The following is a 55,126-nucleotide window of genomic DNA, read 5'->3' on the forward strand; positions in this document are numbered from 1 at the left end:
TTTAACCAAATACACAAAATAACGTTCTTTCAGCAAAGTAATAGAGGCTCTTTAAATATTTATATGTGGTTATATAACAGTTCAATATATAGATTACAAAGCATTTTAACTGAAAAATATCTAGTATTTTCTGATTTCTTGTGGACAGTAGAACTAGTACTGTTTCATTTCAAATGTTTATTTTTATTTCTGTGTTTATATCTCCCTTCTTGCTATATATAAACTTCCCAGAAATGTTTATAACTTAAGGGTTTTTCTCACCACAGTGCCCATTTTCCCAATCACAGGGGTCTATAAGGCATTTTGAGTTGTTATGAAACAAGATTTATTGTGAAAGATGAACTGTTAAAAATTATAATGGATAATATTTTTCTTTAGATTTATACATCCAAAATTACTTTAGCCAGTTATTTAAGTTCAAAATAGCGATATGTTGTATTTATAAAATCACACTTTCCACACTTAGACACTATCTAACACAGTTAAATTGTTTCTTTATACGTAACATAAATAAATGGATGAATGTTTTTTAAATGATTCAAACACAAACATATTTAAAATTTAAATGTGGATTTAATTGTATTAACAAATATATAAAATGATATTAAGAACTTTACACAAAACTTTATAGACCGTTTCAGCAGTAACAACATAAACAAGCGGCTGTCGCGGTCCGCATGAACTTCCGGTAAACTCCGCTAAGAATAAATAACAACAAAGTACTTTAAACGTAGTTTATTTATATAACAAGCAAAAAACCAATACATAGATTACCCAGGAAACCAAAACATTTGTTATTTTCGACGAGGCATTTGTTCAAGAGATTAGTTTAGCAACTAGTCAGACCATTAAAAAAACGAAACCGGAAGTAAGGTTCGGATCCAGACGTGTATCACGTGTGTCTGATGAAACCGTCTATAGGTTTATGTTGTTTTTAGTAAGCATGCAATTTGACTCATAAGGAACTCCTGTTGAGCTAAAGCAAAGCAATCTATTTCAGTATACTATATTTCATAAAAATCCAGGACAATCTAGGCGGATTTATTTGGCAACATTTTCACAATTGGACAGGCAGATGTTAAAGTACCTGATCATTACATTTATTAATCACATTTATCAATTTGTTTTGGTCTACTGCTTCTATTCTACATATACATTATTTTTTTAATTTATAAAATATTCATCAGAAAAACATAGAGATGCTCCTCTTTGAATGATCACAAAGCAAAAATAAGTCATTATTGTACTTAGATACATGGGTAAAATTTCTTACACAGCGTAACAAACAGCGCTCTTACATCTAAGCGTGACAGACAGACAGTGTGTCAAATTTCTTACACAGCGTAACAAACAGCGCTCTTACATCTAAGCGTGACAGACAGACAGTGTGTCAGAATAAAAATCTATGTAAATATGTTTACTCAGCATGTTAACACTATATCTTAATATCCAGAATGGGCCTTAAGTTTCCCTTTACCACATAAAGAAAACAACAAAGATGAAAAGCAAAATAAACTTAAATGTGGCAGCCATTGAGAGCTTTACTGACGTGTTTGTGGCAAATTTCTTTTTTATAGAAGTGAAACATGTCCCCACATGTCCCACCCCATCAACAGCCACTACCTGCACCTCTGGAGAACAGCAGGAAGCATTGTAGAAAGCTACGGTCACATTAGTGCCATCCTCACTCATTAGTTGACTTGTACTGAGAGAGCCGTTGCCGATGTTTATGAACACTTTGGCTATGCCTGTACCATTACCATCATTCAGGTTTGCAGAAAGTTCCCATGATGCATTGCTGCACACCACAGGGCAGTCAGCTTTAATGCTCACTTTTTCACACACAGGTTTAGAGACATCAGTTATCTGTCGCAAAACAAGAATAATTGAAGTGAATAAGTGTGTAGCAGTCAGGCCCGGTACTAGGCTTGCTGGACTGGGGGGGCAGTCAGGATTTTTGGGTGGGCAGCCATTTCTCGACTAAAACTATTCATACACTAAAATTATGGATTTTTCAATCAAATATTATTTTGCATATGTCTTATAATAAAAGGCCATTTATATGTCATTTTGCACGTTCAAATTTTAAAAGTAGATGCAATTAGATTAATGATTTATAATGTTATAATGATTACACTTAATGTAGTTTTACACATTAAGTCACAGTTAATGAAATCAGGCAAGCAGGTGATATGAATACAAAGCTGTACATATAGCTATATTTTATTAATGTTTACACTGCATTTAATCTATTATTTCACTTATAGATAAATTAAAGCCATTCTTATACCTACCCTACCCAACATATACCTTTATTCTAAATAAACACTTCTTAGGAACTTTATTTCCACCTCTCAAACATTTTCTTCATTTAAAATAATGCATTTTCAATGTGATATGTGATAAGCTTTATTTTCATTAAATCCTGACCCTATCATACATGCTGCTGCAGCAACCTCAAATATCACAACAAAGCACAATGCTTTAAATAATCTATTTTGAAACATCATGTAAGCAATTTGACATGCATGACAAATTCGTCAAAGGTTATCCTGTTTGCCTATAACAGCACCAGACAAAAGCACAAGCCCTAAAATACTGTAAGTGTGATTTGCGACGAGACCAAAGATAAATCACACTGCTTTGTTCACAACACAGCAAATCAGATATTATACGCAACATTATAAAATACAACGTTTTACCTTATGATGACCTTGCGGAGTGAAAGCTCCTCCTGAACTTAAAAGTCTGTAGATTTTTGCGTGTGAAGTTTTTCTCAAACGCGAGCTGATGAGCTGACGAATGACGATGACAAAACCGCTAAAATGTGATTTTAAAACTGCACGCGATGCTCAGCTGTTACAATACTGTATATTTACTGTATAACGATCTTATATCATTTATATCTACTAGATAGTATGCCACAACCAAACTGCATATTCTAATTTTAATAAACAGAACTACGTCTAAAACAAACACATTAAATGCTGCTGGAGACTTGCCATTGGCTGTTGTATTTGAATGAATAAATAATGAGGTGAGTCTAAGAAAGGATAAGGGGCTATTTTGGGCATGTTTTACTATAAAAAAAGTTGTAATTTAATATGTGTTGGGTTATTACGTTTATGTAATACTAAATTGCATTGTTTCTGATATATATTCTAAATATGTGTTTTATTTTTGAGTTACCGTCATAGAGAACAGTAGTACTTTTCCTGTGACTTAAATACTGCTGAAAAGACCTCCAAGGCTTGAATAAGCTAAACAGACGATAGTGGGCAGGAGCTGTAAACGCTAGCGCTTGCCTAAAGGAGATATTTTTTGTTTAAAGAGACTCCGTTATTTTAAGGTTGGCTGGACATTTTTTGGGGGGGCAGAAGGAAAATCTGTGGGGGCAATGCCCCCCCAGCCCCCCCATAGACCCGGCCCTGGTAGCAGTTGTGTTTGTTATGGTTTTAAAAAAATGACATGGTTAATATTGTTCACAAACAAACAAGGAAAAATAGTGTCAAAAGATACAGTAGAAAATTACTGTAGACATGCAGAAGCAGTGGTAAATGTTAATGAAAACGGTTAATTGTTCATTCTTGGTTTTACCTCAGCCATGACGGTGAGTCGCAGTGTCACATAATTCAGGTCAGCGGACTCTTGATCTTCTGCCTCAATGATGAGAGTGACATCACTCCCAGACTCTGTGTTGGAGGGCGTGATCAGTGTTGCGGTTCCCTGAGTGCTTCCTCCTGCTTTCCCACTCAGGGAACTGGGGAAAGAGACTTTGAAACCACGGTCATTCCTGGCTCGGATGATATAGCTGCCTTTTGTTTCCTTACTGGTCAATGTAAAGTTGACATTCAGAGGGATTCCAGGCTTTAAAGTGCTCTGTGAATCGGCCGTGATAAAGGTAAGAATGTATTCTGTAAGCGTCATACTGGGCAAAACTCAGCAAGTACATTCAGGGTACTGTATGTTTACACAATTATTTTCAAAAACTTGCACTTAAAAGCCCGTTGCTGTTAAGTCACATGCACAGTCGACAAACATTGTCTTTAAGCTCACCGTGATTTTAATGCTAGAGGCTCTTTGTTGAGTGGATGACTGTCTCTGGAATTGGCCGAGTGAGGATCCATTAAGGTCATTCAACAGACCTTTCAGTTGGACTACAAATGGCCATTCTGGGATTCTTTGTAAGTGTATCAGGTAGTCTGACCCACCCAATGATTGAATGGTTCCATTAACAGTATTCGACCCTGAAGCTTCAACTAGAAGTACGTCAGTCACTGTGATCAATTCACCTCCAGTCACAGAAAGAAACAAGGTGCCATTTCCACCTGTGATGACAGAAACAAAACATTTTCAAATACATTTTTACATCAGTCATTGTTTATTTATATGACTGATGATGTTACATTTTTTTAAATGCTTTTAAGTTTACATGAATTGATTAACGTATAGGGCTGTCACTTTTGAGAAAAATCTAATTCGAACGGATATCGAATATTATGCAATGTATCCGAATATATTCGAATATCTAGATGCCCCCCCCGCTCATAAAAAAGCATCGTAACGGAGATTCAATCACAAGTTTATTAACAGTGACAGTCATAAACAGTACTGTTATCAACTTATGAATAACAACTTATATGAAAAAGAAACTATTCAGAACAGGTACAAACAATAACGTGACAACTTAAACAGCAGCAGGAGTAAAATAGCCGCGCTCGTAGATTTCGACGGAAAACTCAGCGGAATTCCGTGGATTTAATGCCCGTAATTGACAAGCACACATATCCCGCGCTTAACCGTGTTTGTGAGAAATAATCTCATTGACAACAAGCACATATACACAGCCTAATGCGAACGTATTAACACAAGCTTTTTATTCTGCTATTTAACATTATAAACAATAACATACCATTTTATATACAAACTATAATTCTATCTTGACATGCACGTGACATTTGGTTCATGTTGGTCCAATGTTCCCTCTCTTGCGCACAGTTGCCGTCGTCGGTCTCACTCTCATCCTCCTTCTTATGGAAAGAGCCTATTTGTGGATATATGTGCATATATGAAACCTATATGCAGCTTATATGCACATATATGCTGCATATATACAGCATATATGCACATATATAAAAATATATATGCGCATATATGCAGCTAATATGCATATATATGCAGCACATATACAGCATATATGCACATATATAATAATATATATGCACATATATGAAACCTATATGCAGCTAATATGCACATATATGCTGCCCATATACAGCATATATGCCCATATATGATAATATATATGCTGCATATATGCAAAATTGTATATGCACATATATGCACCTCAGGCCATATAGGTCACCTGTATTGCTTCTTCATATCCACATATGAGCCCTATAAGTTATGTCTCCTATAAAGCAGGATCTGGTAATTTTGTAGCTCATATCTCACTTTGGCAAATGTCATACATGCCCAGCTTATATTTTCTATTATCAAGGCAATAACTAAGAACTAACAAAAAAATGCAAGAACTTATGTATGTGCAAACACATGAAATTTGTGTCACATGTAATTGGCATTTTATGGAATTTAACTACACTCTATGAAAGGATGTGTTAATCCTATTTAACACACTATGTGTCATTTCATTTTGATTTTGAGTTTAAATATAGAAAAGGGACAAGATGTGTTAAAACAACACAAAGTGTGTGTTAAAAATAACACAGAGTTGTGTTAAGTTAAGGACAACACATTAGATGTATTATTTTTACACATTTGTTTTAAGAGTGTTACAATTTCTGCACAATTTAACAGCTACTGTTCCAGGTCCTTAACAGCGACAGTAGCGCAGATGGTATAGCGACTTGTCTTATGAATCAGAAGGTTGGGTGTTCGAATCCCAGCAGTGGCACATGGGATTGCATTTTTTTTTGTGATCGGAAGGTTGGAGGTTTGAATCCTGGCTCCTGTAGGTGCAGACTGTCATTGGTTGGACCTTTATTTATGTTTAATTTATTAGAAGCTACAGATTTTAATAATTTTACCAATATATAGGTTAACATATATGTGCATATATGTACATATATGTACATATATGTACATATAATATAGGAAAACGGACAATTGTTTGAATCCTGGCTCCTGTAGGTGCAGACTGTCATTGGTTGGACCTTTATTTATGTTTAATTTATTAGAAGCTACAGATTTTAATAATTTTACCAATATATAGGTTAACATATATGTGCATATATGTACATATATATACATATATGTACATATATGTACATATAATATAGGAAAACGGACAATTTTATATATGTCACATATATGTAAAACCTATATCAAAACCTATATTGAAACATATATGTTTATATATGTTTTTTCCCTATTACGAGGTGTTAGACTGTAAAAAATGCGCTACATATTGCATTTTAAAAACCAGATGGGTTATTTATAGTTCGAATACGGATATTTCGCGTCATGTTTGAATGCATATTCGAATATCGAATAAAAAGTGACAGCCCTATTAAAATGTACAGTATACTATGCACAACATGAAACTATAATAGTCACAGATGAACTCTGTCCATTTTAAATTAAATTTGACTTTTAGTAATAAGCATTTTTATATTTGGCAAAGATGTTAGCGAGATCATTACCACTGATAGGGCGATTGTCTTTTGGCACTAAGTCCCCATGAAGTCCTTCAGACCCCACGAAGGTGAAGAAAAAATTAAAATAACTCTGACCTGTGTTAAAGTGTATAATGCAGATAAATAATTTGCCACATACTGATAAACAGGCTGTAATTCATTTCATTTGGGAAAACAGACATTTTACGGCACTTAAAAAGCAGTATTATAGCTAAAACTAATTGTCCTGAACTAAATTTAGGCACAGAAAAAAAAATGTAAGATTATTATTTTTCCAAATGACATCTACAAACAAAACATGAATCTCTCTTACCCCTGATTTTAATGGTGTAGGGGCTTGCAGAGTTAATACTGATGCCCCATACCCCTTTCTGATTCTTTGAGTTGAGTTTAATTCTCCATAGATTCCCCACAGTCTGAATGCTACCTAGAGGGCCATCTTTCACTGATCCTGACTGAGATGCACCTGAAAGAGCAGGCACACATCAGCTCTTTGATACATGCCATATGGTTTACACTTGTGCCATATTTACTAAATTAGCATAAGAGCGCAATTCAAAAATGTACTGAGAAGGTGCACATTGAAAAACACAGGCACAACATCTAATTTCCGTAACAACCACAGTAATTTAAGACATGTTTTCTTGAAAATTAAATAGTGGCACAAATACCAGTAATTTGAAAAGCGCAAACCTTAGCCACAATGCAATAATCAAATACTCTCTTCCCATAAAGTTTGCAGCTCCAATATATGCAAGAAGGTCATGCGCAAAAATAACTATGTCCACATTTTTAGCGCCAATTCTTTAGTGCTTAATTTTCAATTAAAGATCTTCTTTAGAATTGCCTATTACTTTACACTTAATAATGTGCAGTTAGTGTCATATTGTCAAAATATACAGTATGTCTAGCTCACCTGTTGGGTTGTAGAGGGTAAAGACTGGAGAGACCCCTGTGATATACAGAGTCACATTGGACAGAGATGAATCCAACACAAAAGAAAAATGTTCTGCCGTGGCTGGATTTCTCACTACCTGAAGGACAGTCACCTTTAAAAAATATATGTATACATCAAATTAATGGGTACTACATGTTTATATAATGTAAATTGCAATGTTTAAAGTTCATCATTTACATTTACATTTAGTAATTTAGCAGACGCTTTTGTCCAAAGCAACTTACAAATGAGGTAAACAATAGAAGCAATTATAGCAACACAAGAACATCAATACATAAGTGCACTGGAAATAGTCTCATCAAGTCTAACACAGTATACATAGCCAAGGGTAAGGGTTAGTTTTTTAAAAAAATTTATAGATAGAGATAAAGAACAAAGGAAAATAGAGAAAGATAGTAAGTCCTATTTTAGGAAGTGAAGTGATGGCGGAAGATATGGGTTTTTTAGCCGATTCTTAAAGACAGCTACTAGGGGTGTAACGATACACCAATGGCATGGTTAGGATCAATTTACGGTTTTGGAGCCACGGTTCGGTCCGATTCGGTTCGGTTTGCTGTGGGGGTAGGGTTCATGTCATTTTACCAGCAATGCTAAGGAACAATAGATTAACTTAACTTAATAATTACAACAAAAATAACTTGACTTTGTCTTTATTAACTTTGCCAAACAAACTTAAAATCAAACTTTATTTGTAGTAACGCAGGACTGTAAATAGCTGTTTATCAGGTGATGAATATCATTACTTAGCTAAAATGCTGAAAATGTTACTGTTGAAGTCAACTAATGCATGAAATAAATGTACTATTAATCTGTAAATTGGGTCAAGGGAATCATCACACACACACACACACACACACACACACACACACACACACACACACACACACACACACACACACACACACACACACACACACACACACACACACACACACACACACACGGTCCAATCAGCGCAGACCGGTTCATTTGGTTCACCTTTCCCCCTCGTGCGCGTTGCAATATCACGTGAAATGACATGCACTTGTCACGTGACATGACATGCACTTGGAAAACAGTAACTTAGATAATATTTAATATTATAATATTAAATAATATAATATTTAGAACAGCATTTAAAAAGCTATTATTAGTCGTTACTAATACAATTTAATCAAATGTATGCAAATAATTTTTTGTTTAAATCAATAGATTAGTTAGTCAGAGATAAGTGACATTAATCTCAACAATGGGCAGCAAGAAAGCACCGCGGCACACCACGAGAGTTCCGCAATTCGTATCCTGGGTGGTGTATCCCGATCGGTATGTTCAGTTTGTAATATCGTTACAAACCTAATAATAAACTACTAATAATAATAAACTCTCCAACAAGCTGCTTCTACAACTCCTGACACCTATTCAACAATAAAACGCCACAACACCCACAAGGTGGCATGAGTTTCAAAACTCAGACCGAACCAATGATGTGTTCCACACAAGCTGAGGCCTCTTTTGTCATTGGTCACGTGATTTCTACTATAGGTGTGTTCGACTTCATGCGGCGCTGCGCAGACCGATCGGCGGCTGCCTTGAAGCAGTGCATTCCGGTTAGTATTTTTGTCCGACTTAAGCTGGCGCTGCAGGCACGTGACTGTGTCATGTGGTTTTTAAGTACCGCGAGAGCGATTCGAGATCAGCCGCCTGAGTTAGCCAGCGCAGTTCCCGAAGAGGAGCTGCACGGGCTGTAATGACGACACAGCTGTTTCAAGATTGGTCGGATTCACCACATGACAACAATCACGTGTGTTTCGTGTGTATTTTCACGCCCTCAATTCCACAAATGCTCACAAATCTGTATTTTTATAGCAGTTAAAACTATTTTAATGTAGTCGCGATGTTATATTGTGTCATCTTCATCAAAATAAAATGGATAAAAAACGTAGACCCCACTACATTGGTATTTAAATAATATATGCTTAAACGTAAATGCAGCAAACTACGGGAACCTCAGCGCGTCCGACTTCACGTCTCCGTTTTCAGCTCCTCCCCACCTGCACGCGGCTAATCTCGCCGATCGGTTCCATCCAGCCACAGCCGATGTCGAACACACCTAATGCTGAATAAAGTCGTAATTCTTGCTATTTTTGGACCAAACTGTATTTTCGCTGTATCAACACAATTTTACTGACCCACTGATGTCACATGGACTACTTTGATAATGTTTTTATTACCTTTCTGGACATGGAAACCATACATAGATTTTCAATGGAAGAGACAGAAAGCTCTCGGAATAAATCTAATGTTAAAATATCTTAAACTGTGTTCCGAAGATGAACGGAGGTCTTCCGAGTTTAGAACGACATAATGGTAAGTCATTAATGACATTATTTTCAGTTTTGGGCGAACTATCCTTAATTCAGTAGTCACGCTGTTCCCTTTGGGGGCGGAGGCGAAAACACAAGCTTATACAGTATGTAAATATACACACAGACAATGACGCCCCCCGCTGCACGCTAGAATCTCCGGAAAACAAGCCTATTTTAACCGCAAAATGTACGCTTTTAAATATACATAAACTGCTATCTCAAACATGGAGAGGCTTCTTTGTGATCTCAACTAACAGATTCTGCAATAAAACGAAAATTACAAATTTTGAAAAAAAAAACTTTGTTTCTCATTTTCTCGAAACTTGTGCTGCCGACTTGTGTCCCTGGTTTCCGTGACGGGTCACATTTTTGCACCTTTTAAATAAAACACCATTTGGATCCTGCATTAACTTTTTAGTACAGCACATCATTTCCTTTTTCTACTCCAACTGGTTGGCTCCCTTACAGGACCACAAGCCATCGCTCGGTGACAGTTTTGTTGTGAGTTGTTATAGGAAGCCAGTGTAACTTGACAAAGAGAGAAGTGACATGCACCCTCTTTGGCTCATTGAAGACCATTCTTGCCGCTGCATTCTGAATCATCTGTAGGGGTTTGGTTGTGCAGGCTGGAAGTCCAGCCAGTAGAGCGTTGCAGTAGTTCAGCCTGGACAGGACAGGAGCTTGAACTAAGACATAATATTGTAGAGGATGAACCTATGAGTGTGGGTGGTGCTGGCAACATGCTCTGTGAAGCTAAGCTGATCATCAATGACGACTCCCTGGTTTCTGGCTGTCCTGGAAGGCGTGATGGTCGAGGAACCTAGCTGAATGGAAAGGTTGTGATGAATCTTTGCTTCAGATGATATAACAAGCAGTTCTGTCTTCGTAAGGTTAAGCTGGAGATTGTTGTCCTTCATCCAGAGTGAGATGTCCCTCAGGCATGCTGAGATTTGCGCAGAAACTGTGGGATCATCAGGGTGGAACGACAAGTGAAATTGAGTGTCATCCGCATAGCAGTGGTAAGAAAAAAACATGTTTTCGAATGACAGAACCCAGGGATTTCATGTGTATCAAAAAGAGCAGTGGTCCAAGCACAGAGCCTTGAGGCACCCCGGTATCAAGACGTTGGGGTTTGTAGACGTCTCCACAATTTAAATCCATATGTACATCTATATATTTATACATACTGTAATTATACCCACCTGTTTTACTGCACCACTGTTTGGTCCCAGAATAGCCAAACTACCCTAAAACCTATTGAGAGGCTTTATAACCATGCTCTCAATTTTTTAGACAAAAAGCCAATTCAATTTCATTATTGTTACATTTTAAATAAACATACAATTTTAAATTTTGTTAATTTGGTAATCTTAGATAAATAACTTTGTTTTTTAAATGTTTGATTGGACTGGCACCTGAGGTACTTCGTAATATTGTAAACAGGCTGGAACCCTCCAACAAGAGCTGGTATACGTGGAAACTGTAAAGTTTCATTCTGTAAAACATCTTTTGCTCAAAATGTTTTTTTCTGTGAAAGGAGCCAGTCTGTGGAACTGGCTTACTACATATATAAAGACTCTAACTAAACTGTCCACCTTCAAAAAACTAACAAAAGCCTGGCTCATACAGCAGCAACAGTGTGATCATGTTATATTGGATTTATACCTGTGTGTGAGGTGTGCATCTCTGTGAGTTAGAGTAAATGTGTTAATTTACCACACTTATTTTTACTGGTTCTAATCCTGCGTTTACACCAGACGCGGTAGAGGCGGCAAGCACGAGTGATTTCAATGTTAAGTTGAATGGCGCGAATTGAGCGTATGGCGCAAATGGTGCTTTTTGTGCATTTTGCATTTGACGCCCTGAAAAATTTGAACTTTGGCGGATTTTCACGCCGCGTTAACCAATCAGGAGCCTGCTTGCTGCTGTGGAGGCAGCCCCGCCCGGAGTCACTCATTCAGCATGATGGCTTGATATTGTCCGTGAGCAGTCACCCGGAGCTATACTATACAACACAATATTTCTATAGAGACAGGAATAAAAAGGACCTCGCTTGGAAGAATGTCAGTGAGGGCATTGGGCAACCTGGTAAGTTGTAAATACACATTTCACTTTTGAGTCAGGTGACGTTTATCGACCTGCAAAGCTTTTTTGAAGCTACACTGTAAAAAAATTCTGTAGATATTACAGTATTACTGGCAGTTGGTTGACTTTACATTTATGTTATTTACTGGCAACAGTTTGTTCAAAGTTAAATGAACATGAAACATTTTCATTCTTTATCTTCTACTGGCAACCAGCTGCATAATTACAGCAATTTTTACAGTGTAGCTTCAGCACCTGACGCACAGCACAAGGAAGGTTGGAGTGTTAGCAATCTTCTCATAGCCTATAGGCTATATGTATATACAGTCGATATATATATCTCCCAAGGTTTTTTTTTCCCTCCTAGGACTTTTTGTTCCTCCCAGGCTAAAAAAAGTCGGGAGGTTTTTCTCCCAGGGGGTTTTTCACGTGACGTTTATCCAGAGGCGGACAGAGTACACGGGTTCATTACTTGAGTAAGAGTACATGTCTACTCAAGTAAAAGTAAAAAGTACTTGTTTTTAAAAGTACTTGAGTATCAAGAGTACAAGAGTACATTTTTAAATTTTGCATTACTACTGCCACAGTGCACATTGAACCATGTGAGATGATTGACAGCTGTACAGCAAATGATGGAGCTCTGAGGTCAAATCTGACATGAATCAGGAAGAGGAGACACACATTTCACTCCGTTCGCTCTTTGAGCTCTTCAGATCGCATAATTCAGTGGAAAATGAATAGAAATCTTATTCTGTAAGACTAAATATTTTACTAACATGTGATAATTAATCATTATTTCTCCAAATATGCGCACCACGGTACTAATAGCCCTGGCGGATTCTGTATATTTTATGTATTTGAATACAAATAAACCAGAGAAGACGAGAATAAATGTTTAATGATTTCTATTCAAAATAACGAACGTTTCAGATTAATTATTTTGCACTCCTGGCATAAATTAAGAAATGAATGTCACTGCAAACCAGTTTTATAACAAACAGTGGTCAAATGTCGAAGCTGGAGTCTTAAACCTGTTTTGTGATGCTGAGTTTGTCCAGATCAAGTAAGAGTGTGATGTTTTGAAGAGTAATACATTTGAAAAACAATAATCCGGGATCACCAGTGATCCCTGCCGCTCTCAAGGGGTTGAATTTTTGTAAGCGGTGATGAAGCTCTGTTTTGGTAAACACAGCAAACACTTAAAGTGAAAACTATCATTAACGTGTTTAAAAAATTTAAATAGTCTGTCGAGGTGGAGCCTCGGGTTGTCACATTCCCAGGATGGACCTGCTGTGTCTTCATCCATTGTTTCGTCCATGGTTTCTTCTCTTATCTAAATCTGACTATTGGGACTTTGGCGGAAAGCTGAAGGTGATAGCTGATAGGCTGTCCCAATCAGTGGCGCCTGCACAATCCAATCACGTTTGAGAAAAGGGAAACAACAATTCGAGGGTTTCAGAGATTTTTCTTTTTTTCCTTTTTTTTAGAAGAAGTAACGGGTACTCACGGTTATGGATAGAAATGTAGTGGAGTAAAGAGTACAATATTTGCCTCTTAAATGTACTTGAGTAAAGTCATGAGTACTCCCCAAAAATAATACTCGAGTAAAGTACAGATCCCTCAAAATTGTACTTAAGTACTGTACTCAAGTTAATGTAGTCCATTACTGTCCGGCTCTGCGTTTATCGACCTGCGTCGTTTATTGCCCCCTATAGTAAGGTGATGAAATACAAACCGGTAACTCTCTCGATAAATGCACATCAGCCATCCTGCAAACAGAAAACCGCATAGCACTTGCCCCTCCCACATGAAGCGGATTTTGCTTCTGACACGCATCAGATGCTTGCTTTTTCCGCACGTTTACTTCGCTCTAGACGCGCAAATGCATTCAAACTGTTCAAGTGGCAAACTAAGCGCAGTAGACGCGATTTTGACTCCTGAAGCGCGCGGTTGGTGTAAACGCAGCATAACTGGTTTTTGGATATTTTATTGTATTTATCTTTTAACTTCATTATTATCTTAACTGTTAAAAGCCCTTCTAGGGACAGGTGTTGCGAATAAGCCATGGCTATAAACACTGTGCTACAGGCACGAGACTGATGTTTTTCTTTGTATCTGTCCCTTTTCAAATAAACAATACATAAAAAATAAGTAAATCAATTACTTTAACATACCAGAGCAGATGCAGATGAATCAGTAATAACTGTCGTGGCCTGAGACAGTGTACTCTTAGTGACCTCTATTGCCTGTCCACCAGAAACATCTGCCAAGTCTCTGTACAGCTGCATTCCTGACCGAGACATTCTTGTTGAGGAACGCTGAGAACGTGAGACGTGCCTTCTTTTGCGTAATGAAAAGACTTTTGTCAGCATGAAATTGACCTGGGTTTTGGGAGCACACAAAGCAAAGAGTGAGACAGAGATGCAAAAAATACAGATAGAAATATACAGATGTTTCAGATGTACAATATACAAAAATGTTTCATCAACAGAGTTGTTGCAACAAATAGGGCAGTGGTAACGGATGAAGAAACTGCAGGCACTTACTCTTGACTTGGTCCATTCTATCATGGCTCGAATTGTGCTTTCTAATCCAAAGTCTTTTGCTCCAGCATCAGTAAACACATAAATGTCTGAATATGGAGGAGCCATGGCCAGTGCCAGCTGAAGAACAAAAACAAACAACAAAAACAGAAAGTACGGGAATTTTAGCCATACAAACTTTAAGACTTCAAAACACATCCTTTTAAAGTTAATTTTTAGGCAGTTAAAATGCAGTCTTATAGTTGAGTGCCATAAAGCAATGTGAGATGCGATGATATGCTGGGATAAAACCTGCTGGGTTATTGTTACCCAACCATGAGTTAAAATAACCCAGCAGTTGGGTCATTTTTAACCCAGCAGTATGTTTTTTCTTATAGTGACCCAGCCCTGAGGTAAAACATCCCAGCACTTTTTAGAGTTTATATACAGTACATACATATACATGGAAATGCCCAGCTCAAGTCCTGATAAGCACATTTCTGGTTCATCTCCTCCGCCATTAGCTTTGAGCAAACTGATTGCCTTTTTGAAATTCTCTGCATTCCGAGTTTTTATTAATGGTCCAAAATCTGTATTCAATAAACATATACAATATCTCACAAAAGTGAGTACAACTCTCACATCTTCTCAAGGTATATTACTATGAAAATTAAATTATTTTAGTCAATGTGTGTACTTGTATTGCAATATTGATTTACTGTCCTCTGAAAATAACTTAACATACAGCCATTATTGTCAAAATAGCTGGCAACAAAAGTTAGTACACCCTTGATTAAAGTTATTAACAGATGTACAGTATATAGTTTATCCATGCAAAATCACATGTCCTATATAAATGGGGGTTTCTTCTATTAGAGCTGTTTAAATTTAGTGCTTTCAGTACAATTCTTTTATATGTTGAACATGGGACCTTGGCTCAGAGAACTCTCTGAGGATTTAGTAATTAGAAATGTTGTTCTCCACAAATATGGCCTAGGCTATGAGAAGATCAGTAACATCCTCAAACTGAGTTACAGTACAGTGGCCAAGGTCATATAAAAGGTTTTCCTGGACTGTGTCCCCTCGTAACAGGAGTTGCAAGGGTCGATTAAAGAAGTTGAGTACTCGTGCTATGCGTCAGGTACAGAAGCTGGCTTCAAAAAACATACGCATGAGTCAGGCAGCACATTGCTTTACATGTTACAGACGCAGAAGATCAGCTTGTCAGTGCTCAGATCAAATGGCACACAATGCAAAGTCTGTTTGAATGGCAGTCGTCACACATGCTGGACAGCAATAAGCCAAACTGTGCCAAACAAATTTATCTTAGTCTCATCGGATCACAGGACATGCTTACTATAATTTATGCTTTTGGACAGGTCATGTTCAGCAAAATGTTTGCAGGCTTGTGAGCCAGCTTTAGAAGAGGATTCCTTCTGGGAAGACAACAATGCAAACTGATTTTTGCAATGTGTGCCGTATGGTCTAAGGACTGACAATATGATGATCAATATGATCATGCACTGGCAGCATCTGTTTTTGAAGCTACACTGTAAAAAATTTCTGTAGAAATTACAGTATTACTGGCAGTTGGTTGACTTTACATTTATGTTATTTAGTGGCAACAGTTTGTTCAAAGTTAAATGAACATGAAACATTTTCATTCTTTATCTTCTACAGTAAGTTACTGGCAACCAGCTGCATAATTACAGCAATTTTTTACAGTGTAGCTTCTGCACTTGACGCACAGCACAAGGAATGTTGGAGTGTTGGCGATATTCTCATAGCCTATACTATCTTTGTGGAGAACAACATTACATTTTATATATATATATATATATATATATATATATATATATATATATATATATATATATATATATATATCCCAAGGTTTTTTCTGAGGTTTTTTACGATACTGTGATAACTTCAACACAGTGTGAACTTTATATGTACATTTACACAACACATGTCTAGACACCACCAAAGCAACATCGCCACACATTTTTTAAATAGCCAGGTCGTATAAAAAAATAGTATGACAAGTCTACCTGGGTCATTAAATGGAACTAGGATATATTCGGAAGGTTTCTCTACTGATTCTATTCTGCTGTCAATAATGTTAAAGGAGACTCTCTTTGCCTCTTCGATGTCATCAGACATACTGCCTGTGGTGTCAATAACAAAAGCCAGCACTGACGTCTTGTTCATCCCCACCAATCTGAGAAAAATAAAGTAGGAATCAATTACTTTACACACATTTTTTTTTGTAAAACAAAACAAATAAAATGTATTTTGCAAAGGTGAGAAAAGGTTTTGTCCTTTACAATTGATATACTTCTATTTTGAATATTTTTGTTAATTCTAAATTCTGTTTATTTAAATTCTTGAGCATTTCAGAATCAGTGTCAATCTGTCTTGCGCATTTATTTGTGTATTTGCTGAACATGCAAACCGCATAATTCCACCACTACTTAAAAGATTAAAAGTTCAGAAATGATCTGATTTCATTAATTTCATAAAAAAATCATTATGGTTTATTAAAAATGAACATCTCTGAATAAGGGTCCCATACTGAAGAAATGCCTGGTTGCCTTTGGCCAGTCGAATGTCTTCCAGCAACTCCATGGTAGCACTGATGGCCAGATCTGCAGCACGCTTGTGATAGATGCCATGACTTGAGGTGATCTCATCTTTATTGATACCTCCAGTAGGTTCTTCAAAACTAGTCAAGTCACTTTTGCCACCGTGGCTACACTTGCCTGAAAAGAAATAGAAGGTTAAGTTAAATCTGTTCATTCTGAAATGTATTGGTGTCATGAATGTATTAAAGAATTTTATTGGCTGATGATATCCAAAGCAGCTCTAAACTCATACTACTGTGTTGGAGGAAAAGCTTCCTTACCTTCAGGTTTGGATGAGGAAAACACACCGAAATATCCTGAGGTTAGGAGGTTCTTCTCTTTTAATTCTGGGAGTATATTATCATTGCAATTATCTCCGTTGCAGTTTCTGCATGTTTTTGTGTTGGTATCTAGACATGTGTTTGTTTTGAAATAAACACAAAGAACACACAGTAAAAAATCATTGAGATGTCACCTTTGTTGATTTCAAAAGATGTACAATAATAAGTGTTAACAGCTTTTGTGGTACATTGTCAATTATGTTAAAGTTCCCCTGTGGTCCGAGCTGTGCGATTGAGCAGAGGCGGGGACTAATTTGCATATTCATAGAACCACATATATTTAATGAGGAAAGGCTGTAGAGTTACATTCAATCTGTTTTAAAGCATAAAGAAATTACTGTCACAGAAAAAAAACTTTTACTATTATGATGCTCAAAGATGAGTTTTAAGTGATAAAATTAATAACTACATGGGGACTTCAAGACTTTAAGATCTATTCAGACTGCTTTTTACATACAACATATTTGACCCTGTCTGTGAAATTCATGCTTAAGTTTCAGTATTTCAGTCACTGATTTCACATTGATTTCAATCGTTGAAAATCAATGAGTTTTGTACAAAAACCATGCTTTCAGGAAAAGGGTGAAATCTGGAACTTCAAAAATGTATGGTATGTGGAAAATATGAAAAAAAAAAAGGTTCATGTGGTTACAATTGACACTATACCTGCTATGTTGTCAATTATTGCATCCCTGTTGATGAGTTTGCTAAAAGGAACACTTTTATCCAGTTCCACCCAGTTACTGTGACTGTAGAAATCCTGTACATAAAAACACATTAATTTGCATTTCCTGTCGCATTTTCAGAATACAACAAACAGACATTATTTATTCGTTTAGGAACTAGTCTGACATACATAGTTAAGGGTATTTAAGTAATGCACTTAGTGTTTTTAAAACAAATTTGCAAATTGTGTAAACGCAATTGCTGGAGTTGCACTTAGACAAAAAACAATACAAACAACCCGTATTATAATATTTCAACAATTTCTATTGCTTGTATTTTTGTTGTCTGTAAGTGTGCGTTGAAAATAACCCAGAATTTGTAGGGTTTTGTACCAAATATATTTTACTGAATTTATTAGGACATTGACCAAATTGTTGAGCATTTTTACTTTATTCAGAAAAGAAAGTGAAGAGTGACTGGAGAATTTTTTAGAAGTGAAGTTCTTTGCATGCACTTAGTAGTTTACTTTAAAAAAAAGTACAATTTGTTAAATACCAATGAAATGACTAAAGTAACATTTTTGAAAATAAGTTATTTCAATGACTAATAACTAATTCCTAATAAGCTTTCCATTGTCATTAAAGTGAACTTGCTGAACCTGCACTCACCTAAAGGATTATTAGGAACACCATACTAATACTGTGTTTGACCCCTTTCGCCTTCAGAACTGCTTTAATTTAAAGGAATAGCGGAGGATTTTCTTGAATTTTAGAAAAGAACTGCCTTCTCCACTTTTTTAAAAAATGCAATTGCGCAACACTCCTGATTGACAACCAGGAGGACCAATAGTCTTGATGATCCTCCCGGAAACAGAAAATCCTCCGCAATACCTTTAACTGCCGAAATGTTTGCCCAGATTGATAGGATAGCATATTGCAGTTGATGGAGATTTGTGGGATGCACATCTAAGGCACAAAGCTCCCATTCCACCACATCCCAAAGATGCTCTATTGTGTTGAGATCTGGTAACTGTGGGGGCCATTTTAGTACAGTGAACTCATTGTCATGTTTAAGAAAACAATTTGAAATGATTCAAGCTTTGTGACATGGTGCATTATCCTGCTGGAAGTAGCCATCAGAGGATGGGTACATGGTGGTCATAAAGAGATGGACATGGTCAGAAACAAAGCTCAGGTAGGACATGGCATTTAAACAATGCCCAATTGGCACTAAGGGGCCTAAAGTGTGCCAAGAAAACATCCCCACACCATTACACCACCACCACCAGCCTGTGCAGTGGTAACAAGGCATGATGAATCCATGTTCTCATTCTGTTTACGCCAAATTCTGACTCTACTATCTGAATGTCTTAACAGAAATCAAGACTCATCAGACCAGGCAACATTTTTTCAGTCTTTAACAAACCAATTTTGGTGAGCTCGTATACTGATGTTTTTCCCTTTTCACACCATTCTTTGTAAACCTTAGAAATGGCTGTGCGTGAAAATCCCAGTAACTGAGCAGATTGTGAAATACTCAGACCGACCTTTCTGGCACCAACAACCATGCCATGCTCAAAATTGCTTAAATCACCTTTCTTTCCCATTCTGACATTCAGTTTGGAGTTCAGGAGATTGTCTTGACCAAGACCACACTCCTAAATGCATTAAAGCAACTGCCATGTGATTGGTTGATTAAATAATTACATTAATGAGAAATTGAACAGGTGTTCCTAATAATCCTTTAGGTGAGTGTAAACATAAGAGCTTGATAAAAAATGCTAATTTACAAGAAAACATGCACACAGGGTTTTGCATCTGAGGTCTTCATATATTCTGACAAACTACCTTACCTGTAAAGTATGACATATTTTCCCCAAACTGTTGCGGGCGGAATCATAGCTTTCCTTATCTATGTTGATTTTCACTGATTTCAAGCCATCAGTAATAAGCTGCTGCGCTTCCCTGATTTTCTCAGCATCACAGTGCTGTTCAGGATGGATATGATCTACGTCCACAGCAGCATTAGAATAATAAGTACTGGTAATAGCTGATTGAAAGTCATGTGTGGATTGGAGAGAATTTAATTCTGAGCAGGCTTGTTCGACAGCAAATACAGTCAGGGTGTTGTCAATCTGAATATGGAGAATGAAAACAATTGTAAAAATGCAATATAGCATATTTATATATATTATATTAATATTTATTACAAGATCACTGCATTAATAAGGACATTGTTAATTAAAGAAACTAAACAGATACAATGCTTCACATTAAATTACATTCACAAAAATACATTTAGGAGACACTTGTTTTCAAAGTGACTTACAACGCATTACAGGGAATACATTTTATCAGTAGATGTGTTCCCTGGGCTCAAACTCATGACATTTTTTTCGCTGCTAATGCAATGCTCTACCACTGAGCTATACTAGAAGCACATTACAACAATTAACTATAGAAAAATGAACAATAATTTACCGTAGTCAAACCACTGATTCGATAAAAAGCCATTGACGCTGACACTATGTGATGCTCCTTTTTTCTCAGAAATCCTAAAATCTAATTAAATAACTCCAGTAAAAATAAACTGGCTGGTAACATGGTACAATATTTGTTAACTTTAGTTAATGCTGTTCTGTATAGCTAACATGAACTAATCAACAATACTTCTACAGCATTTATTCTTAGTTTATGGTAATTTCAGCATTTGCTAATACATTTTTAAATTCATAAGTTGTATCTTTTAAAGTTCCTATGAAATCAAAATTAAACTTTCTTTCATTTTAGTATAAATAGTATTTTAATGCCATGATCCTTCACTTCTGCTTCTCAGCTAATTTTTTGTCCAACAAATGCTCTGAAGCATCCTGCCCCCTATTGTGCAGAAGCTTTTCCTGAAATTCCAAGCGCCTGAAATTAGACATTTTTTGGATTGAAGAAAATGAGATTTTAGAATGTTGGGGCTTGTTGGTGTAACCTGTGTCTCAGATTAGTGTAACTTAGAACTAATTTAAGGAAATGAAAGATGGGGTAGTATCAGAAGCTCTAGATACAACTGCGAAGTCTAAAGTAGTAAAAGGCCAGCAAAGAACAGACGACACAAAACAGGTTCATTTGAAAAAAAATATTATGAAATGTACTTTAAAAATAAATAGCAGTTATTTACATTCCCTTGATAGAATGACTTCACCACTGTGACTAATGGAGTTCCAAGTTCTAGCCTAGGTGGCTGACGATTCCTCACGGATCTCCTGACTAAGTCATAAGTATCTGCTTGTTCCTCCGTCTCCTTAATCTAATGTCTCATTAAATTCTGGCATGTCGGAGGGGACTGAAAGTTGTTCAGTGAAGTCCTCATCCGAGCCTTTCACAAGATTGCCATTTTCAGATAAGTTTGTCTCTTCCACAGGTTCACTTCCAGCAGGTAGGTCTTCTTTTCCACAGGTTAATTTCCAGGTAAGTTAAGGTTCAAGGTTACTCTGTTGACTGGAGCAACATCAGGTAGGCTACTCTCATTAGTTGAAACATCATCAGTCATCTTGTAAAGGTTTGTTGTCAGATTCTCTTTAGAATGGCTTGGACCATGATGTCTTGGAACATCCCGCGAGACAATATATCTGGTTACTTCTGTAACTGGTTCTTTTTGGGACCAGGTAACAGGAGTGATATCATCCTCATCTGAGGACTGATCAACTTCTCTTGGATCACTGCGAATGTTCTGGCGTGTCTTGAAGCGCTCGAGTAGTGTGGGTTGTTCTTCTGGTGTTACATGGAGGAACCCCCAAGAGAGCAAGAGGTCTCGATGCAGCGTGCGCCAGGGGCCTTCTCCGGTCTCTGGCTTTACTTTATAAACAGGGAGGTCTCCAGCTTTCCTCACTACCACATGGACAGAAGACTTCCATTTATCTGCAAAGCTTGTGCTTTCCACAAATGCGTACATTTCTGACAAGCACTCTGTCTCCAATGTCCAGAGCAGAAGGAGTTACAAGCTTGTCAAACCTTGTTTTTTTCAGCTACCTTGGCAGCACTCCTTGTAGCTATTTTGTAGTTCTCTTCAAGGCGATATTTCAGGTGCTTTACATATTGAGAGTGTGACTTCTGTTGCTCTTCTTTGACAGGTAAGTCAAATTCAAGGTTGACTGCCAAGTGTTGTTGAATCCAAACATTAACTCATAGGGTATGAACTCAGTCACTTCACTTCTGGTACAATTATACGCATGGACCAAAGCTTTACATATTCCTTCCAGTGCGACTTATCCTGGTTTCCAGAGTGCCAAGCATGTCTAACAGAGTGCGGTTAAAACGTTCCACTGGGTTGCCCCTTAGGTTGTACAGAATTTTCCGTATGCCTGAAACTTCACACAGTTGTTTGATTAACCCTGAATCAAAATCTGTGTGAAGGATGTAAGGAAGTGCAGGATTTGCGAAGGCCAGTGATCATCTCGAATGCCTGCTGGTGGGTGGGACTGGGAGTCCATCAGTTCAGAAATGGTTCTTTGGGATGGTAGTATTGGCCACTACTTTTCTTGGACTTTGAGTGTTTCCTTAAAAGTGGGTAGCCAGATGTTAAGTGGTTCAAAGGTTTCATTATACTTGAACAGTCTTTAATGAACTTTCTATAGTACTCACAGAATCCAAGGAAGGCTTTCAACTCTTTCAGATGTTGAGGGACTGGCCAGGTATTTAGCGCTGCAATCTTTTCCGGGTTGGTCTACACGCCTGCTCTCAGACCACATGTTCTAAGTACCGGACTGAGGACTGGAAGAATCTACACTTTTCCGGGGACAACTTGAGCTCATACTCCTTCAGGCAGTTGAGAACCTTGGTAGTTTTTAAGAAAACTATAAAGTCATCCAGGAAAACGACAACTTCCTTCAAATTCATGTCTCCCATGCATTTTTCCATCAGTCTCTGGAAGGCACTTGAGAAATTTGTCACTCCCTGAGGCATGCGGTTGAACTCCCAGAAACAAAGTGGGCATATGAAGGCAGTCTTTGGCCTGTCAGCCTCGGCGACTTCAATTTGATAGTAGCCTGACTATAGATCGGGGAGGCTGAACCACTTGGAACTGGAGAGTGCTGTGAAGGTGTCATCCATCCTCGGAAGTGCATAGGGATCTTTCACCATCTGCAGGTTCAATTTCCTGTTGTCAATACAGAGACGTAATTGGCCATTCTTCTTCCTGAGTACAACAAATGGAGTGGAGAATGGAGACTCACTTTCACAAATCACCCCAGCATCGGGAAGCTCATGAAGATGTTGACCCATGGCTTCTACATTGTGTGGGTGTATCGACCAGGCTCTGAATTTGAATGGTGTTTCATTGGACAGTTTGAAGTGATGCTTGACTTTGTCTGTCCTTCAAAAGTCAGTGTTGTTCTGGGCGAAGACCTCAGGCATGCTATTCAATTTTTGAAAAATTATGTTTTTCATTCCGAAGGGACTCACCAAAGTCAAAGGCTAGGTCAGCTGCCTTGAAGGGTTCTGGTTCAGCTGGATTGGTCACACTCTGTTTATGAGACAGGATAACCTGGATTGCACTGAGCTCAGTAATCACACTCATAGCTGGGATAATAATATCGTGTTCAGACTCATTTGAGACCACAACTGGTAGTTTGCCCGGTGGATCAATGAGGCAGCTTTACTAGCAGTCCTCCAGGCAGAGAAGAGAATGAAGGGTACTCTCAGTATAAAACTCTTAAACTGATGATACTCCCTCCAAATCAACTGTTCCTCCTGTTGGAATGAGTTTTCCGTTTCTGCCTTGCATCCTCACCAGCCTGATGTTACTGTCATTACTTTGTTCTTGTCTCAGTTTAACTATTATCAGCACTGTTCTGTAGCGATTTGGGACAGGGTGGCAGCTTGCTTACTGTACAAACAAGTAACTGGTACCTTGAAGTGCCGCTGTCTGGAAAAACCAAGGCCAACGTTGGGTGACTGAGAATTATCCAAGTTAGGGCACAGATTGACCATTGCACCCGCATAGACCTGACTCTCTGTCGATTTCACAACAGTAGGCATCAGGCATGCAGCGTGAGCAGTGCTGTCTGACCAGACCTGCACATGTTCGTCCTGCAAGATGGGAAGAAAACATCTTCCTAGCAGGACAGCCAAGAGCTCAAGACAATTGATGTGCCAATGCAGGTGAGGGCCCGTCCACCGCCCTGAAACTCCATGCCCATTGCATATCGCACCCAGGCCAGTTTCAAGGCATCTGTGGTGAATATCGTATGCCTTGAAACCCATCCTATAGTCACACTGGCCGTGAGGAATAAAGGATTTTACTAAGGGCTGAGAGTGCGTCAGCCCTGTGGTGTTAAAAGAACATGATGGGTGCCCATGTGCAATGCCCACCTTGGGACTCGAGCATATAGCCAATGTTGAAGCGAGAGATCTCAGACACATCAACATTGACTGAGCACACTTGTTGGTGAGACTTGCTATCATCGACACATTGTCCAATTTGATCCTGAGAAGAGACACTTTGCAATAGGGGAAAGCTTGCTCTTTTCTCAGTTGACCCAAAGACCCAGATGGTTTAGATGGTGTAACAGTAGGTCTCTGTGGACATAAATCCATTCTCGCAAGTGAGCCAGGATGAGCTAACCTGACTACTTCAGACTTTGTATTTCTACTAAATTTCATTACACTTCTATACTAAATCTGAGATATCTCCTATTATAACTGTTTTCCTTCAGCCTCAAAACAGCCGGCCCAATCAGTGAACAGAGGGTGGGCTGAGAGCCGTGACTTAGACGCTAAGCGCAGAATGTAAGATTGTAGTGTCACGGTGATCCGTGTCATGTTTTGTTTGTCTCTCCGATTACGTCACCTGGACATTCACGGACTGATTCATCACACCTGTTCCCTGTTAAGTGTTGTGTATTTATACTGCTGTCTGTTTCTCACCTGTCGCCGGATCATTGTCATTGTCATTACTACCCTGTCTGTTCCCCGTGTCACATTTTGGATGTTCCTGTGTTGCTGTTTTACTCCTCGTGTTTTGTTTCTGTTCATTTTATATTAAATGTTATTTATTTCATGGTGAACGCTGCACTTGCGTCCTGATTCCTGTTTCCCAGTCGTGACAGAATGATCCGGCCAGACTGGACGCAGCGGGTTCACGGAGGGCGGCTCCCCCAGGAGTTTCGTCGAGGGGGAGTAGTGACATCGGGGTTCATTCCCCATCAGCCCCGATGTCTCTTGTGGACCACCGTGAGCGATCGCTCGCTCCTGCGAGCATGCGGGAGGAGGATCGGCCCAGGCGGTCCCCCAACGATTGAGTCGTCGTCGACGGTCCCTCGGAGAACCACCATCCTGCTCGCAGGGGGATCCGGAACGGACCACGCCCGATCATTTCCCCGGGGTGGCTACCGTGAGAGGGTCTCCGTTTCCGCGAGGGGATGGGAGATGACTTCCGGGGGCAGCTGATCGTCGGCGATTCCCAGGAGGGGGGTAATTCGTCTGCCTCGGTTCTCGGAGCGATCGCTCCGGTTCTCCTGGCGCAGTCCGGCCTACCGTTCCTGTTGGTCTCATCCCGGCGGCTGCCGGCTTCGCCAGGGTCCCCAAGCCCTCCACCCCTCCCTTGGACTCTCGCTACCAGACTTTTGTGTTTGTTTTGTTTAGGTGAGTGTCTGGTAGCCACTCTTAGAGGGAGGGGTCATGTCACGGTGATCCGTGTCATGTTTTGTTTGTCTCTCCGATTACGTCACCTGGACATTCACGGACTGATTCATCACACCTGTTCCCTGTTAAGTGTTGTGTATTTATACTGCTGTCTGTTTCTCACCTGTCGCCGGATCATTGTCATTGTCATTACTACCCTGTCTGTTCCCCGTGTCACATTTTGGATGTTCCTGTGTTGCTGTTTTACTCCTCGTGTTTTGTTTCTGTTCATTTTATATTAAATGTTATTTATTTCATGGTGAACCCTGCACTTGCGTCCTGATTCCTGTTTCCCAGTCGTGACATGTAGTTTACGGACATGGAGGCACAGAATGCTATTCGCTCTGCAGTGAAGAATATTCCCGACATTTGCCAACTGAAGCCCGAACAAAAAGAGTGTTTGTTAGCAGCATGGAGATGTAGTTGCCCTACTCCCGACAGGTTTTGGGAGAAGTTTGCTTATTAATTATTCCCTTTTGTCAGCAAGAAACTTGCAAGGCGATAGTTTTGATTGTGTCCCCCTTGATTGCTCTCATGGAGGATCAGGTTAAAGAGGCAGCAAAACTCGGTCTGTGGGCTGTACAGCGTGTTGTGCGCAGTGATCAAGAAATCATGGAGGGGAATTTCATATTTCATTGTTCACAGTTAATGGTGGAGGATGTGTGCGCAATCATTCTTTGCTGATGTTCCTGATTAACCAGAAAATAAGGTAGGAAATTTAATTTAACTTACATTGTGGTTACAGCTGTCTGGTGGAAGAGTTTTTGAGTTTGCGAGGAGTAACAGGATTCCTCCACTTAGACGTGAGTGAAAAGACACCGTAAGAGTAGTGTTCAACTAGCCCTGGCCCGATTTACTTTACATAATCTGAAAAAGTCAGTCACAGTCATGTTCACACTGGTATTTCACTTGATGCATTTGTTTTCGCACCATACATGTGTTTACAGCAGAAGTTCGATGTGGCTGGGCCAACGCATGACACACATTATAACCAAATGTTATGTGATTGGCTTACATTTACACCAATGATTTTAAACTTCAGACAAGCCCCCCATGAGAAGGGTAAACACTTATCAATTATTCCCAGCCAGACTCTGTATATAAAGTGTAGCAAATTAGCAGAGGATGGCATTACCAGGCTAAGGATAAGTCGTTGAGGTAATTGATAAATCCCCAGCTGCCTGAGAGGCACTAGGGCCCCCATCGGGACCTTTGTAAAGACACAGGGGGCAGGAACAAACCGAAAGGGAGGACCCTGTACTGATATGCCTTCCTCTCGAAAGCAAACCGTCTGTGTCGAGGAAGAATAGAGACATGAAGTTCCTCATTGGGCTTGGACCGTCAGGGTCCCTTGGAAGGTGGGGCCAGCACATCAGGAGGTTTTGGCTTCTTGGGAGCAGACACCAGAAAAGGCGTCTGGGTCATGCCGGGGCAAGATGTGCTTAAAGGCCTCTGTCTCCATCTTCACCATGGAGAACTGAAGAGCAAAAACCTCCATAGTATCCTCAAACAGCCCTGCTTGCGAGATGGGAGCATCGAGAAAGCGAAACTTCTCGACATCCTTCATCTATGCAAGATTGAGCCAGAGATGTTTTTCTTAGACATCAAATGACCCAGAGCTTGTGGCATCACCTTCGTCACCCAAAAAGCGAGGTCAGTGGTGGTGCGGAGTTCCTTCATAATCTCTAGGTTGGACCTACCCTCGTGCAGTACTTTCAATGCCAACACGAGTGTCAAAGAAAACGTACAGGCTTTGGAAGGGAGCCTTGATTGGTCCCGCCAAGTGGCAGCCTGCGGGCATGAATGCAATGTGACATCACGCTCCACCTGGGGTACCTCGACATAGCCCTTAGCTACCCCACCATCGAGGTAGGCACTGGTCCCCATATCACCTGCGCCTCTCGCCAAACTGACAGGCGCTGATTTAACAGCTGATCCGCCAGCATGGCAGGCATACGAGGTGACTGCCAACTTCACATAGAAAGATGACAGCCGTGACCGCAACGTCTTCATAGACATGTCCTTGCAATGAGAACATGTCCCCTATACGAACGCCGCCTCAGCACTCAAAGATAGCCAAAACAGCGATCGTGCCCGTCAGCAAGAGAGAAAAACCTGCCACATCCAAGAACACAAAAAGCCATCTTTAAATGGCAATGCTGCAGTTTTCATTTATACTTTGCATCGTTGTTCACCTTGATGTGCATTATGCAGATCGCTAGTAGGCAGTGTCCATGGGCATGTTACAGTATTGAGGCAAGAGCAAGAAGAAGCTAATTGTAAACATTGTTTGAAAAGCATCACCAGTGATGAAGGTAAATAGACTTTTTTGTTGCAACCTAAGTTGTTAAATATATTATTAATATTGTCACGGTCTTGTCAGACATCTGTGCTAGATGTAGGTCTGAGTGCATCTGACAGGACCGTGGCAGTATCATGTTCTGTGTGGGGACATGTGGAATCACATTGTGTGTGTGGCTTCCACATGTTCCCGGTGTCTTGTTGCTGTCGTGATCTTGCCAGACCTTAGTATAGGTTCAGGTCGAGGTTAGAGGGCAAGACCATGACAGCATTGTGTGTACGTGGGAACACGTGTGTTTCACATCAGGTATGTGTGACACGTGTTCCCAGTGTTTTGTGGCTGTCATGGTCTTGCCTGACTTTGGTTATAGTCCAGGTCGGATGTTGGCAAGATTATGGCAGCATTGTGTTTACGTGGGAACACGTGTGTTTTCACATCATGTATGTGTGACACGTGTTCCCAGTGTCTTGTCACTTTTACTCTACTCCCTTATGTACTCGTGTCCTACGTGATTAATTATGTTCACCTGTTCCCCATTGGTGTGCTGTCTATTTAATGCCCTCGTGTTCTCTGTGTGGTGTGCGTGCGTTGTTGTATATCCTGTGTTTCATGTTCTCCGTGACCGTTCTAGTTATTTCAGTGTTTGTGTTTCATCACAGTTTTTCAGTTATCTTCTGTTTACCCCCTCGTGGGTTTTTTCTGTTATTCCGTTTGTAAATAAATCATAGTTATATTTTTATACATCTTTGCGTTTGGGTTCTCCTTTTGTTTTCACTTCCCGGTGTAGAACCGGTCGTGACAGAACGCACGCACCAAACTGAACCTAGCAGGGATGTTTGCTGGCAGCCGCCTGGCGATACGGGGAAGGAGATCCCGTCCTGCATACGAGTTGGGTTACGAGTTTTATGACCCACTCGTATGCGGACCCGAGGTGAATGCCAGGCGGCGACCAACTGGGCTTGCTGGACCCCGCCAGACTCAGTCCAGCGTAAGGGGGATTATGACCGGGGCCATCAGGATGGGGAGGTCGAATCCCGTCTCCCCGGTGCTGGAGACTACTCCCGGTGCCAGTCTCGGACCTGCTCTCCCTGCGTCGAGAGGGAGGAGGAGAAGGACGAAGAGGGCCTCGGAACCGGCGCAGTTGGAGACTCGTTACCCACCGGCACAGCCAGAGACACATCATCCGCCGGTGCAGCCGGAGACACGTCATCCGCCGGCGCAGCCGGAGACACGTCATCCGCCGGAGACACGTCATCCGCCGGGGCAGCCGGAGACACGTCATCCGCCGGCGCAGCCGGAGACACGTCACCAGCCGGCGCAGCCGGAGACACGTCACCCGCCGGCGCAGCCGGAGACACGTCACCCGCCGGCGCAGCCGGAGACACGTCACCCGCCGGCATTTCAGCCGCGGGACTTTAAGACTCATAACTTTGGACCTTTTGTTCACCCTGTTGTTGCCCCACCTCCCCTTCATCATATATTGTTTTTGTTAAATCACCCCAATCCGTTTGTTACGTATGTCTGTTTACCTTTGTTGTTTGTGGTAATGTTGTCGTGGTTGTCTTCTGTTGTGCAGTCTTTCGTTCCTCGTGTTTAATGTTTTTGTTTGTTTTTGTTTGTGACGTCTTGTATCCGTCTTTAAAGAGGGGGGTACTGTCACGGTCTTGTCAGACATCTGTGCTAGATGTAGGTCTGAGTGCATCTGACAGGACCGTGGCAGTATCATGTTTTGTGTGGGGACATGTGGAATCACATTGTGTGTGTGGCTTCCACATGTTCCCGGTGTCTTGTTGCTGTCGTGACCTTGCCAGACCTTAGTATAGGTTCAGGTCGAGGTTAGAGGGCAAGACCATGACAGCATTGTGTGTACGTGGGAACACGTGTGTTTCACATCATGTATGTGTGACACGTGTTCCCAGTGTTTTGTGGCTGTCATGGTCTTGCCTGACTTTGGTTACAGTCCAGGTCGGATGTTGGCAAGATTATGGCAGCATTGTGTTTACGTGGGAACACGTGTGTTTTCACATCATGTATGTGTGACACGTGTTCCCAGTGTCTTGTCACTTTTACCCTACTCCCTTATGTACTCGTGTCCTACGTGATTAATTATGTTCACCTGTTCCCCATTGGTGTGCTGTCTATTTAATGCCCTCGTGTTCTCTGTGTGGTGTGCGTGCGTTGTTGTAAATTCTGTGTTCATGTTCTCCGTGACCTGTTCCAGTTATTCCCGTGTTTGTGTTTCATCACAGTGTTTCAGTTATCTTCTGTTTTTACCCCCTCGTGGGTGTTTTCAGTTTTGTAAATAAATCATAGTTATATTTTTGTACATCTTGCGTTTGGGTTCGTCTCCTTTGGTTTTCACATCCCGGTGTAGAACCGGTCGTGACAAATATGGCATTTTTTTTTAAACGCTGACGGGAAACAGTTAAAGAGCTCTCTAATAAAATTTTTACTAGCAACAGTTACCATTAGAGAGCTCCTTAATATAAGTCTTATTAGTAAAAATAAAATTACAACGAATAAGGTTAAAAACATTTCTGACACACACAAACATATACTGGCAAGGCAACAATATTGTGTTTTGTCAACTAGGACAAATGTGTTGCAGTGCGCACACCACACATTGAAAACCACAGTCCAGCAGACTGTTTTTTTTTTTGAGAGTGTGCACTGTATAAATTACTGAATTTTTATTTTCATACAATTATTTCACAAATTCAGTCTCAACTCAGTCACAAGCATCCAGTCTTAACAGAAATAATAGTAAACAAATTTGGCTTGCTGTCAAGCTCAATCCCTGAGTTTTAAAATATCCAAAACCCCTTACACCTCAAAGATCACTCTCCTAAGTTCTGCTCTTACAGTTAGCTCGAAGTCTTGCCCCTCAGCAATGGCTAAGTCACGGCACACTTCTGCAGTCTTGCGGAGAATGGCCATCTCAGTGATTTGTCGATGGGTGAGGGAGCCCTCGGAAGATAAGGGTTTGAAAGCTGTTGCCCATGGGGGCTGAAAGGCCCCCCTGATGAGAAATACAGCCACTACTATCAGCAACATCTTGACTGCCCACAAGCACAGGTCCTATGGGAAAATTCACAATTCAAAATTTTAGCATTTTTTGCATTCAGTTTCTATAAATCTACCAAGGAGGCAGCTTTAAATACATACATTTTTTTGTTAAGTCAGCTAAACAGCTCATCACTGCTTGTGTTGTAAGTAAACATGCTGCACAGTGTTTTTATATGTGTATGAGCTCTCTATGATATTTCAGCGCAGTTGATGAAATAATCTCACGCAACTTCCACAGGCTCACAAAATTAAACTAATGAAAGAGGCGGAGATCAGCTGCTTTAGTTTTATCAATAAAAGCCTAAAGATGTTGTACAACTTGGTGGTGCCAGTGCAACTTCTCTCAAATGTTAGTCTGGAGCCCTGCCTTATGTTATGTTGGGGATGCTTTCGTCAACTTTGGTGTGCTGTTGAGTCTTAATTTGGCCACAACTTTTTTGTGTTTCAGCAAATGAATTGATTTTTGGTGAAAAATCTTATTTTGACACATATTTTGGGAAAATGCTTTGAACATTTTTCAAAAACTCAACAATACACTGTGGGCAAATTCACAATCCTTTTGTTATGTCAGTGGAAAAAAAAAACATACTTTCAATATAAAAAGTGATTGTAAACTGGATTTTTTTTTACCTTTTATCACAGTCTTGGGCATGTGAAGATTACTAACAACATTGGCTTTGATGCATTGCTAGTTTTTGTGCAGAATTTATTTTTTTCTCCCTTTGTCCCATTGACTTATTCTCTATTAGTTTTTATTCAGTGTATACCACTAGTCAACTAAATTAATATAACATGGCAAAGATGAATGTACATTTATATATTGATTCAATAGATGTATAGCATAAAAAATGGCCATGGATTTATTGCATTTTGCAGAAAAAAATAATATGTTTTTATAATAAATTTTTGAAAATCAATTTATGGAGTTGATTTTTTTTATGTCATTATAACCTAAATATGCTATGTGAAAGTTTGTAACAGAAAATAGTGGTTTTCATCTTCTCACTTTCTTGGTATAAGAAAACGTAGTCAAAATGGATTTATTGCATTTGGAACCAAACTCTTCATATATAGAACCATATTAACCTAAAGTAGGCTATGCTAGTAGAGTGTAGAATGAGTGCTATGATCAGTCAAAGATCATAGAAGACATTGTCATATAAAAGATCGGCATAATGGCTAAACAGTAGACGTCACCTTGAGCTACATGACAGAGAAAATGGAAAATGTATACTTTTCATTTGGTGTGAGATCGCTTAGTTAAGGAAGTTAAGGAAGAGTTAAGGAAGTGTTTGTGTGTGCGTTTGTGCATGCGTGTGCATGAACAATAGAACCCTGCCCAAACACAATGGAAATTTAATGGATTTTTTGGTTAAAATGTATTGTATGGCTATATGGTCCCTACTGGAATGTGATTGATTAAAATGGATTCCTATTCAAATAATACCTGAGGAAGCCCACTACAAAAAGGAAATAATAGTTTTAATAGGAAAATCTCATTCTATTTCACAAATGAATTATTTTTTTAAGGAAGGGGTGGTATTTAAGGTAAATCTACAGTATCCACAAATGTACAATTTTCTCTTCATAGTAACCATACACCACTTCAGCTATTTTAAGAAAAACTCAGTAACCAAAAATTAAGTAGGTTGCTTCAGAGGCATAGAGAATGGCACAAAAACAATACATCGACACACACATGAATAGTTAACCAAAATAAAAACAAGCTTGTTATCCCAAAATATAACCAAAATTAAATAAATTTAAACTTTATAATAAAATTAACTAAAACTAAACTGAAACAATCTCTAACTAGACCCTGCATTGAAAATCAATATAAAAACCCAGAAGATCTACTGCTTCCACCAAAATTTTAAGTATGTAAATACAAATAAATAAATTAATTTCAGTAAATAAAAAATAAAAGAATTAATATAATCTTTTTCATTTTGTTTGTTGATTTTACAATGTATTGTGTCAGCCAAGCCTTAAACTTAAAGAATGCAAAATTTTTAGTTTCTAAGTACATAAGTACATGAAAAAGTATATATATATATATATATATATATATATATATATTATTATTACCTTCTGTCAGATGTTATGTGTAGATGTGCAATTGTGGCAGTAGTTCTTGAGTAAAGAGGAGTGGCTGAATGATATGTGTGAAGTGAAAGTACATCTAACACATGTCTTACGGAAAGTCATGTTATAACCACAAAAAATTTGATTACTTTATTTGTGTCCATGGCACGAAATTCAGCTTCATTTGGTGCCTTGAGCATGAATGTCTTTTCCGTGTCACTCGCACAAATTTCTACAAAAAGGTTTTTGTCTGTTGCATGACTTTGATTTTTTTTTTTCATTTTATGCATTGTTTCTTCATGTTTGTTCCTATTTTCTTACTATTGTTACTTGGGGTTGGGGTTAGAATCACTTTCTGTTACGTTTTTAGACATACTAGCTCAAACCCCAACCCTAACCACAACCCCAACATACAATGATTTAAAAATAGAGGGGGGGGGAACAATACATAAAATCACACGAAAAGAAAGTCGTGCCACTGAGCCAAAAAAACTTTTTATAGAAATTCGTGCAGTTGACATAAAAATGACATTTGTGTTCAAGGGACAAAAAAGCTGAATTTCGTGTCTGTAGAGTTTGAAAGTTTTCATTTCCCTGACTTATAAATGTATCACATTGCCTTCTTAAGCATGAGTGAAAGTTTAGTGTATATCCAAACTAATGTAAACGTTGGCACTTCTACAACTGAAAGGGCTCTAAAAGGCAACTAGGATAATAAAAAATGCACATGATATAATATTTTGTTATTTCATATAACATCTCAAAAATGCAGCCAAATGTTTGATACATGCCAAATGTTTCACTTTCATTTCTTGTTTCCAGATCAAAATATATAGAACCATATTAACCTAAAGCATAATTTACATTTATTCCAAGATCACTGCATTAATAAGAACATTGTTTATAAAACGAAATAAAGAGATACAATGCTTTCAACATATTCACATTAAATTGCATTTATGCATTTAGGAGACACTTTTATTCAAAGCGACTTAGGCAATCTTTTACTGTCTATGAGGCAATCAGGTGGACGTGGAGGCATAAAGTCAAGGGAGATTATTAATCTGAATACTTACAAAAATTTGCTCCTGTTCACGCTCGCCGTCTCTGCAAGATTAAGTGGGTGATTCAGATTTCTCGTGGCACGGCTATTGGAAGACTTACAATTGTCAGACAGGTTGCTCACGTGACATCTACGTCAGGCGCGTGCACACATAGACATCAAAGGGGGCTTGAGCACCTGCCCTTTTTATTCCTGGAGAGAAAGTGCCCTTTTTTTCTGGGGTGCCTTTTAAAAAAAAATATATATATATATGATCTTTATTCATATAACAACTGATGTCTGTCTGTTTCTTGTGTTTTTTACTTGTTGCTTATTTAATTTAACATGAATTTATTCAGGAATAATTTAAATGAGATTTAAACTCTTTTATAAAGAAAAATAGCGCTATTTGTGGCACACAAACGTTTAACAGATGAGTCTCGCCTCCAAAATTCACATCGCTGCTATGATTGGCTTTACCTTTCCTTAGTCCCGCCTCTCAAACTTACTTCGCTTTATGATTGGTTTGTCTACACTCGTGCTGCATCATTTGCGCTTCAAGCGCCAAAGCTCAGCCTGAATGAGACGCGATCATGTGCATGATTATACAGGCAGGCTACTACCGGTAAGTGTGTGAGGAAGAAAGCATTCTTATATAAACAGTTTTATGCACAAAATATGGGACACGTTGTTACACATAACAATTCAGGGACATTGTTTTCCATGGCAATCCCATATTAACCTGAAGAGTTGCAAACTTGTAACCGTATAGTGTATGTAGTTGTCACAAGCCAGGGGCTGGCTGCTAGTAATTAAGCCACGCCCCTTCTCAACTTCCACCTCGAGGAGGTCCCCAAAACCAACCCAATGACCAGACAACAACGAGGACAGGTAAGTATAAAAATATTCTTTATTTATTTAAATATTTAAAATGTACTGGGAATTGGGGAAAGGGAAATTAAAACTAATGGCAAGCTCTCCCCTCCAGGGGGCCACGGCCGAATGAGTGACAGAGGGTAGGGGGGGTTGCGTCGAGGAACAGGCTCCCACCTCTGGTTCCTTCTGCCCGTGGCGCGCTCCTCTTCCTTCCTGGAGGCAGAACAAAACTTAATCAGTGTTGGTGCTTTACTTTTTCTGTCCGTGTACCTGTGTGTAGCTCACGGCGCGTCGCCGTCTTTCCCCACAGCTCCTTGGTTATCGACTCACTCTCCCTTCCTGTTCTCTCTCTCTCCACAGGCTACAGCTGGGACACGAAGACACAGTGGATCGTTCTCACAAGGGTCTCCTCACCTCTCCACCGACTGCAGCTCCTTGGTAAGTATAGATTTTCCTTCTCAACTCGTTGCTTTAGCGCTCACACTTGTTCTCTCTCTTCCTCCACAGACGACAGCTGGGACACAAAGGCACAGTGAATCGATTTCCAATTTGTTCTCTCACCTCATCGCTGACTACAGCTTCGGGTACGTATGGTTTTCCTTCACAGCTGGCCTCCTTAGTGCTCACGTTTGTTCTCTCTCTTCCTCCACAGACGACAGCTGGGACACAAAGGCACAGTGAATCGTTCTCAATCAGTTCTCTCACCTCTTCGCTGACTACAGCTTCTAGGTAGGTGTGGTTTTCTCTTCACAGCTCGGTGTCTTGGCGTTCACGCTGGCTCTCTCTCTCCTACCACAGACGACTGCTGGGACACAGGGACACAGTGAATCGTTTTCAATTAGTTCTCCCACCTCTTCGCTGACTACAGCTTTGGGTACGTATGGTTCTCCTTCACAGCTGGCCTCCTTAGTGCTCACGTTTGTTCTCTCTCTTCCTCCACAGACGACAGCTGGGACACAGGGACACAGTGAATAGTTTTCGATTAGTTCTCTCACCTCTTCGCTGACTACAGCTTCGGGTACGTATGGTTCTCCTTCACAGCTGGCCTCCTTAGCGCTCACGTTTGTTCTCTCTCTTCCTCCACAGACGACAGCTGGGACACAAAGGCACAGTGAATCGTTCTCAATCAGTTCCCTCACCTCTTCGCTGACTACAGCTTCTTAGGTAGGTGTGATTTCTCTTCACAGCTCGGTGTCTTAGCGTTCACGCTGGCTCTCTCACTTCCCACAGACGACGGCTGGGACACAGGGACACAGTGACTCGTTTTCAATTGGTTCTCTCACTTCTCCGCTGACTACAGCTTCTAGGTAGGTGTGGTTTCTCTTCACAACTCTCTCAGCACACTCCTCTTCCCTGTTGATCAACAGACTTAACAGGTTACGCTATACTTTACAGGGTGGCGGACTTACGATAGCTGGTATGCGCGATGCGTCGACTGGACAGTGGTTTCCAAGATGGCGCCGGGGACCAAACCCTCTCGGCGAGCTCGTTGATCCAACAGAGGGGCGAGAATGTCACGCCGTCACACCGGGTCGAGCGCTGCCCTTTCCTCGATGCCCGTTGGCAATCGAAAACCGGACCGGGGCGCCCCTTCGTAGAGACCTCGGGGCAGCGGATCTCCTTCGCCTCTAACTCTGCGATGATGAAAACACACAGGTAAGGTAGCAATGTAATTCGTAATACTCACACACCGCCAATCGTACCGCTCTTCACCGCCACTCCTAACACAAGTCCGCCAAGCGTTTGGCTGCGAAAATACTTCGGGAGGCCACTCCGTGATTTTAAGGCTGAAACACACTCACAGCATAATCATACACAAGATTATTCTAGAACCGCTTTCCTCTTCAGCGCCCCGGGGCGAGTGACTGGAGGCGGGGTACGTCTGACAAGACACAGCAATCTCACTGCAATACACACAGCACCACTTCAAAGTGAAATTTCTACATCCAAGACTCACCCACCACGCTCAGTGCACACAATAGATGCCCGTCTTCCTTCACTTCGCTCTGGGCGAGAATGTGGAGTTGGTAACACGGCCTAGTGGTTGTTTTCGTCACCGTAGCTGTTTCACACAAAGCTCCTTTGGCTCACCCACCACGCTGACTCAGGGGCAGGGCCACCCGCTCTCGCTTGGAAATACTCAGAAGATATACAGGTCAAGTACATGCAATTCACTTCCAATAAATGGATGCTGTTACTCACGACTATGGTGCTTTCTCCGTCCCACGCTTCCCTAGGTTGATTTCTTCCTATAATAACTCCAGCTATATAGATGAAACGGTTCTCCAGTCGCCAACACCACTTTTCCACAGATGGATACTCACGATGGCACGTTCCTTCTTCCTTTGTTTCTCTCATCCAAGGTCAGTATCCGTTTACTCTCCAACCCATAAGGTCTTCGTTATCTCCATCAACAGAAATCCAATGATGCAAACAGAGAGAGAGAGCGCGAGTACAACGATCCAAATGGCGTACCAGGTGAGCCCAACTCAGCACGACGTTTAACGTTACTTGCCCAGTCTGAATTTTCACTGACATCACAAAAAAGTAAAATATAAAATACAAATAAAATAGGCCTAATCTATATTTGTTGTTTCTGACATGTGTAACCCTAATAAATATGAAACCTCAAATAACACCTCAGATAACATCAAAATAATATCGCATGGGTTCTCATTTTAATGGCTTTCACAAATAAACTGGTATAATTTGACGGTCTTTATATGAACACTATACATTTGTTAACATTTAGTTAACATGTTTGTCATTTCTGAGGAAGGGTCAGAATGATTTTAACTGAAATATTTTGACAGCGCCAAAAGCAGCAGACCACAAGTGCAACGAGCGGGCAGCCTGTTGTAGGCTGTAACGTTTACATCCACCTTCCTTCTGATTTTGCAATCTACAATGACAAGCACGCAAAAAAGAGAACAATTATCTTACATAATAAAATAATTTTAACTACCTGCTATCTTGGTATTGTGAGCATATGAATTTTAAAAATATACTTTGCATCTAAAATTATGAGTGGAACATTTTATGCATTTTTATTTGACATCAAGGCATCAGATCTTGCGGACCCCAGGCTGGGAACCATTGTTCTAGAACATGTTTGATTTCGGTTACCCAAAGTGTTACTTAATGCTCTAATTAACAAACATGTATTATGATGTGTTATTCATGAATTCATGTGACTCATGACATACTCATGACATAGTTATGGTTAGTTTTTGATTAGTACATGGCTTAACTTATCATTAATTCATATTAAAGTAATTGTGTACTTTCAAGGACTGTTATTATAAAGTACAAGTAATGTCTCTTTTTCCTCTTAAACAGTTGGTGATGTTTCCTTTTGATTTAAACCCAAGTGTGAAATGTATGACACTTCTCTCAAAAACAACAAATTCCATAAACTCAAGCAGAAATTAGAAAAAACAGATATGCCCATTCCTAAAAGCACAGAAGGACATAGTTAAAAATAGCTGCAAGCAGCAATACCGGGGTCAATCCGAAAGGGAACAGAATGAAGTACATTTGAGTTTGGATGAGCAGTTTAAAGAACCTACACTGTAAAAAAAAAATCCGTAGAAAATACAATGTTATTGCAGCTGGGTTGCCAGTAATTCACCGTAGATCCAAACCCATGTTATCCACTGGCAAGAGTTTGTTCAAAGTTAAATACATTTTAAACATTAACAAGTCTTTATCTTTACAGAATAAAACTATACAATAACAGCCTCATTACTCTTTACTCTGTAAAGAGTAAAACTTGTAAATGTTTAATGTTCATTTAACTTTGAACAAAATGTTGCCAGTAAATAACATAAATTTAAATCTACGGTAAGTTACCGGCAACCCAGCTGCAATTTCTACAAAAAATTTTTACAGGGTAAGAAAACCATGATGTCAGATGAAAGGATATAAAAGTTATCAGCAAAAAAGCTGTTCTCATTCAGTGAAATCTCTCCATTAACAGTTTGTCAAAACACAGGTCACAAAATGTTACAGTGATGTTTATGAGTCAAAAGAGCCCAGCCCCATGTCTCTACGATGTTTTGATGCAGAGAAAAAGTGCTTGCAAAACAGTTGTTAGGATATTCTCATTGGTTGCTAGGGAATCAATTAGAAGGTTATACTTCAAGCAATGAAAGGAACAATCTATGATGTCTCATGATTTTAGATGAAACTTTGCACTGGTTTTTAGCCAAAATAACCATTCACTAGGTGGCGCTATGACAATATTGTGCATGGAACCTCAGGTCATAACTGAGTTACATCTAGCTAATTTTGTGACTATATACTTTAGTTTAGCAAAGAAACAGTTGTCTGACCATAGGGCTTGCTTGATATCACAGGTTTTGTTCAATTATGAGGCCAACTAGTGGTGCAAGAATACAATTTATTTTGTGCTGCCTCAGACTCTGCTCATACATCAGGGTATCAAATCTGGTGTAAAAATCACATTTCATTGCGGAGTTATAACCATTTTTTGCAATTTTCTGCCATTTCTGATGGAAATTTTAATATAACGGCAATATAGTTTTTCGTTCAGAAGGTAATGTAATGTTCTTCCTATGGTGTTTTCGAGTCGATCGGAATAACGCTCGTAGAGATATTCGCGTGTGTTTTTTAAGCGCTATTTTGCTGCGCAGGGCTAACCCTAAAGCAAATTCTGGCATGTTTGGTATCGTTGGACTCGGCAACTATTCAGAACTCCAAGAAACCAAGTCCCGTGAAACATGTCGATCACAGCTAAAGTTATAGGAGTGTAAAGCATAAGTCTGACCACTAGGTGGCGCTGTGACGAAACTCTGCATGCACCCTTAGTTCCTGACTGGCATCACAAGTACCAAGTATCGTGTCAATAGGCTTGCGAATATACAGCCTCAAATCCGTTTTTAGTGCTCTATGTAAAAATCGTTGACCCGGTTTATGGAAACGGATTGGCAAAACGACACGAATTCCATAACTTTTTGCCTTGACTATCTGTAGATGCTACATACTGTTAAGAACGACACAACTCAAGAATCCCAATGCAGAGGGTTTTTAATGAAACACAGTATCAGTGAGTATGTATAATGGAAAAACACTCAATGTCTTCATGTAATGTATGTGTGTATGTATGTATGTAAATGCAAAACACTCTTAAGCCCTTTTCACACAGAAATTCCGTTAAATACCCGTAAAATGCATCCTGGATTTTTCCGGAATAGTTAGAGGTTTTTTTCGTTCACTCTGCCAAGATTACACGGCATCTGATGGTCCCGGAAAGACACTTGACATGTTGAAAGTCCCGCCATCTCTTCCACGCAGCGTCTAAAGTTTGCATATTATATATTATTTCTCTCTCCAGAAACAACTCGCGTGCATTTTTGTTTATGATAAGACTACAAAGGAGCGCGTGAATGCACAGTTCTATTCTGGTGAATGATCTCAGCTTCAGAGTGGATATTTGACGAGCTCCCTGATTTCTGCTTTGATACAGTTTTCAGACATTTCTCATCGTGATTGTTTATATGTATTTAAAACCCGCATTTTGAGGAGCTGAACAATATATCTCGTTGGGATGACATGCGGGTATTTTCGTTTATTATACCTCAAATGAGCACGTGACGCGATATTCTTTTATGCTGCTGAATGATCTCCGTTTCAACACAGTAAGTAACGAGCTAACTTACCTGATATCTGCTTCAGTCTAGTATGCTGCCATTTCTCGTCGTGAATGTTGTAAATCCCTCATTTTAAAGAGTTGAACCAACTTCATATTGCCATGACACGCGCGTCCTCACTATGGCACGTGCGTCATTGTTTATGCGTCTCGTATATCATTTTCTGATAACTGCTTCAATCTAGTTTGCAACATTTCTCGTGGTGAATTTTTATATGCATGTTATCTCTCGTTGTAAGGAGCTGAACCATAACTTGTGTTGTGATGATGACGCGCGCGTCCTCACTTCGACACGCCCTTTACGGCATTCTTGTTCACACAGAGGGTTACCCGCGTATCTTACTAGGTCCTCTTTCCGGCAACGATCCCAGAAGATTAACGAAACGAGTTTTTGTTCACACAGACGCTTGTCTGGCAATTTTACGGGTATTTTCTGGGACCAGAGGTCTGTGTGAATGAGGTATAAGTGGGAAACACTGTAGGACCTCCACTTTCCGTAAACACTCGATGTTCTCTTCACAGGGCACAGAGAGAGGTTCCTGGCGGGACAATGAGAGAGAGAGGTGGTCAATCCTTCAGCAGAGTCCATGCTGGACAGCGCACTGTAGCAGTCCGAGTGAAGCGCAGAATTACGCGCCCGAGAGCGCACTGCGGCTGGACAGCGCAAGGTGTAGAGCAGCGCTCGGAGATACCACAGACAGAGTGTTCACAGAGGAATGACGGTTGACACACCAATCGGGAGAGACTGACGGCAGGACGGGGAAATCTAAAGAGGCAAAGGCAGCAGAGAGCTCGGTGAATAATCCAATAACGAGAAACAGATACTAGACACAACAGGACTGGAACTAGACAAGCTAGCGGGCAGGTACATACAAAGACGAACTTGCAAGGAACAAAGGAAACGAGGGGAATTTAAATCAAACCGGATTGGACAATAATAAGAATCATGTGCGGGACGCAGGTGAGAGAAGTCAGAGGTAATGAGATCACCAGGTGGAAGACGCGCACGTGTGGAGCTGTCAAAACAAAAACACAACACATAGTGAAACAAAGACAAAGCAGCCAATGAGACCGAAATCATAACAGGACTCCCCCCCCACGACCGCCACCGGGCGGTCCATGAGGAGGCTCACCCCGTCGCTGGCGGAGATCCTCTATCAGCCCAGGGTCCAGAATGTCCCGGGCCGGTACCCAACACCTCTCCTCCGGACCATATCCTTCCCAGTCTACGAGATATTGAAATCCCCTACCCCGGCGACGCACATCCAGTAAAGACTTAACTGAATACACAGGGGCACCATCTATAAGCTGAGGGGTGGGAGGGGTGGGGGCAGAGGGAACAGGATTAAGGTGGGAAAAATACACAGGCTTCAGTTTAGACACATGAAAAACTGGGTGAACCCGACCGAGTGCAGGGGGCAATATGAAGCTTGACCGTCACGGGATTAATAACCTTAACAATGCTGTATGGCCCAAGGAATCGTGGAGCCAGCTTGCGAGAAGGCTCACGGAGAGGTAAATCCTTGGACGAAAGCCATACTTTCTGCCCACAGATAAAACGGGGCGCGGTTCTACGGTGACGATCGGCCGCGGCTTTGGTACGTCTGGAAACCTGACGTAATGTAAATCTAGCCCTTCTCCAGGTGCGTTTGCAACGACGGACAAAAGCTAGTGCAGACGGAACCACCGCATCAGGTTCTTGTGACGGGAATAAAGGGGGCTGAAACCCCATGGACGCCTCAAAAGGGGACATGTTGAGAGACGAAACAGGGAGAGAATTATGGGCGTATTCAACCCAGGGTAACTGTTGGCACCAGCAGCTCGTATATTGCGATGTCAGACAGCGGAGAGCTCTACCTAAATCTTGGTTAGCCCGTTCACATTGCCCGTTGGTCTGAGGATGATACCCTGAAGACAAGCTAGCTGTGGAGCCTATTTGTCTACAAAATTCCTGCCAGAAACGAGAAATAAACTGAGGACCCCTATCTGAAACAATGTCTGTGGGCAGACCATGTAAGCGAAAGACGTGTTCGATCATTACCTGGGCAGTTTCCTTGGCAGTGGGTAATTTGGGCAAAGGGACAAAATGAACCGCCTTAGAGAAGCAGTCCACAATGGTCAACACAACAGTGTTTCCCTTAGAACTAGGCAAATTGGTTACAAAATCAATGGCGATATGTGACCAAGGACGAGAGGGGATGGGTAACGGTTTAAGCAGACCAATAGGGGCTTGATGAGAGGCCTTATTGCGGGCACAAACCTGACAGGCTAACACAAACTGTCTGACATCGGGACCCATAGAGGGCCACCAGAAACGCTGACGTACGGTAGCCAACGTTCTCTGAACCCCCGGATGGCAAACAAACTTGGACTCGTGACCCCACCGGATGACCTCGGAGCGAAGCGCATTCGGAACCCACAATCGACCCGCTGGGCACCCCTCTGGCACTTCCCCCTCCCGGCCAGCCCGTCTCACCCGTTGTTCTATTCCCCAGCGCTGGGCACCCACCACCCGCCCCTCAGGGAGGATGGTTTCGTTCCCAGCAGAACCAGGACCTTCGAACAAACGAGAGAGAGCATCGGGCTTGGTATTCTTTGAACCGGGCCGGTACGAGAGGGTGAAGTTAAATCTGTCAAGGAAGAGTGCCCAACGAGCCTGACGAGAAGATAACCTCCTGGCTGAACGGATGTATTCGAGATTTTTATGATCCGTCCAGACCAGGAAGGGCTCCGAGGTCCCCTCCAACCAGTGACGCCACTCATCCAAAGCCAGTCTGACCGCCAGCAGCTCCCGATTACCTATGTCATAATTTCGCTCTGCTGGGTTTAACCGATGGGAGAAAAAGGCACAAGGATGCACCTTGCCATCCTTAGCAGACCGCTGAGACAAAATGGCCCCTACCCCGACATTTGAAGCATCCACCTCCACAATAAATTGAGCAGCCGGATCTGGAATAGAGAGAACAGGAGCAGAGATAAACCGGGACTTTAAATTATCAAAGGCCCCCTGAGCACTAGAATTCCAGACAAACCTCTCCTTAGTGGAAGTGAGAGCAGTAAGAGGCTGAGCAACCTGACCATAATTTCTGATAAATCGCCGGTAAAAATTGGCGAAACCCAGAAATCTTAATAAATCCTTACGGGACACGGGGACTGGCCATTCGGCAACCGCTTTGATCTTGGCTGGGTCGGGACGGATCTCACCTGGGGCAACAACAAAACCCAAGAACGAAACTGACTTACGATGGAATTCGCACTTCTCCGCCTTAACGAACAACTTATTCTCTAACAACCGGCGTAAAACTCGGCGGACATGCTGAGTGTGTTCCTGCACAGAGGGAGAAAAGATGAGAATATCATCTATGTACACAAAGACAAACTTGTTAATCATGTCTCTCAACACATCATTGACCAGAGTTTGGAAGACTGAGGGAGCGTTACAAAGCCTGAAAGGCAAAACGCAGTACTCAAAGTGTCCAGAAGGGGTATTAAATGCTGTCTTCCACTCATCTCCCTCTCTTATACGCACCAGGTGATAGGCATTGCGTAAATCTAGCTTAGTAAAGACCTGCGCTCCCTGCAAAAGCTCAAACGCAGTAGACATTAAAGGAAGGGGGTACCTATTCTTAACAGTAATGTCATTCAAACCCCTATAATCAATACAAGGACGCAGGGAGCCGTCTTTCTTTTCAACAAAGAAAAACCCCGCCCCTGCGGGCGAGGTGGAGGGACGGATGAGACCGGCACGCAGGGCATCATTAATATACTGGTCCATAGCCTCTCTCTCAGGACCCGACAAAGAATAAAGTCTACCTTTAGGCGGAGAAGTGCCGGGGAGGAGATCAATAGCGCAATCATATGGCCGGTGAGGAGGAAGGGAGGTGGCCCGGGCTTCACTAAACACCTGAGCGATATCCGCATACTCCGCTGGGACCCCGGTCAAATCGACCGCCGGAACCTGAGGAAGAGGAAGAACAGAACCAGAAACAGCAGAACCAAGACATGACACATGACAAGACTGGGACCAAGACAAGATAATACTATTCTGCCAATCAACGTGAGGATTGTGTTGCGTTAACCATCCATGCCCCAAAATAATAGGAGATAGAGAAGCATGAAGGATATGCAACACAATCTCCTCACGATGATTACCAGACACAGAGAGACTCACAGGAGAAGTGCAGTGTGTAATCCGCGCCATCTGCTGCCCCTTAAGGGACCAGACATCCAAAGGGGATTGGAGAGGGACAACCGGGACACCCCAGGCGGGAACCAGCGCTTCATCAATGAAGTTGCCCTCCGCGCCAGGGTCTAGAAGGGCAGTGGATGGATAGTCACGCCCAGCGAAGGACAACGTGACGGGGAGTTGGGTACTGGAAACTGGGGAGAGTTTTGAAGAGGTGGCGCCCACCAGGACTCCCGTATTCACTGATGGGCGGCGGCTTTTAACGGGCAGGTCTTAGCAAAATGTCCGGGTTTCCCGCAATAAAGGCAGAGGGCATTCTGCAGCCGCCTATCTCTCTCTCTCTGTGACAGGCGCATACGCCCCAGTTGCATAGGTTCCGACTCGACAGATGGTGACGTCGGGGCAGAGGGAGAAGTGGAGGTCTCATCCAAAAGCGCGCGCTGGCGCAAAGAGCGGCACTGACTGCGAAGCATCCTCCGGGCTTCGATCTGGAGAGCTAAATCAATGATGGCATCAAGAGTGGGGGGAAGATCGTGAACAGCGATTTCATCCTGAAGACCGTCTGACAACCCTTCAACAAACTGCGCTCGAAGAGCCGCTTCATTCCAGTGGCAGGCAGCCGCTAGAGTCTTAAATTCAATGGCGTACTCGGTGACTGAGAGTCTTCCCTGAACCAGATGTGCCAACCGAGCCGCAGCATTGTCCCCGCGAACGGAGCGGTCGAAGAGCTTTTCCATCTCCTCGCGAAACTCATTAAAGGATCGGCAGCAAGGATCGCCGGCATCCCAAACGGCTGTAGCCCACTCACGAGCCTTGCCAATCAATAAGGTAATAACAAACGCAACCCGGGTGCGCACAGATGCATAGCGACGTGGCTGGAGGGCAAAAACCAGAGAGCATTGTGACAAGAACGCTCGGCAGGAGGCGGGGTTGCCATCATAGGGTGGTGGGGCTGTGGCATGAGGCTCCGTCTCTAACTGCTGACTGGTTTGAGAGGTGCTCTGCCGAACCTGGTCAAGACGGGAGGAAAGGTCAGTCATGCGGGTGGATAAATCCTCGACCTCTTGAGAAGTGGAGGTGAGACGGGCTGAGTGTTGGCCCAACCATGAACCCTGCTGGGCGAGAGCAGATCGAAGGGCATAAACCTCCGCGGGATCCATAATTGGCAAGTTCGTCCTGTTAGGAACGACACAACTCAAGAATCCCAATGCAGAGGGTTTTTAATGAAACACAGTATCAGTGAGTATGTATAATGGAAAAACACTCAATGTCTTCATGTAATGTATGTGTGTATGTATGTATGTAAATGCAAAACACTCTAAGTGGGAAACACTGATGGGCTGTAGGACATCCACTTTAAATAAACACTCGATGTAATCCTCACAGGGCACAGAGAGAGATTCCTGGCGGGACAATGAGAGAGAGAGGCGGTCAATACTTCAGCAGAGTCCGTGCTGGACAGCGCACTGTAGCAGTCCGAGTGAAGCGCAGAATTACGCGCCCGAGAGCGCACTGCGGCTGGACAGCGCAAGGTGTAGAGCAGTGCTCAGAGATTCCACAGACAGAGTGTTCACAGAGGAATGACGGTTGACACACCAATCGGGAGAGACTGACGGCAGGACGGGGAAATCTAAAGAGGCAAAGGCAGCAGAGAGCTCGGTGAATAATCCAATAACGAGAAACAGATACTAGACACAACAGGACTGGAACTAGACAAGCTAGCGGGCAGGTACATACAAAGACGAACTTGCAAGGAACAAAGGAAACGAGGGGAATTTAAATCAAACCGGATTGGACAATAATAAGAATCAGGTGCGGGACGCAGGTGAGAGAAGTCAGAGGTAATGAGATCACCAGGTGGAAGACGCGCACGTGTGGAGCTTTCAAAACAAAAACACAACACATAGTGAAACAAAGACAAAACAGCCAATAAGACCGAAATCATAACACATACCGATTTTCTTGTCAATCGGGCAAAAGCTCTAGGACGAGCAGTGATGGGAATAACGGCGTTATAAGTAATTGGCTTTAGTAACTGCGTTATTTTTTCAGTAACGAGTATTTAAATAAATTACTGTTTCCCCCGTTATAACGCTGTATCGTTACTGACATTAAAATGCTGCGCGTTACTAAAATTGATCTCACTGTAGTGATTTTCACCCACGTATGCTCGCTCTCTCAGCCAAACACTATTTTTCTCTTGTGTGTGTATGTGTGTGTGTTGGGAGAAACATAACTGATGATGATTGGTGTGTGTGTGTGTGTTAGAGGGGGTGGGAGAACCACATAGCTGATGGTGATTGGCTTAGTTTCCATCGTTAGCCAACCAGAGGCAGAGTTCACAAGCAGACATGCACACTCATACAGCTCGAGTCAGAGCGAGCAGTGTAAAAAAGTCTGAGCAACTTTGTCACTTTGTCGCTAGATTTAGCAACTTTCTATCACTTTAGCAACTTTATAGGACAAATCTAGCTATCTTTTCTGGCGTGGTTGGAGACATTTGTAGACTGACATGAAAATATGTGTCATTTTCTCTTCTCAACAAGCAGCGGTGCTGCTGCTGCTGTGCCCCATCTCAAAGCACTGACATGCAGCCCGGTCATCGCGCATCCATCACTCCGAAAACACCGGCGACAGGGCGATGGCAAGCACAACAAGCTCAAAGGTAGCGGTTGCAAACACGAAGTATAAAGCACTACTTTTCCATTGATGAGGTGAATGGCAAGAATGTTTGTGTAATGTGCAACTTATGCCCCTGAAGAAAAAATCTTTCCACATCTGTGGCAAGTAATTCTGATCTAATAAAGCACCTCGCATCGTCACATGCTGCCACAAAATTAGTGATTTCTCTTTAGTATCCATTTGAGTCATTTAACATATTTAATTTTGTAAGGGGCATTCAAGTTATTTGAAATATTAGAATTTTTTAAGCAACGCAATAATTACTTTTCCTGGTAATTAATTACTTTTATAATAATGTAACGCAGTTACTAACTCAGTTACTATTTGTGAGAAGTAATTAGTAACTATAACTAATTATTTTTTTTAAAGTAACGTTCCCAACACTGAGGACGAGTTCCCAAAAGTAGGTTTTACGAATAACTCAAAATGTTTTTTTCCAATCGAATCGTCTTGAGCCAAGGAATCAGAAGAAACAAGAATTTCGTTTTTACGGGTCAGAAGTTATAAGCAAAAATGTAAGTGCAACTTCGGACTGTTGGTGGCGCTAGCGGGTTAGAAATAGAGACTCCAAATTTGCTGTGGGGACACATTGGACTGTCCTTTATCAGTGTGCCAAATTTCATAACTTTCCTACGTTCGGTTCTATGGGCTGCCATAGACCGCAATGGCTGAAGATGAATAATAATAATAGGAAAACTAACAAATCCAATAGGGGTCTTCGCCCATTCTGGGCTTGAACCACTGATCTATATAAATGACTGGATTGCGCACGAAGTCACAACTGTGAAGCCACCGTGCCGCCATGTTGGTATACCCAAACATTCTATTAACCCCCAGGGGTCCAAAAACGCGGGGACGCGTTTTGACGTGTTTTCTCCTTATCATAGCAGAATCAACTTAAAATACTCCATCATTAATAATCAAACACTTACGTGTTTGACATCATTTGAAACTCTGAAGGGTCCTCTTAAATTAGTGTACATTCACAATAACAACAGATCTTTGTGTTTTTGTCAAATAAAGAAAATAAACAGGGTGCTCATTCAGACATTTCTGTCTCCGCCAGCTGTCTCTCAAATCACGTTACAAAAATTAGTTGAAACTCCGCGAATACTCGTCACACAAACATAATACACATATCCAAAGAAAGCCTGAAATGTCTACTTTCAAACAAGCTAATTATTATCAAAAACAAATATTTCCTGTTTATATAATCTGCATTGAAGTAAAGAGAGTACCGTTTTTCCTAGCTGAGCTCATTATCTATAATGCGGTCACGCCCACACGCTGTTGACATGGTAATGAAGAGACGAGCTGTTCAAACCAGCAAAGCGTAATGTTTGATAAGATTTAAAGACTTTAGCGCATGTTTGGATTATAAACTTTATACACACACGTGAGGAATATCTTCATTTATGTCTGGACATTGATGAAGAGAAGCGTTTATCTTTAACGTTACCTAAGAAGAAGAACAATGGAAGACGCAATGGAGGCGGATATATTCCTGAAGAAACTGTAAGTAATTTGTCTTCATTTATATTTGCTATCATGTAATATGTTATGGCGTATGCAGTTCAGCCTACATAAGCAACCTCAACAGACTGCACGCCTCGGATTGAAAAACGTTCGCATTGTTTACAAACGAGTAACTTACGCGTGATCACGTAACGTTAATGGCGGATTTCATTGTTTGCTGTACAGTGTTAGACACAGTTATTCACTTTCGTATCCTTCATGGCAACTTTGTGTAATGCTGCACTGCTGTGTCTTTTAAGTGTGTGCTGTAAGATTCCATGTTTACATGCTTATTTACAAACGAGTACGCGTGATCACGTAATGGAGTATTTCATTGTTACATGCTGTACAGTATAAACTTTAGTATACTTCATGGAAAATTTGAGTAATGCTGCACTGGGGGGGGGGGGGGTCTGCTGTAAGATGATATTGTGTACATGCAACGCATTCCATACATTGGGTTTTACACGCGACACCGTTTTATTATGAGCTCCGCGTTGTTTACACGGAGACTCGCCTTTTTTTTCAAATTATAAATTTACCTTGGCCAGTCTACCTAGGTGTGTGAAAGACACATATCACGTGACCAAATGGTGGCGCAGCGGTAGTGCGTTAGGCCGCCATGTGGTAGACCCGGGTTCGAAACCCGCCTAGGCCAAGTTTTTTTTATACAGTATATTGAGTTTAGGCGACCACCGTTACAAGTGCTATCATTTACCCATCAGTTATGTATGTAAGGGTATTTCTGTGGACAATTTATGCTAACAGCTGTTCATAACTCTCTTACAGGTCTGCATCCCTCTCATCAGTAAACTATGAAGTGGAAAAACATATTCACACTCTTTGGACATAAAGTTGTATGGTAACATGAGCCACATGAAGTTTACAGCTCTGTTGTTTATCAGTTTCTTATACAAGTTAAGTTTTTGAATAGGGTCCTACTGACCTTCATTTCTATTTTGATTATATTGTTAACTTCTTAATAAACCTCAAACAAACATGTTCATTTGTCCTCACATTCTTTACTGTAGTTCCCTCCTCCCTCATTATGCAGCTCATTATGCAGCTCATTATGCGAGCCTTTGTTTGCTAGCTGTCAATCAATCCTTCTCGCATATGGCCCCTCTAAACAAAAAGTGTCTTACAATTTCTAAATCAATATTCTTGTTTATGTGAATGAGTAGGCAGGATGATTTTCACATCATTTTAAAGAAAAAACTCTAGACTACTAGATTCTGTTTAGGAAAGTCTTGTTAAAACATGTTTAGTATGAGTTTTGTGGACTTATATCAGTGACTTAAAATTTTAGCTTTTTAAAAAACCACGCATAAACCTTTTTCTCTCAAAAATACAAACATGTACATACATGTAGCTCATATAATATTTTAGCCCAGTTTGTGCTGAACACAGTGGTATGAGACACTTGCCATTATTATGTTTTAAAGCAACTGAAAAAAGACCAAATGTAAGAGCATGTCAGAACCTCTGACAGTGTCCCAAAATGGTCGGACCCCAGAGGGTTAAATCAATGGACGTGATCAGATTTTAATGATAAAACATCACTTTACTAGTCTTCGTTTTTATATCTGAAATTATCCTGTACATTATTACAACACAAACGTCCTAAGCATGTACATAGTTATTTACTGAAAGTTGTACATTTTAGTTTTTAATCAGTTATTATACATTCATCTTCATTACAGTATCAGATCAGCAGACAGACCGCAGCATATTTAGTATTAATGACAAACGGGCTCATTCTGAAATCTAAGTAAATAATTATACTTTGTACCGTATGTGCATGCAATAATTTGATGGTTTTATGTTATCTAAACTTACAAGTTACCTAAACTTATTTAGAGAAATAACGCTGACCGTGTAGCTGAATGTCAAAAAAAAATTATTTATACCCGTGTCATTAACAGAACGCAGCAGACAAGGGAACCACACACGTGACAATCCGAACACCTATTTTGAATTGGCACATCCTCGGGAGAGCAGTCACGAGCCGCCACTGATCCAGTCTGGTGTTGTGGAGATCTCAAAGTCTCCTCCATTTACACTTTAGTTTACCGAATACTCTGCCACTGCTTATCTTAGAGTTGTTCAGTTGGTCCTGCAAGGTGTGAATACGTTGTCCCACTTCAGGGTCATGATGAAAGGGTAAACTTGCCCAATATAGGCACTATTGCAAAAAAAATTGATTTCCTCAGAATTCTTGCATCATGCACCTTGCCGGGTGCACCCACAAATATGTTGCGAAAACTCCCAGTCTCATCCCGTTCTTCTGCTTTTACATTGTTTTGCATATTTGTACATTATTATTGAAGTGACATTACTGTTCTGTTGAAAATGTATGTGTGAACCTTTTAAATGGACCTGTTTGGTTAAAATAAATATATAGCCATAACCTGCTATACCACTTGTTTCACATATGTTCTGTGAATGAACAGTCGCTTTGCCTATACTTTTTTGGACATCTTATGTGTTCACCTGTTTGTTTAAAATAAATGAATAGTCATAGACTACTATACCATTTGCATCAAATATAACCTTTTGTGTTACGTGTTAACCTGTTTGGTTGAATGACATGCATTGTCATGGCCTACTATATAATTTGTATAAAAATATGATGTATTTTTATAGTACTAGTCAGGGGTCTAAATTAATAAAAACGTACTAGCCAGTTTGGCCAGTGATGCATGAGGCATTGCATGCATGATACATAAAGCTCTGTTTTCTGACATTTATCCCTCTGGCAGCACTTCCTACATTTTACATGAACACTGTGCCGTAATGCTACTTGATGATGTTTCATACACCCATTGGCTGCGCGCAGAAACCATGGAAACCATGGAAATGAACAGAGTGCATCCACCAAACACAAGGAAGGTGACACGTGCCCCAGCACGTGTTTAATGGTAAACAAATTTGGCTTGCTCAAGTTCGGTGCCTGAGATCTAACATAACCGAAACCCTCCTTACAGCTTAAATTCGAATTAAACAGTCTACAAAGATCTGAGCTCTAAAATAATCAATAAACAGCGATCTTGATGCCTCATTGGCTTACACCAGGGCCGTGCACAGGGGGGTGGCCCGGTGGCTAGAGCAACTGCCCTTCTGCCCTAATCGTCTGAGGTGCCCCTCTCGCCAACCCCAGTCAAAGTGTTCTGTTACCGCTCGTCTAAAGATCCACTGTTTCTGGTAATCCACTTCTTGATTACCCGCCCGCTCCGCAGCATCTCTCACATTTTGTGTCCACTCTTTGAAGGGCGAAGACGACAGTTTGTTGTATTAACAGGTAGATTCATTACATTACCTCAGTTGTTGAGCTGCTCAATTAGTAATTTGCTAGTTTGAAGCCGAGAGAGTTCGTGTTCTATATTTATTTTTGCTTGCTTGTGTTCTCGTGATCACTACTTAATTTTCTCGTTATCTCGAGAAAACAGCATGTTGTTTTCTCGTGATCTCGACATAACAAAAGTTGTATTCTTGTTATGTGATTAAAGCTTACGTGTACTCAATAGAACATCATTTTTAGACAGCAAAAGCAAATTAGCAAGGATGAACAAATGAGATTTTACTTCGATCAGGGATTCGCTCAAGATGATTTGCCAATAATTGACCATTTGATAGCGGTGAATTTAGGGACCGTCTTTAAAGTAACTCCATATACGTTTCTACTTTAAACAGCATTAAAATGGAATTACTTAAAGTCAACAAACAGTCACAAAACCAACTGTAAAGTGTTCGTGGTTGTCAACTATAATGCACACTTTTTTTTTAGATGTTTTATATTTATTCAAATAAACTGTTAAATACTATTGAAGATAGAAACGTGTACAGTGCACTTTAGAGATGGTCCCTAAATTCATGAACATCAAACTTTATTTATTTATTAAGTCTATCGACAATTAGCTACGCGTGGTAACGGCGAAGACTTATGCATCAGTAGTCCACTTCAAAATAAATGAAATATTATGGACAAGAAATTACATTATGGCATTTGGATTATTGTGTCTGGATAGCGAGAAAACAACTTTTGTTATCTCGAGATCATGAGAAAACAAGCAGCAAAAATAAAAAATGGATGACCTCTCTCTTTCCTATGTTTTTGTATTTCTGTGGATGATTTGCTCTCCGTCTTCTTAAAGTGCTAACAACTTAGCAAACATTTTTAGAATTACAGTGATTGTCTAATGAGTAATGTACCTAATGAGATCTAATATAAATAACACAAAATTTGCTGTTGTTGACACACTTTGTCGACAAAAAAATAAAAACAATGTTTTAAAAAAAAAGACAGAGTTGTAAGGGAGGCTGCAAAAGCTGTTCAAAATTGCAAACATGGATTCAAAGCTTCAGCATGTAAATCATATAGAATATTAAGAAGTTTTGTCACACTCTAAATCTTGTTATAAAGTCTATTTTCCATTATAATCACTAATATTATTTGATACTAATCTATAACACATCATATTGTTAAAACCATATAAATTGTGCCCCCCCCCCGTGCCCCCGGTTTGGGTTGGGGCACTGCCCCTTAAAATGTCTGTGCACGGCCCTGGCTTACACCATGGGTCTTCATCCGGGATTCCACAACAAAGTGGCAGGGGATCCGCCAAATGAATGATGCTTAACCAAAAGCTTTTTTTTGCTAAAACGTAAAATATATGTACAAAACGTTACATGTCCCCTTTAAGTTGTACAGGTGCGGGGCCCCATAGACTTGAAGGCGCGCGTTAATTTTAGCCAGCTGACCAAAATAAAATATCTGAAGATTATAAATGTCCACTCAGGAAGCAGCAGTGGCGACAGAAAAGCCATCATAACCAGTGCTTTAAGTGGGCCGGAACGCCCCAGTTCTCAGTACCGCCACTTCCAAAAATAGCTCTTGCGCGTACCACCACCTCTCTGTGGGCCCAGAACGTGCTTTTAGCGTACCGGAACGCTCATTTGCACATCTGTTTAAAAATCAGAGGTTTAATTCAATCCTTTGGCTGCGCTGCGGCTTTTCAGAGCGCCTTTAATGTACGCTTCCTAATGCGTCCCACCGAGAGCAGAGACTACATTACCCATACACCCTTGCGTTTACAAGTTAAAAGCACATGCGTCGGTCAGTCAGTGAGTGTCAACGTGCTCTGGACTGGAGAGGTGTGTGTTTGTGTGTGAAACGCGCAACCATAGCTGCTCGGTTAAAATGAAAATACAATGAACACTTAATATGCCCTCCTAGTTTTAGACTCTGAGTAATAAAAGAACAAGGTCAGAATCAGAGGACTCGCTGCCTGACATCCCACCAAGCCAGAATTATATAACTGCAGGTCAGACGCAAGCTTTTTCCAATACCCTTTTGTAGGTACGTGATAATCTCCGCCGTCGCGGCTGTCAGTTTGGTTCCCTCGACGCAACTTCGGATTTCCTCAGGCGATGTACAGAAAAACATTCTTGAAATTGTAATAGACATTTAGTTTAATTGCTAAACTACAAGTGAACGAAATTGCAATGAATTTGAATGACGTGCACAGTAGTTTTACCACAAAATAACAAAATAAATGACTTTCGAGTTTCAAATGGCCAGTATTTTGTTATTCTTGAACCCATAGACATGGTCTTGGTGTCATTTTAAAGTTTTTTTTTCAAGCTCTTTCTATCTGAACAACTAGTTTTAGCATTTAACCATGCTGACAATTTTACTCACATATCTACCTTTTCCACATTTTATTTATGTTCAAAAGCTCTTTCTACAGTAGCTCTTTCTAATGGTATTTTTTCAAAATCCTTTTGCACATTTCATTTATGTTCAGTAGCTATTTTTAGCTCAAGCAAATCCA

At 40.8% G+C, this 55,126-nt stretch overlaps 1 protein-coding gene and 1 long non-coding RNA gene across 2 annotated transcripts; one reads left to right on the forward strand and one right to left on the reverse strand.

Moving 5' to 3' along the window:
• Positions 1 to 631: 631 nt before the first annotated feature.
• On the reverse strand, positions 632 to 33,392 carry LOC129444359 (von Willebrand factor A domain-containing protein 7-like). Its single transcript, XM_073862484.1, has 16 exons — positions 33,324 to 33,392; positions 31,032 to 31,247; positions 20,050 to 20,331; positions 18,198 to 18,291; positions 17,472 to 17,600; positions 17,142 to 17,328; positions 16,618 to 16,787; positions 15,020 to 15,156; positions 14,591 to 14,707; positions 14,219 to 14,425; positions 7,573 to 7,705; positions 6,970 to 7,122; positions 6,663 to 6,752; positions 4,056 to 4,328; positions 3,598 to 3,890; positions 632 to 1,866 (listed from the first exon to the last, which is right to left on the reverse strand). The coding sequence occupies exons 2-16, from the start codon at positions 31,221 to 31,223 to the stop codon at positions 1,474 to 1,476; spliced, it is 2,850 nt and encodes a 949-aa protein (XP_073718585.1). The 5' UTR covers positions 31,224 to 31,247; positions 33,324 to 33,392; the 3' UTR covers positions 632 to 1,473.
• A 15,214-nt stretch (positions 33,393 to 48,606) lies between these two features.
• Positions 48,607 to 50,294, forward strand: LOC129446318 (uncharacterized). The gene is made up of 2 exons (XR_008645158.2): positions 48,607 to 49,292; positions 50,082 to 50,294. It is a non-coding gene; the product is annotated as an uncharacterized lncRNA (long non-coding RNA).
• Positions 50,295 to 55,126: the final 4,832 nt, after the last annotated feature.

Source organism: Misgurnus anguillicaudatus, chromosome 3 (genome assembly GCF_027580225.2).
Source record: "Misgurnus anguillicaudatus chromosome 3, ASM2758022v2, whole genome shotgun sequence".
NCBI classification, from domain to species: Eukaryota; Metazoa; Chordata; class Actinopteri; order Cypriniformes; family Cobitidae; genus Misgurnus; species Misgurnus anguillicaudatus.

Bases quoted from the DNA above. Each gene is read 5' to 3' on its own strand.
- LOC129444359 (XM_073862484.1), bottom strand. From the start codon at position 31,223: ATGTTGCTGATAGTAGTGGCTGTATTTCTCATCAGGGGGGCCTTTCAG. The intron at 17,601-18,197 runs GTATAGTGTCAA...ACACATGTCTAG, and splicing joins AATAATTGACAACATAGCAG to ATACCAACACAAAAACATGC. The intron at 14,708-15,019 runs GTACTGTATATA...TTTGTTCTTCAG, and splicing joins GCATTTCCATGTATATGTAT to CTGGCACTGGCCATGGCTCC.